The following is a 72,089-nucleotide window of genomic DNA, read 5'->3' as shown; positions in this document are numbered from 1 at the left end:
TAGATGTCTTTATTATGACAGGAAGTATAGATGTCTTTATTATGACAGGAAGTACAGCTGAGTTCTATACCTGGTATAGATGTCTTTATTATGACAGGAAGTACAGCTGAGTTCTATACCTGGTATAGATGTCTTTATTATGACAGGAAGTACAGCTGAGTTCTATAGAAGTCATTTTTAAAATGAGCCTTCCTCTCCTCCTCACCTGTTTCCTGTTTCCTGTCCTCCAGATACTGTGAGAGTCGGCGTCGGGTGCTGCTGCAACATGTGCACGAGGGCTATGAGAAGGACCTCTGGGAATACATAGAAGATTAAGGACAGACTCTTTACTAAAAAGAAAAAACCTCTACAGACTAGAGCGCTGATGCAATGCCACGGGGCAGGTTGTTGCTGATCTTCCCAATATTGCATTTTTTTTCTCCTCCTCTTGGGTTTTGTTTAATGGAAAAGTTTAAAATAAATTATATCAAAATAATAAAATAAAAAAAAGTAGAATATTTCTAACATTAATCGTACAACAGTATTGTTTGTAGCAGATTGGATTGTGAGGACAAAAAAAAAGAACCCCCCCCCCCCCCGCTTCTCTCAATTGGTCATTGGTCACTATAGTAACATCATCACCCCCCCCCCCCCCCCCCCCTCCCCCACTGTTCTGTTCTCCAGTGATGTATTTTATTTGTTTACTTTTTAAAGTACCCTTGTGTGGGACATGGGTTTGTGTTCAACACAGTCCAACTGTTCAAGCCATGTTGATTAAAATGTGGTCAGATCACATGTAGGGTTTTTTGAATGTTGATTTTGCTGATTGTAAGGTGCTGAACCATGTGGGTTGAACCATGGGGGGAGTGCAGGAAAAAGGAACCGTGTTTTTCAGTTTGTAAATAACGCATATGCATGGAACAGCAAGGCCGTTTTCTTTCATTTGTCTTTTCTTTTGTTGTTTTGAAAAATATTTATTCTTTTTTTTTTCTTTTCAAATATTCAAATATAGTTGCTGTGTAGAAGACAAGTTCGCTCCGGCTTTAAAAGAACATGTTTTCTTTGTGAGGGTTTTTTGGAAGCTGTGTAGCTTCACCCAGGAGGACAAGGAAAGAAACAGTTTGAACGAGCGATGAAACTCTGACCGGGTTGTGGTAGCTTTTTGAAAGCAATTCTGACAAAAAACAAAATCCCCCTAAAAAGGATAGCATGAGGTGAGAGAATGAGACTAAAGAACAAACCATCTTCTTCTTCTTTTTAACAGCACGCCAGACTGTAGTTCAGGTAATACATTGATTTATTCATAGTTGGAATTGAACCTTGCAACCTTCAGAGGTTATCAGCTAATTGCACCTGAGGGGGTTTTGAGAAAGGAACAGAGAATGACTCCGCTATGTCCTAAGTGGCTCCATATTCTCTATATAGTACACTATGGGGCCCTGGTCAATAGTAATGCATTATATAGGGAATAGAGTGCCGTTTGGGATGAAGGTAATGTCCTGTTTGTTCTAACCCCCCTCCTTCCCTCTTGTTCTTCCATCACCACCCCTCCTCCTGTTTCTCCTTAGAAGTTGTAATTTCCAGATAACACACTACCAACTGTTTCATGAGAGCCAAATTGAGTGACATTCACTCATAAAAAAAATAAACAAATGTATTTCTTTTTTCAGACTTGAGCTTTTCCTCATGTTTTTTTTGTTTGCACCTTGGTAACCTGGCAGGCGGTAGGGCACCTTGGTAACCTGGGAGGCGGTAGGGCACCGTGGTAACCTGGCAGGCGGTAGGGCACCGTGGTAACCTGGCAGGCGGTAGGGCACCGTGGTAACCTGGCAGGCGGTAGGGCACCGTGGTAACCTGGCAGGCGGTAGGGCACCGTGGTAACCTGGCAGGCGGTAGGGCACCGTGGTAACCTGGCAGGCGGTAGGGCACCGTGGTAACCTGCCAGGCGGTAGGGCACCTTGGTAACCTGCCAGGCGGTAGGGCACCGTGGTAACCTGGCAGGCGGTAGGGCACCTTGGTAACCTGGCAGGCGGTAGGGCACCGTGGTAACCTGGCAGGCGGTAGGGCACCGTGGTAACCTGGCAGGCGGTAGGGCACCGTGGTACCCTGGCAGGCGGTAGGGCACCTTGGTAACCTGGGAGGCGGTAGGGCACCTTGGTAACCTGGGAGGCGGTATGTAATACCCTGAAAGGGCTGTTTTAAACTTGAGTCAGTCAGCATGACTACATGACCTAGTCCCCTAAAGAAGTAGGAACTGTGACAGACCTGGCTGACAAGACGTACCCCATAACCCCTCCCCTTTCTTTATCTGTTGTGTAAAGGAGCATTGTTTTCGATAGCACCATCCAGTTGAGCTATACAAACTGCTTCGTGGGCTTTAAGGAACGAGTATTGTCCGTCAACTGCATTTCAAAAAAAATATAGGACTGAGCATAAAGCAGCGCTGATGTTTTTGAGATGTCTGTTGTTGTAAAGCTTTGGCATCTAGGCTAGACTATGAGAGTGGCGTTTACACTGGTTGCTAGTCTGAAATGCCACCCTATTCCCTATATAGTGCACCACTTTTGACCACAGACCAACGGGGAGTGGAGCACTATAGGAGATAGGTTGTCATTTGGAAAGCAGCCTGGGTCGTACCAACATGGTAACATGATGCCATTTTACCTTCATAACACTTTCCAGTTTTATACGAGCTTACGAGGTCCAAAACGAGACGAACCCGAGCCCAGAGAAGTGGCTGGACTAGTGGCAGTGCTGTCCTCAGTCCAGTGTTTGTTAGAATACATTTCTCAATGCACTGTAGCCCTCGAGAAAGACAAGAGTCTGACGTTGATGTGGCTGACAAGACGGAAACGAAGATTTCTCTTCACCAAAGTGTGAAATCATCTGAAAATACTATTTTTTATCTCTTTGTTTCTGATACTTTCTGTGAAATGGGAAGTTCAGAGACACAGTTGCTTTCATGTATTATAACCATTCTTACAAACAAAATGTCCTATTTAAATAAATGTCATTCAAAAAGGAAATGTATTTGTTATATGATTTTGTTTCTTTAGACCAAATATAATTAATGCTTGAAACACTTGGCTCCTGTTCACATTCCACCCGCATCAAATATCATAGACCCATAAACACACAGTGCATTCAGGCCCCTTGACTTTTTCCACATTTTGTTACGTTACAGCCTTGTAAAATGTATTCAATTGTTTTTCTCCCCTCAATCTATACACAATACCCCCTAATGACATCACAATACCCCATAATGACATCACAATACCCCATAATGACATCACAATACCCCCTAATGACAAAGCAAAAACTCGTTTTTAGACATTTTCAGAAATGTATTAATAATAAACTGAAATCACATTTACAATAAGTATTAAGACCCTTTTCTTAGTACTTTGTTGAAGCTCCTTTGGCAGCGATTACAGCCTTGAGTCTTCATGGGTATGACGCTACAAGCTTGTCTGTATTGTATTTGGAGAGTTTCTCTCATTCTTCTCTGCTGATCCTTTCTAGCTCTGTCAGGTTGGATGGGGAGTGTCACTGCACAGCTATTTTCAGGTCTCCAGAGATGTTTGATCCGGTTCAAGTCCGGACTCTGGCTGGGTCACTCAAGGACATTCGGAGACTTGTCCCGAAGCCACTCCTGCGTTGTCTTGGCTGTGTGCTTAGGATTGCTGTCCTGTTGGAAGGTGAACCTTCGACCCAGTCTGAGGTCCCGAGCGATCTGGAGAAGGAATTCATCAAGGATCTCTCTGTACTTTGCTCTGTTCATCTTTCCCTCGATCCTGACTAGTCTCCCAGTCCCTGCTGCTGAAAAGCATCCCCAAAGCATGATGCTGCCACCACCATTCTTCATTGTAGGGATGGTGCCAGGTTTCCTCCAGACGTGATGCTTGGCATTCAGGCCAAATAGTTCAATCTTGGTTTTATCAGACCAGAGAATCTTGTTTCTCAAGGTCTGAATCCTTTCGGTGCCTTTTGGCAAACTCCAAACGGGCTGTAATGTGCCTTTTACTGAGGAGTGGTTTCCGCCTGGCCACAGAGATGGTTGTCCTTCTGGAAGGTTCTCCCATCTCCACAGAGGAGCTCTCAGAGTAACCATCAGATTCTTGGTCACCTCCCTGACCAAGGCCCTTCTCCCCTGATTGCTCAGCTTTAGGAAGTGTCTTGGTAGTTCCAAACTTCTTCCATTTAAGAATGATGGAGGCCACTGTGTGCTTGGGGACATTCAAAGCTGAAAACATTTTTTTGCTACCCTTCCCCAGATCTGTACCTCAACACAATCCTGTCTCTGAGCTCTACGGGCAATTCCTTTGACCTCATGGCTTGGTTTTTGCTCTGACATGCACTGTCAACTGTGGGACCTTTTATATAGACAGGTGTGTGCCTTTCCAAATCATGTCCAATCAATTGAATTTACCACAGGTGGACTCCAAGTTGTAAAAACATCTCAACGTTTATCAATCGAAACAGGATGCACCTGAGCTCAATTTTAAGAATTTTATAGCAAATAGTCTGAATACTTATGTAAATTTAAGGTATCTTTTATTTGTAATAAATTAGCACATTTATAAATCCTGTTTTTGCTTTGTCATTTTGGGGTATTGTGTGTAGATTGGATCAAAAATAACAAACTCATTTTAGAATAAGGCTGTAATGTAACAAAATGTGGAAAAAGTCAAGGGGTCTGAATACTTTCCGAATGCACCATTCATAGACTCGTAGACCTACAGCATCACAAGTAGGTCAAACTTGATAGTTTGGCGTGCTGGCGCTCTAACCAAGATAATTTTTTGGGGGTCTGGACTGTTGATACATGCATCATCTGTCTGGACCTGTATTACTTGCAGTGGTGTGAAGTATTTAAGTAGTACTTCAATGTATTTTTACTTAAGTAGTTTTTTGGGGGTATCTGTACTTTACTATTTTTATATTTATGTCTACTTTTACTTCACTACATTCCTGAAGGAAAATAATGTACTTTTTACTGCATACATTTTCCCTGACACAAAAAAGTACTTGTTACATTTTGCATGTAAAAATGGTCAAAAATCACACACTTATCAAAAGAACATCCCTGGTCATCCCTACTAGCCTCTGATCTGGAGGACTCACTAAACAGAGAACATCCCCGGTCATCCCTACAGCCTCTTATCTGGAGGACTCACTAAACAGAGAACATCCCTGGTCATCCCTACTAGCCTCTGATCTGGAGGACTCACTAAACAGAGAACATCCCTGGTCATCCCTACTGCCTCTGATCTGGTGGACTCACTAAACAGAGAACATCCCTAGTCATCCCTACTGCCTCTGATCTGGTGGACTCACTAAACAGAGAACATCCCCGGTCATCCCTCCTGTCTCTGATCTGGAGGACTCACTAAACAGAGAACATCCCTGGTCATCCCTCCTGTCTCTGATCTGGAGGACTCACTAAACAGAGAACATCCCTGGTCATCCCTACTGCCTCTGATCTGGTGGACTCACTAAACAGAGAACATCCCTAGTCATCCCTACTGCCTCTGATCTGGTGGACTCACTAAACAGAGAACATCCCCGGTCATCCCTCCTGTCTCTGATCTGGAGGACTCACTAAACAGAGAACATCCCTGGTCATCCCTACTGCCTCTGATCTGGCAGACTCACTAAACAGAGAACATCCCCGGTCATCCCTCCTGTCTCTGATCTGGCGGACTCACAAAACAGAGAACATCCCTAGTCATCCCTACTGCCTCTGATCTGGTGGACTCACTAAACAGAGAACATCCCTGGTCATCCCTACTGCCTCTGATCTGGAGGACTCACTAAACAGAGAACATCCCTGGTCATCCCTACTGCCTCTGATCTGGTGGACTCACTAAACAGAGAACATCCCTGGTCATCCCTACTGCCTCTGATCTGGAGGACTCACTAAACAGAGAACATCCCTGGTCATCCTCTGATCTGGCAGACTCACTAAACAGAGAACATCCCTGGTCATCCCTACTGCCTCTGATCTGGAGGACTCACTAAACAGAGAACATCCCTGGTCATCCCTACTGCCTCTGATCTGGAGGACTCACTAAACAGAGAACATCCCTGGTCATCCCTACTGCCTCTGATCTGGTGGACTCACTAAACAGAGAACATCCCTGGTCATCCCTACTGCCTCTGATCTGGAGGACTCACTAAACAGAGAACATCCCTGGTCATCCCTACTAGCCTCTGATCTGGCGGACTCACAAAACAGAGAACATCCCTAGTCATCCCTACTGCCTCTGATCTGGTGGACTCACTAAACAGAGAACATCCCTGGTCATCCCTACTGCCTCTGATCTGGAGGACTCACTAAACAGAGAACATCCCTGGTCATCCCTACTGCCTCTGATCTGGTGGACTCGCTAAACAGAGAACATCCCTGGTCATCCCTACTGCCTCTGATCTGGAGGACTCACTAAACAGAGAACATCCCTGGTCATCCCTACTGCCTCTGATCTGGAGGACTCACAAAACACAAATGCTTCGTTTGTAAATGATGTCTGAGTGATGGAGTGTTGGAGTGATGGAGTGTTGGAGTGATGGAGTGTTGGAGTGATGGAGTGATGGAGTGTTGGAGTGATGGAGTGATGGAGTGATGGAGTGTTGGAGTGATGGAGTGTTGGAGTGTTGGAGTGATGGAGTGATGGAGTGATGGAGTGTTGGAGTGTTGGAGTGATGGAGTGTTGGAGTGTTGGAGTGATGGAGTGTTGGAGTGTTGGAGTGATGGAGTGTTGGAGTGATGGAGTGTTGGAGTGATGGAGTGATGGAGTGTTGGAGTGTTGGAGTGATGGAGTGTTGGAGTGTTGGAGTGTTGGAGTGATGGAGTGTTGGAGTGATGGAGTGATGGAGTGTGCCCCTGGCTATCTGACAATAAATAAAAAATGGTCCCTTCTGGTTTTCTTAATATACCGAATTTGAAATGATTTATACTTTTAGTTTTGATACTTATGTACATTTTAGAAGTTCCATTTACTTTTTATACTTAAGTACATTTAAAACCAAATACTTTTACTCAAGTATTATTTTACTGGGTGACTTTCACTTTTAACTTAATAGAAAATGACAAGTAATCTTTACTTTCACTTAAGTATGACAACGGAGTTCTTTTTCCACCACTGATTACTTGACTGATTGTATAACAGTCACTTGTATTGTATGGACTGTATATAGTACATAACATGAGGGTGGATATCACTCAATCCTTTTCACACATCAGGTGTGAACATTTCAGAAGGCATGAATTGGCTGGTGTCACATGGAGCGGAACATGACGCGAGCAGCCCTTGGATGTTGGTTTCACCCATAGCATACATGAAGCCCCGAATTAAAACAAAATAATACCTTTGTAAGATCTGTACTTCTGTACAGTCCAAGACAAATACAGAGACCATCCATATTATATGTATTTCCATTTAAATAGTATCAATGTTTTCAAAAAAAAAAAAAAAATTGTACCGACTGTGCACGAGCACGTTCCTTCCTTTGTTTTGATTTGTGGGTGTAACGCGCACGTAGCGACACCTGAGCTACGTTCAATGCAGAAAAACGTACTGTAACGTTCAATTCAACGGAAACGGTGCTGTTCTGAACGACCAGTTCAAAAACGGGGAAGGCGTAGTTGGATGGGGTTTGTGCTGGAGGACCGCTGTGCCGCAGTCATTTATAGTAAATTGCTTCGATACACACGGAGCAAACGTACCTCAAAGTAAGTTCAAGATCGTTTTAGGGAACCGTGTCGTTCAGTACAAACCGTTAAGCAACGTAAACGTTCAATCGAACTGAACGCACCCCTGAGTATCATGGATGACTGTTTCCGCATCTAACCAGCTGTCCTAATGAATGAGGCGGAGGATCTCCAGCATTGCTTCTCAGTGATATAACAGCAAGGATATTAATTTCACTAACAGTACCTTTAGATATCACAATGCAGACCCTCACACCCCACGTGTATTGGGCACAGCGTCATGCAGACATCTACCTGCGTGTGGAGCTGAGTGACGCTAAGGTATGTTACGGATGATCTCCGGGACCGACCTGTCATCGAGCTAGATGGTTAGGACAACAAGCCAGCTAGATGGTTAGGACAACAAGCCAGCTAGATGGTTAGGACAACAAGCCAGCTAGATGGTTAGGACAACAAGCCAGCTAGATGGTTAGGACAACAAGCCAGCTAGATGGTTAGGACAACAAGCCAGCTAGATGGCTAGGACAACAAACCAGCTAGATGGTTAGGACAACAAGCCAGCTAGATGGTTAGGATAACAAGCCAGCTAGATGGTTAGGACAACAAGCCAGCTAGATGGTTAGGACAACAAGCCAGCTAGATGGTTAGGACAACAAGCCAGCTAGATGGTTAGGACAACAAGCCAGCTAGATGGTTAGGATAACAAGCCAGCTAGATGGTTAGGATAACCAGCCAACTAGATGGTTAGGATAACAAGCCAGCTAGATGGTTAGGATAACAAGCCAGCTAGATGGTTAGGACAACAAGCCAGCTAGATGGTTAGGACAACAAGCCAGCTAGATGGTTAGGATAACAAGCCAGCTAGATGGTTAGGACAACAAGCCAGCTAGATGGTTAGGACAACAAGCCAGCTAGATGGTTAGGACAACAAGCCAGCTAGATGGTTAGGACAACAAGCCAGCTAGATGGTTAGGACAACAAGCCAGCTAGATGGCTAGGACAACAAGCCAGCTAGATGGTTAGGACAACAAGCCAGCTAGATGGTTAGGACAACAAGCCAGCTAGATAGCCTCTTTCAGCCTGTAATAAGTGTATTTGTTTAAGCTCACTGCTGGACGTTGTCAATTGAATGCACGTCGCTGACATGAACAAATTACATACATGACATTAGCTACAATGCTGCTTAGAGAATGGACTGATGGCAGCCCCATGCTTACATGTTAGCTAGTAAGCTCATACATCTAGCTAGATAATTTACCACTTGTTCTATTAGCTATACAGAGTGATAACAAAAGTGGAGCATGTCACAAGACATAATATATATATATATAATTTATATAACTTATTATATATAGTTTCCTGAGGTCTTGATCCAGTGTTTCCACATAACAAAATCAGGTCGTCATGAGAAGTATGGTTCTCGACGAGGCGAGACAGTAGCCAACACTCAGCGACTGAAGCTAACTAGCTACTGTAATTCATATTGAGTTGTAGTAGCTAGTGGTGGTGGTGCATCCTACCAAATGTCAATGCTTCATAAAAGATTCAGGAATTGTCATGGTGATCGCTGGATCCAATTTAGCCAGTCAGCAAACACACACTCGAGGTACATCGTGACCACGTGTACTCCAGCTACGTACTACTTACTGTATGTGATGTCATCAGAACACGTTTAGTGATGCTGTATGTGTGAAGGAAACACATCCGCCATTCAGTCACTTAGTTTGATCTCAACCAATGTTAGTGTGTGGTTTCTATATTTAGCCTGGTAGCTGACAGTCTTCCGCTTTTTGAGTTGTTTGTTGTTGATGCATGACATTTTTCTTTTTTGCATTTTTTTTTAGGATCTTGAAATCTGCGTGCAAAACAACACCCTGCAATTCAAAGGTTGGTGGTTTGTATTACGCTGGAACAGAAAGAAGGAAAATACGTCTAGTCTGTACAGAGTGCATGGTATTAAACCGACGTTCCTTTGTTGGACAGCTCAGGGTCACGGCGCTAAAGGAGACCATGACTATGAGTTCAGTCTGGACTTCCTGGAACCAGTGAAACCTGAGGTATTCTATTATTTCCTATTCCAGAAATGTAGTTTTTTTTTCATTAGTGATAAATACCTCACACTCTTCTCAGTCTCAAAGACAAACATTCTCTTCTGGTACTAGAGATTGTTACTGTTCCCTGCTTGTGGTTTATTAGTAAGTGTGTCTTCCGCAGGAGGCTGCTCATGATAATGTCTGGAACGGAGCAAATGGAATGGAATGGAAACCATGTATTTGATACCATGCCACTGATTCCGCTCCAGTCATTACCACGAGCCCGTCCTCCCCAAATGAAGGTGCCACCAACCTCCTGTGGTATCTACAATTATTATCATACTCACTGTGTGTCTGTCTGCCAGGTTAGTCACAGGTCGACCCAGCGCCTGGTAAATGTGACTGTGAGGAAGCAAGAGCAGCGTTGGTGGGACAGACTCACTCTGCAGGAGAGGAAACCTCTCTTCCTGGCGCCAGACTTCGACCGTTGGCTCGACGAATCAGACGCGGAGATGGAGCTTCAGGCTAAGGTAGTAATGACCAGGGTCAGTTTTGGTACAACTTTTAGATGTAATACACAAGGAAGTATAAGGCTTTATTTATTTTGTCTCTTATAAGGGTGTTATGACATTTATTACACCTGACGGTCTGTCTGTTTTGTTTTCAGGAAGAGGAGAAGATAAACAAGGTCAGCATCGAGTCAAGAATCCGTAAAGACCGTAAGTACCGAGCGGTGCAGCTGTGAGCACCGCGGCCCTTTTTATCTCTAATCTGAATATTTACATTTCTTGGTAAAGATGCTGTTGGTTTAGACCAGGGATCATCAACTACGTTCAGCCTCAGGCTGATATATTTATTTTTCATTAACCAGTTGGTCGGCAGACCGGAACATGAGCACAAATCATTTGTAGACTGCAATTTGACGGCAAGAATCCAAAAACGGATCATTTGAAACGTTGCTTAAAGTTGTATCCGATCACGTCTCTCTCTATTATACTTGAGAACAGATTTGACAAAATTAACATCCTGGTGTTTTTACTTTTATCTCCAACAATGAAAATGCAAAAAGAAAAAAGAAAGAAAAATTCAACTTTTTTTTTTTCTCTGAAAAGTTGTGGGGCCAAATAAATCCACCGCGGGCCGCCAACTGGCCGCCAACCCTGGTTTTGACTGTGCATCATCTTTTAGTTTATACCACACACAAGTACAAACTACCTTTTTTAAGTACTTGATATTTGATAATGTAAACATCTGAAATGTCATGTCAAATCATTTTGGTTTTGGTTATAGACATAAAAAACCAACTGACTGGAGTTTCCTTTGTGTTTTTTGAATTGTGTTTTTATTGAAAGCTGTACCATGTTCTCTCAGCCTACCTGTTCATGTACAACCTGATGTTATGTGTTTTAAAGATGTTGTATGGTAATATGTGGTTTGTTCTCTCAGCCTACCTGGGCCTGAAGAAGGGCTGTCTGTTCATATACAACCTGATGTTATGTGTTTTAAAGATGTTGTATGGTAATATGTGGTTTGTTCTCTCAGCCTACCTGGGCCTGAAGAAGGGCTATCTGTTCATGTACAACCTAGTCCAGTTCCTGGGCTTCTCCTGGATCTTTGTCAACATGACCGTCCGTCTCTTCATCCTGGGACAAGGTCAGTGGTCCAGAGCCTGCTGAGGGTCCAGCCTTGTTAGTAGCTGTTGTTTGTTGGTTGGTTGTCTTGAGAGTTGACGACAGCGTTGGCCATAGATAGACACACAGTAGGTGAAGTCAGTGTTTCAGGGATAGAAAATAATACATTCAGAATCATTCCTTTTCCACAGCTACAGTTGGAACTAGCTACCTCAGAACTGGTTCTTCATCATAATGTGAGAGAGTTAGTATTAGATGGCTCATATATAACACTAATATTTACATACATTATCATTCTTCCTCCTCTATTTTTTTTTTTAGCTGAAAGCTGTCTAGTCGTGTTTCTGAAAGCTGTCTAGTTTATATTCAGTTGTGTTTCTGTGAAGTGATCTGAGTGAGTCAGATTAAACCACACCAGCGAGCCAATGTGTTACTTCCCTAGAATAACTAAACAGGCTCTTTATTCATAGATGTGTCCATTTGAATACGAGAAAGGGAACATTGACTCTTAGCCTGTAGATTCATTTGTCTTGCAAATAGCTTTGAATAGCCTGGTGGTCCAGTCTGTTTGGCGTTTTAGCCAAATTCTGTTTGTATGTCTTCACAACATTTTAAGAGTTGACTACAGCAGTAGTTGCCACCCTGTTGTGTTTGGTCTATCTGCAGAGATACTTGAGGACACTAATGAGAACGTAGACCTACTGGTGAAATACACATTAAGTGGTACTTGGGGTGTACTTCAGGCACAGCTAAATGTGATTGGTGTAGAGCCACTAAAATAGGTTGAGATCCACTGGATTTGAGCACGTACAGTATGGAACCAGGCTACTCTGGATGTGCAGTGTTTGGCCTAACATGTTAGCACCACTGTGTAGCACCACTGTATAGCACCACTGTATAGCACCACTGTATAGTACCACTGTATAGCACCACTGTATAGCACCACTGTGTAGCACCACTGTGTAGCACCACTGTATAGCACCACTGTATAGCACCACTGTATAGCACCACTGTGTAGCACCACTGTGTAGCACCACTGTATAGCACCACTGTATAGCACCACTGTATAGCACCACTGTGTAGCACCACTGTATAGCACCACTGTATAGCACCACTGTATAGCACCACTGTGTAGCACCACTGTGTAGCACCACTGTGTAGCACCACTGTATAGCACCACTGTATAGCACCACTGTGTAGCACCACTGTGTAGCACCACTGTATAGTACCACTGTATAGCACCACTGTATAGCACCACTGTATAGCACCACTGTATAGCACCACTGTATAGTACCACTGTATAGCACCACTGTGTAGCACCACTGTATAGCACCACTGTATAGTACCACTGTATAGCACCACTGTGTAGCACCACTGTGTAGCACCACTGTGTAGCACCACTGTATAGCACCACTGTGTAGCACCACTGTGTTGCACCACTGTATAGCAACACTGTGTAGCACCACTGTGTTGCACCACTATATAGCACCACTGTGTAGCACCACTGTATTGCACCACTGTATAGCACCACTGTATAGCACCACTGTGTAGCACCACTGTATAGCACCACTGTGTAGCACCACTGTATAGCACCACTGTATAGCACCACTGTGTTGCACCACTGTGTAGCACCACTGTATAGCACCACTGTGTAGCACCACTGTATAGCACCACTGTATAGCACCACTGTATAGCACCACTGTGTTGCACCACTGTATAGCACCACTGTATAGTACCACTGTGTAGCACCACTGTATAGCACCACTGTATAGTACCACTGTGTAGCACCACTGTATAGCACCACTGTGTAGCACCACCGTGTAGCACCACTGTGTAGTATCACTGTGTAGCACCACTGTGTAGTATCACTGTGTAGCACCACTGTATAGTACCACTGTGTAGCACCACTGTGTAGCACCACTGTATAGCACCACTGTGTAGCACCACTGTATAGCACCACTGTATAGCACCACTGTATAGCACCACTGTATAGCACCACTGTGTAGCACCACTGTATAGCACCACTGTATAGCACCACTGTGTAGCACCACTGTATAGCACCACTGTATAGCACCACTGTATAGTACCACTGTATAGCACCACTGTATAGCACCACTGTGTAGTACCACTGTATAGCACCACTGTGTAGCACCACTGTGTAGCACCACTGTATAGCACCACTGTGTAGCTGTTGGTAACTGTGTTCTACCTCTCCACTGTGTAACTGTGTTCTACCTCTCCACTGTGTAACTGTGTTCTACCTCTCCACTGTGTAACTGTGTTCTACCTCTCCACTGTGTAACTGTGTTCTACCTCTCCACTGTGTAACTGTGTTCTACCTATCCACTGTGTAACTGTGTTCTACCTATCCACTGTGTAACTGTGTTCTACCTCTCCACTGTGTAACTGTGTTCTACCTCTCCACTGTGTAATTGTGTTCTACCTCTCCACTGTGTAACTGTGTTCTACCTCTCCACTGTGTAACTGTGTTCTACCTCTCCACTGTGTAACTGTGTTCTACCTCTCTTTCTCTCCCTCTTGTCAGACTCGTTCTATGACACGTTCCACACCATTGCTGACATGATGTACTTCTGTCAGATGATGGCCGTAGCAGAGGTCATGAACCCTCTAGTGGGTCTGGTCAAGACAGGGGTGTTCCCTGCTATGATCCAGGTAGGGTTCAATCCAAACACACAGAAAAATAACTTTCAAAATGACTTGGGTTTAAAATAAAAAAAAACACATGCTAATTTAGGTTACATTGACTTTTTAGTTGTTTTTGGTTAGTCAAAGCTAAAGTTAGCGGCAATGGTTTTGTAAACCAACCCAAAGCAAAGATTCTCAGCTTTCAGGTTGAGGCCGGGGTGCATTCAGGTTGAGGCCAGGATGCATTCAGGTTGAGGCCGGGATGCATTCAGGTTGAGGCCGGGATGCATTCAGGTTGAGGCCGGGATGCATTCAGGTTGAGGCCAGGATGCATTCAGGTTGAGGCCAGGATGCATTCAGGTTGAGGCCAGGATGCATTCAGGTTGAGGCCGGGATGCATTCAGGTTGAGGCCGGGATGCATTCAGGTTGAGGCCGGGATGCATTCAGGGCGAGGACAAGTGATTTTGTATTTAGGGTGAATTAACCCTTTAATGAAGTGTGTTTCTGTGATTTTTTGTTGTTGTTGTTGACCTGTCCAGGTGGTGGGTAGGAACGTAATCCTGTTTGTGATCTTCGGTAGTCTGGAGGAGATGCAGAACAAAGCAGTGGTCTTCTTCGTCTTCTACCTCTGGAGCACCATAGAGATCTTCAGGTGACTCTACCTCTATAGTCAATATAGATCTACAGGTGACTCTACCTCTATAGTACAGTTAATATAGATCTACAGGTGACTCTACCTCTATAGTATAGTTAATATAGATCTACAGGTGACTCTACCTCTATAGTATAGTCAATATAGATCTACAGGTGACTCTACCTCTATAGTATAGTCAATATAGATCTACAGGTGACTCTACCTCTATAGTAGAGTTAATATAGATCTACAGGTGGCTCTACCTCTATAGTATAGTCAATATAGATCTACAGGTGGCTCTACCTCTATAGTTAATATAGATCTACAGGTGACTCTACCTCTATAGTCAATATAGATCTACAGGTGACTCTACCTCTATAGTATAGTCAATATAGATCTACAGGTGACTCTACCTCTATAGTATAGTCAATATAGATCTACAGGTGACTCTACCTCTATAGTTAATATAGATCTACAGGTGACTCTACCTCTATAGTATAGTCAATATAGATCTACAGGTGACTCTACCTCTATAGTTAATATAGATCTACAGGTGACTCTACCTCTATAGTTAATATAGATCTACAGGTGACTCTACCTCTATAGTTAATATAGATCTACAGGTGACTCTACCTCAATACGGCTCACATCCAGATAACGGACAAAATAAAGGAAACACAACATAAAGTTGCTTCAATGCACCTCCTCATAGATTCTACAGGTTCTGGAACTCTATTGGAGGGATGTGACATCGTTCTATTGGAGGGATGTGACATTATTCTTCCACCAGAAAATTCCATAATGTGGTGTTTTGTTGATGGCGGTGCACCATGTCAGGCTCTGCAACAGAATCTCCCAGAAGTGTTGAGTTGGGTTGAGATCTGGAGACTGAAACGGCCAGGGTAAATAGTTTACGTTGTTTTCATGGGTTTTCCTTAACTCTTTTTCTATAACCTCAACTTTAGTCTCCTCACCTGCGATCGAAGTATCCTAAAGAGTGGTTCGGTGTTAGATATATGGTGTAAGGAAATTGTCATCAATCAATCAAATGTATTTATATAGCCCTTCTTACATCAGCTGATATCTCAAAGTGCTGTACAGAAACCCAGCCTAAAACCCCAAACAGCAAGTATTGCAGATGTAGAAGCACGGTGGCTAGGAAAAACTCCCTAGAAAGGCAGGAACCTAAGAGGAAACCTAGAGAGGAACCAGGCTCTGAGGGGAGGCCAGTCCTCTTCTGGCTGTGCCGGGTGGAGATTAGAAACCTAGAGAGGAACCAGGCTCCGAGGGGTTGCCAGTCCTCTTCTGGCTGTGCCGGGTGGAGATTAGAAACCTAGAGAGGAAACAGGCTCCGAGGGGTGGCCAGTCCTCTTCTGGCTGTGCCGGGTGGAGATTAGAAACCTAGAGAGGAACCAGGCTCTGAGGGGTGGCCAGTCCTCTTCTGGCTGTGCCGGGTGGAGATTAGAAACCTAGAGAGGAAACAGGCTCCGAGGGGTTGCCAGTCCTCTTCTGGCTGTGCCGGGTGGAGATTAGAAACCTAGAGAGGAAACAGGCTCCGAGGGGTTGCCAGTCCTCTTCTGGCTGTGCCGGGTGGAGATTAGAAACCTAGAGAGGAAACAGTGAGACTAGTTGTAACCATGAATGGACCAGCTAGTGAGGCTAGTTGTAACCATGAATGGACCAGCTAGTGAGGCTAGTTGTAACCATGAATGGACCAGCTAGTGAGGCTAGTTGTAACCATGAATGGACCAGCTAGTGAGGCTAGTTGTAACCATGAATGGGCATTATATTACCAGCTAGTGAGGCTAGTTGTAACTATGAATGGACATTTTATTACCAGCTAGTGAGACTAGTTGTAACCATGAATGGACCAGCTAGTGAGACTAGTTGTAAGCATGAATGGATCAGCTAGTGAGGCTAGTTGTAACCATGAATGGACCAGCTAGTGAGGCTAGTTGTAACCATGAATGGACATTATATTACCAGCTAGTGAGACTAGTTGTAACCATGAATGGACCAGCTAGTGAGGCTAGTTGTAACCATGAATGGACCAGCTAGTGAGGCTAGTTGTAACCATGAATGGACCAGCTAGTGAGGCTAGTTGTAACCATGAATGGACCAGCTAGTGAGGCTAGTTGTAACCATGAATGGACATTATATTACCAGCTAGTGAGGCTAGTTGTAACCACGAATGGACCAGCTAGTGAGACTAGTTGTAACCATGAATGGACCAGCTAGTAAGGCTAGTTGTAACCATGAATGGACCAGCTAGTGAGGCTAGTTGTAACCATGAATGGACCAGCTAGTGAGACTAGTTGTAACCATGAATGGACCAGCTAGTGAGACTAGTTGTAACCATGAATGGACCAGCTAGTGAGGCTAGTTGTAACCATGAATGGACCAGCTAATGAGACTAGTTGTAACCATGAATGGACCAGCTAGTGAGGCTAGTTGTAACCATGAATGGACCAGCTAGTGAGGCTAGTTGTAACCATGAATGGACCAGCTTGTGAGGCTAGTTGTAACCATGAATGGACCAGCTAGTGAGACAAGTTGTAACCATGAATGGACCAGCTAGTGAGGCTAGTTGTAACCATGAATGGACCAGCTAGTGAGGCTAGTTGTAACCGTGAATGGACCAGCTAGTGAGGCTAGTTGTAACCGTGAATGGACCAGCTAGTGAGGCTAGTTGTAACCGTGAATGGACCAGCTAGTGAGGCTAGTTGTAACCGTGAATGGACCAGCTAGTGAGGCTAGTTGTAACCGTGAATGGACCAGCTAGTGAGGCTAGTTGTAACCGTGAATGGACCAGCTAGTGAGGCTAGTTGTAACCGTGAATGGACCAGCTAGTGAGGCTAGTTGTAACCGTGAATGGACCAGCTAGTGAGGCTAGTTGTAACCGTGAATGGATCAGCTAGTGAGGCTAGTTGTAACCATGAATGGACATTATATTACCAGCTAGTGAGGCTAGTTGTAACCATGAGTGGACCAGCTAGTGAGGCTAGTTGTAACCATGAATGGATCAGCTAGTGAGGCTAGTTGTAACCATGAATGGACCAGCTAGTGAGGCTAGTTGTAACCATGAATGGACCAGCTAGTGAGGCTAGTTGTAACCGTGAATGGACATTATATTACCAGCTAGTGAGGCTAGTTGTAACCATGAATGGACCAGCTAGTGAGGCTAGTTGTAACCATGAATGGACCAGCTAGTGAGGCTAGTTGTAAGCATTTCGCAGGTACCCGTTTTACACGTTGGCCTGCACTGTATTGCAGCCTTCTCACTAGTGCTGTTACTGTTGTTATTTGCCTGTTCTACATGAAGACCTGCATTGTATTGCTGTTTTGTTGTCTGTCCCAGGTATCCATTCTACATGTTGACCTGCATTGTATTGCTGTTTTGTTGGCTGTCCCAGGTATCCATTCTACATGTTGACCTGCATTGTATTGCTCCCTGCTTGTGAATGATGCTAAATAAACCTGTTGTTTTGTCGTCTGTCCCAGGTATCCATTCTACATGTTGACCTGCATTGTATTGCTCCCTGCTTGTGAATGATGCTAAATAAACCTGTTGTTTTGTCGTCTGTCCCAGGTATCCATTCTACATGTTGACCTGCATTGTATTGCTCCCTGCTTGTGAATGATGCTAAATAAACCTGTTGTTTTGTCGTCTGTCCCAGGTATCCATTCTACATGTTGACCTGCATTGTATTGCTCCCTGCTTGTGAATGATGCTAAATAAACCTGTTGTTTTGTCGTCTGTCCCAGGTATCCATTCTACATGCTGGCCTGCATCGACACAGACTGGAAGCTGCTGACCTGGCTCAGATACTCCATCTGGATGCCCCTCTACCCTCTGGGGGTGCTAGCAGAGGGTCAGTGGGCCTGTCACACACACAACACACTACACACACACACACACCATACACCATACACACACACCACACACACACACACACCATACACCATACACACACACCATACACCATACACACACACCACACACACACACACACCATATACACACACACCATACACACACACACACCACACACTCACGCACACACACACACACACACACACACACACACACCATACACACACACACACCATACACACACACACACCACACACTCACGCACGCACACACACACACACACACACACACACACCATACACACACACACACCACACACACCACACACACACACTCCTCAGAGAGCTCTATGCCTGCTATATTCACTTATTATGTAAATTGTATGTAAATAATTGTGGTATGATGTTTGTAGTCAAACAAGATATTATTTAGTTATTACCAAGATATCCGAGTGTTGCTATGTATTCCTGTCTGTCCTGTCTGTTTCCTCTTAGCTATCGCTGTGATCCAGTCCCTGCCTATCTTCGATGAGACCCGTCTGTACAGCATCCCTCTACCTACGGTCCTGGGCTCGTCCTTCAGCTTTTCCTTCACTCTGAAGATCTACCTGGCCCTCATGTTCCTCGGTCAGTTAGTACCACTCTCTGACCCTACACCCTAACCCTCCACCTTAACCCTCCATCCTAACACTCTACCCTAACCCTCTACTCTAACCCTCTCTCTAACCCTTTACCCTAACCCTCTCTCTGACCCTCTCTCTGACCCTCTCTCTAACCCTCTACCCTAACCCTCTACTCTAACCCTCTCTCTAACCCTCTACCCTAACCCTCTCTCTGACCCTCTCTCTGACCCTCTCTCTAACCCTCTACCCTAACCCTCTCTCTGACCCTCTCTCTGACCCTCTCTCTGACCCTCTACCCTAACCCTCTCTCTGACCCTCTCTCTGACCCTCCCTCTGACCCTCTCTCTAACCCTCTCTCTGACCCTCTCTCTAACCCTCTACCCTAACCCTCTCTCTGACCCTCTCTCTGACCCTCTCTCTAACCCTCTACCCTAACCCTCTCTCTAACCCTCTCTCTGACCCTCTCTCTAAGCCTCTCTCTGACCCTCTCTCTGACCCTCTCTCTAACCCTCTCTCTGACCCTCTCTCTGACCCTCTCTCTAACCCTCTACCCTAACCCTCTACCCTAACCCTCTCTCTAACCCTCTCTCTGACCCTCTCTCTAACCCTCTACCCTAACCCTCTCTCTGACCCTCTCTCTGACCCTTTCTCTGACCCTCCACCCTCCAGCTGTATCTATCTGTCATGTTTCAGGATCTGTTAATGTCTCTAAGGGAGAAACATACACTTTGGGTCAAAATACGATTTGTTTTCTTACACTATCTTTGCTTGGACTTGTCTTTCTGGCCAAGTGGATGTAGTTTGCACTTAACAAACATTTTAAATGATAAAAAGTAGTTTTTTTCTTCCCAGGTCTGTTCATCAACTTCCGCCACCTGTTTCGCCAGAGGAGGAGACGAATGCGCTCCAGGAAGAGGAAAAATAACTAACGGATAGAAAGACACACCTCACGATCTCTCCAGTCTCACTGCTGGTTGCCTTTTCACACCTCTCCTCCCACCTCTCTCTTCTCTCCTCACCTCACACCTCTGTCCTCTCCTCTCTCACCTCACCTCACACCTCTCCTCTCTCTCTTCTCTCCTCACCTCACCCCTCTGTCCTCTCTCTCTTCTCTCCCCACCTCACACCTCTGTCCTCTCTCTCCTCTCCTCTCTTCTCTCCTCTCACACCTCTCTTCTCTCCTCTCGCCTCTGTCCTCTCCTCTCTTCTCTCCTCTCTCACCTCTCTTCTCTCCTCCACTGATAAACAACCAACCACATCCTCCTCTTCTATTTTCCTGTGGATGTACCTCCTCTAACAGACACTTATCTTCCTCACCCAGTCCTTCAGAGGTACCTCCTCTAACACAAACACTCATTTTCCTCACCCAGTCTGTCCTTCAGAGGTACCTCCTCTAACACAAACACTTCTCTTCCTCACCCAGTCTGTCCATCAGAGGTACCTCCTCTAACACAAACCCTTCCCTTCCTCACCAAGTCTGTCCATCAGAGGTACCTCCTCTAACACAAACACTTCTCTTCCTCACCCAGTCTGTCCATCAGAGGTACCTCCTCTAACACAAACACTCATCTTCCTCACCCAGTCTGTCCATCAGAGGTACCTCCTCTAACACAAACCCTTCCCTTCCTCACCCAGTCTGTCCATCAGAGGTATCTCCTCTAACACTAACACTCATCTTCCTCACCCAGTCCTTCAGAGGTACCTCCTCTAACACAAACACTCATCTTTCTCACCCAGTCTGTCCATCAGAGGTACCTCCTCTAACACAAACCCTTCCCTTCCTCACCCAGTCTGTCCATCAGAGGTACCTCCTCTAACACAAACCCTTCCCTTCCTCACCCAGTCTGTCCATCAGAGGTACCTCCTCTAACACAAACCCTTCCCTTCCTCACCCAGTCTGTCCATCAGAGGTACCTCCTCTAACACAAACCCTTCCCTTCCTCACCCAGTCTGTCCATCAGAGGTACCTCCTCTAACACAAACACTCATCTTCCTCACCCAGTCTGTCCATCAGAGGTACCTCCTCTAACACAAACACTCATCTTCCTCACCCAGTCTGTCCATCAGAGGTACCTCCTCTAACACAAACACTTCCCTTCCTCACCCAGTCTGTCCATCAGAGGTACCTCCTCTAACACAAACACTCATCTTCCTCACCCAGTCTGTCCATCAGAGGTACCTCCTCTAACACAAACACTTCTCTAGTCTGTCCATCAGAGGTACCTCCTCTAACACAAACACTCATCTTCCTCACCCAGTCTGTCCATCAGAGGTACCTCCTCTAACACAAACACTCATCTTCCTCACCCAGTCTGTCCATCAGAGGTACCTCCTCTAACACAAACACTCATCTTCCTCACCCAGTCTGTCCATCAGAGGTACCTCCTCTAACACAAACAAGTGCATTCAATTCACACCCTCTTTTTATGATTTATATCCATGTCATACTGTACTATTAGTATTAACAGATACATGTCATACTGTACTGTTAGTATTAACAGATACATGTCATACTGTACTGTTAGTATTAACAGATACATGTCATACTGTACTGTTAGTAATAGCAGATACATGTCATACTGTTAGTATTAACAGATACATGTCATACTATTAGTGTTAACAGATACATGTCATACTGTTAGTATTAACAGATACATGTCATACTGTACTGTTAGTATTAACAGATACATGTCATACTATTAGTATTAACAGATACATGTCATACTGTACTATTAGTATTAACAGATACATGTCATACTGTACTGTTAGTATTAACAGATACATGTCATACTGTACTGTTAGTAATAACAGATACATGTCATACTGTTAGTATTAACAGATACATGTCATACTATTAGTATTAACAGATACATGTCATACTGTTAGTATTAACAGATACATGTCATACTGTTAGTATTAACAGATACATGTCATACTGTACTGTTAATATTAACAGATACATGTCATACTGTTAGTATTAACAGATACATGTCATACTGTACTGTTAGTATTAACAGATACATGTCATACTGTTAGTATTAACAGATACATGTCATACTGTTAGTATTAACAGATACATGTCATACTGTACTGTTAATATTAACAGATACATGTCATACTGTTAGTATTAACAGATACATGTCATACTGTACTGTTAGTATTAACAGATACATGTCATACTGTTAGTATTAACAGATACATGTCATACTGTTAGTATTAACAGATACATGTCATACTGTACTGTTAGTATTAACAGATACATGTCATACTGTTAGTATTAACAGATACATGTCATACTGTACTATTAGTATTAACAGATACATGTCATACTGTACTGTTAGTAATAACAGATACATGTCATACTGTTAGTATTAACAGATACATGTCATACTATTAGTATTAACAGATACATGTCATACTGTTAGTATTAACAGATACATGTCATACTGTACTGTTAATATTAACAGATACATGTCATACTGTTAGTATTAACAGATACATGTCATACTGTACTGTTAGTATTAACAGATACATGTCATACTGTTAGTATTAACAGATACATGTCATACTGTTAGTATTAACAGATACATGTCATACTGTACTGTTAATATTAACAGATACATGTCATACTGTTAGTATTAACAGATACATGTCATACTGTACTGTTAGTATTAACAGATACATGTCATACTGTACTGTTAGTATTAACAGATACATGTCATACTGTTAGTATTAACAGATACATGTCATACTGTTAGTATTAACAGATACATGTCATACTGTACTGTTAGTATTAACAGATACATGTCATACTGTTAGTATTAACAGATACATGTCATACTGTACTGTTAGTATTGACAGATACATGTCATACTGTTAGTATTAACAGATACATGTCATACTGTACTGTTAGTATTAACAGATACATGTCATACTGTTAGTATTAACAGATACATGTCATACTGTACTATTAGTATTAACAGATACATGTCATACTGTACTGTTAGTATTAACAGATACATGTCATACTGTACTGTAGGTAATAACAGATACATGTCATACTGTACTATTAGTATTAACAGATACATGTCATACTGTACTGTTAGTAATAATAGATACATGTCATACTGTTAGTATTAACAGATACATGTCATACTGTACTATTAGTATTAACAGATACATGTCATACTGTACTGTTAGTATTAACAGATACATGTCATACTGTTCTGTTAGTATTAACAGATACATGTCATACTGTTAGTATTAACAGATACATGTCATACTGTACTATTAGTATTAACAGATACATGTCATACTGTACTGTTAGTAATAACAGATACATGTCATACTGTTAGTATTAACAGATACATGTCATACTGTACTATTAGTATTAACAGATACATGTCATACTGTACTGTTAGTAATAACAGATACATGTCATACTGTTAGTATTAACAGATACATGTCATACTGCACTGTTAGTATTAACAGATACATGTCATACTGTTAGTATTAACAGATACATGTCATACTGTACTATTAGTATTAACAGATACATATCATACTGTACTGTTAGTATTAACAGATACATGTCATAGTGTACTGTTAGTAATAACAGATACATGTCATACTGTACTATTAGTATTAACAGATACATGTCATACTGTACTGTTAGTAATAAAAGATACATGTCATACTGTTAGTATTAACAGATACATGTCATACTGTTAGTATTAACAGATACATGTCATACTGTACTATTAGTATTAACAGATACATGTCATACTGTACTGTTAGTAATAACAGATACATGTCATACTGTTAGTATTAACAGATACATGTCATACTGTTAGTATTAACAGATACATGTCATACTGTACTGTTAGTATTAACATATACATGTCATACTGTTAGTATTAACAGATACATGTCATACTGTACTGTTAGTATTGAAGGAGCTGTACTATAAACGGTTCTAGCGTCTCTTGGCCAGACTAAACAACTTGTGTATTTTCTGAATTCCATTTTGCATCTCATGTAATCCTCATAATGGACCTGCCTTCAGTTTGAATTCAGGAAGTGAAATGAAAACCTCCCATTGTATTCTATGAAGAGTGTTTTCAAATCACTCTTTTTATTTTGGATCCACTGTAATGACTTGACTGAATAGAACTGAATTGACTCTTGACTCTGTTACAGTCATTGATAGAACAGTCATGTTGCACTTCACTACTGTCCCATCTGACCATGAGTCAGCGTCAGGCCTAATGCTATACATTGTTTTGTTATAAGTTTTATTTATTTTATTTTTAAAGGCCCAGTGCAGTCAGACATATGTATTTATATATATTTCTACACTATGAGGTTGGAATAACACTGTGAAATTGTGAACATTATCATAATGTCCTTTTTAGTGTAAGAGTTCTTTGAATAGACTGACATTTCAGTCTGTTTTGGCAGGATGGAGTTTTGGCCTTCCACGGTGACATCACTATGGGGTGAATTAGTTAATAGACCAATAAGAAAGAGAGTTCTAAAACCCCTCTGCCAATAACAGCACAGTTTTCAGTTTTCCCCCTCCCCACTCAGACCACTCCCAGACAGACCTAGCTAAATTGTTGTGTGAGAAATTGCCCATTGTTAAGAATCTACTTTTTGTTTATTTAGTGACCATTTTAATTAAAATCACAGTAAGGTACTTCATTGTTACCCAGGAATGATTTGATATTGACATAAAAAAAAAAATATTGCTTTATTCCTAAAATAACTTTTGTATGCCAACAGTGTTTCTCATGCAGTAATAGAATCAAGCTGCATTCTGGGATGTAAGCTACTGTATTCTCCAGTGATGTTTATAGTCCCCGTGATATCTACTATCTCCATCATGCCATCCTTGCTGTGTTGTTCAAAGGCTCACTGATCTGTGTCTGATGACATGGTTAGAGTTGCGTCCCGACTCTCCACACTTCTCCTAGAGTGTGCTCTTGCACACTTCCTGTCATCGAAACAGACAAAGAGAACCGGTCAGAGCCCAGAACCTCAGGGAAATGGACGTTGTTAGAGAATTAAGGGAAGAGGATCACTGTCTGGAATCATGTGTTTTATTAGAAGGTTTTGAATGATTGAAGGATAAATTATAATGTGTGATATTATAATAACCAATAAAGTTGTGTGAAATAAAGTGAATATCTGTAGTTCTTTATGAAAAGAGCATAGCTGGTGATGTGAATAAAAGCCCATAATTATATAGGTGTCCTTTATCTCCTCATAATAACCCCTTTATATAGGTGTCCTTTATCTCCTCATAATAACCCCTTTATATAGGTGTCCTTAATCTCCTCATAATAACCTCTTTATATAGGTGTCCTTTATCTCCTCATAATAACCTCTTTATATAGGTGTCCTTTATCTCCTCATAATAACCCCTTTATATAGGTGTCCTTTATCTCCTCATAATAACCTCTTTATATAGGTGTCCTTTATCTCCTCATAATAACCTCTTTATATAGGTGTCCTTTATCTCCTAATAACCCCTTTATATAGGTGTCCTTTATCTCTTCATAATAACCTCTTTATATAGGTGTCCTTTTATCTCATAATAACCCCTTTATATAGGTGTCCTTTATCTCATAATAACCCCTTTATATAGGTGTCCTTTATCTCATAATAACCCTTTTATATAGGTGTCCTTTATCTCATAGTAAGTCCTTTATATAGGTGTCCTTTATCTCATAATAACCCCTTTATATAGGTGTCCTTTATCTCATAGTAAGTCCTTTATATAGGTGTCCTTTATCTCCTCATAATAACCTCTTTATATAGGTGTCCTTTATCTCATAGTAAGTCCTTTATATAGGTGTCCTTTATCTCCTAATAACCCCTTTATATAGGTGTCCTTTATCTCATAGTAAGTCCTTTATATAGGTGTCCTTTATCTCCTCATAATAACCTCTTTATATAGGTGTCCTTTATCTCATAATAACCCCTTTATATAGGTGTCCTTTATCTCCTCATAATAACCTCTTTATATAGGTGTCCTTTATCTCCTCATAATAACCCCTTTATATAGGTGTCCTTTATCTCATAATAAGTCCTTTATATAGGTGTCCTTTATCTCCTCATAATAACCTCTTTATATAGGTGTCCTTTATCTCCTCATAATAACCCCTTTATATAGGTGTCCTTTATCTCCTCCTAATAACCTCTTTATATAGGTGTCCTTTATCTCTTCATAATAACCCCTTTATATAGGTGTCCTTTTATCTCTTCATAATAACCTCTTTATATAGGTGTCCTTTATCTCTTCATAATAACCTCTTTATATAGGTGTCCTTTATCTCTTCATAATAACCTCTTTATATAGGTTTCCTTTTATCTCTTCATAATAACCCCTTTATATAGGTGTCCTTTATCTCCTCATAATAACCCCTTTATATAGGTGTCCTTTATCTCATAATAACCCCTTTATATAGGTGTCCTTTATCTCATAATAACCTCTTTATATAGGTGTCCTTTATCTCATAGTAAGTCCTTTATATAGGTGTCCTTTATCTCCTCATAATAACCCCTTTATATAGGTGTCCTTTATCTCCTCATAATAACCTCTTTATATAGGTGTCCTTTATCTCTTCATAATAACCTCTTTATATAGGTTTCCTTTTATCTCTTCATAATAACCCCTTTATATAGGTGTCCTTTATCTCCTCATAATAACCCCTTTATATAGGTGTCCTTTATCTCATAATAACCTCTTTATATAGGTGTCCTTTATCTCATAATAACCTCTTTATATAGGTGTCCTTTTATCTCATAATAACCCCTTTATATAGGTGTCCTTTATCTCCTCATAATAACCTCTTTATATAGGTGTCCTTTATCTCATAATAACCTCTTTATATAGGTGTCCTTTTATCTCCTCATAATAACCTCTTTATATAGGTGTCCTTTATCTCATAGTAAGTCCTTTATATAGGTGTCCTTTATCTCATAACCCCTTTATATAGGTGTCCTTTATCTTATAGTAAGTCCTTTATATAGGTGTCCTTTATCTCCTCATAATAACCTCTTTATATAGGTGTCCTTTATCTCATAGTAAGTCCTTTATATAGGTGTCCTTTATCTCATAATAACCCCTTTATATAGGTGTCCTTTATCTCCTCATAATAACCTCTTTATATAGGTGTCCTTTATCTCATAGTAAGTCCTTTATATAGGTGTCCTTTATCTCATAATAACCCCTTTATATAGGTGTCCTTTATCTCCTCATAATAACCTCTTTATATAGGTGTCCTTTATCTCCTCATAATAACCCCTTTATATAGGTGTCCTTTATCTCCTCATAATAACCTCTTTATATAGGTGTCCTTTATCTCCTCATAATAACCCCTTTATATAGGTGTCCTTTATCTCCTCATAATAACCTCTTTATATAGGTGTCCTTTATCTCTTCATAATAACCCCTTTATATAGGTGTCCTTTTATCTCTTCATAATAACCTCTTTATATAGGTGTCCTTTATCTCTTCATAATAACCTCTTTATATAGGTGTCCTTTATCTCTTCATAATAACCTCTTTATATAGGTGTCCTTTTATCTCATAATAACCCCTTTATATAGGTGTCATTTATCTCCTCATAATAACCTCTTTATATAGGTGTCCTTTATCTCCTCATAATAACCTCTTTATATAGGTGTCCTTTATCTCATAGTAAGTCCTTTATATAGGTGTCCTTTATCTCCTCATAATAACCCCTTTATATAGGTGTCCTTTATCTCATAATAAGTCCTTTATATAGGTGTCCTTTATCTCATAATAACCTCTTTATATAGGTGTCCTTTATCTCATAGTAAGTCCTTTATATAGGTGTCCTTTATCTCCTCATAATAACCCCTTTATATAGGTGTCCTTTATCTCATAATAAGTCCTTTATATAGGTGTCCTTTATCTCCTCATAATAACCTCTTTATATAGGTGTCCTTTATCTCATAGTAAGTCCTTTATATAGGTGTCCTTTATCTCCTCATAATAACCCCTTTATATAGGTGTCCTTTATCTCATAATAAGTCCTTTATATAGGTGTCCTTTATCTCATAATAACCTCTTTATATAGGTGTCCTTTATCTCATAGTAAGTCCTTTATATAGGTGTCCTTTATCTCCTCATAATAACCCCTTTATATAGGTGTCCTTTATCTCCTCATAATAACCTCTTTATATAGGTGTCCTTTATCTCCTCATAATAACCCCTTTATATAGGTGTCCTTTATCTCCTCATAATAACCTCTTTATATACATTACCGTTCAAACGTTTGGGGTCACTTAGAAATGTCCTTGTTTTTGAAAGAAAAGCAAATTTTTTCTGTCTATTAAAATAACATCAACTTGATTGAAAATACAGTGTAGACATGGTTAATGTTGTAAATGACTTCTGTAGCTGGAAACGTCAGATTTTTAATGGAACATCTACATAGGTGTGCAGAGGCCCATTATCAGCAACCATCACTCCTGTGTTCCAATGGCACGTTGTGTTAGCTAATCCAAGTTTATCATTTTAAAAGGCTAATTGATCATTAGAAAACCCTTTTGCAATTATGTTAGCACAGCTGAAAACTGTTGTTCTATTCTGGTTAGAGCCAGTTTGCGTTGTTCTGTGAAGGGAGTAGTACACAGCGTTGTACGAGATCTTCAGTTTCTTAGCAATTTCTCGCATGTAATAGCCTTCATTTCTCAGAACATGAATAGACTGACGAGTTTCAGGAGAATGTACTTTGTTTCTGGCCATTTTGAGCCTGCAATCAAACCCACAAATGCTGATGCTCCAGATACTCAACTAGTCTACAGTTGTATTGCTTCTTTAAACAGCACAACAGTTTTCAGCTGTCCGTCTGTCTGTCTGTCTGTATATCTGCCTGCTTGTCTGCCTGTCTACCTGCCTGTTGGCTTTTCTGTCTGCCTGTCTGCCTTTCTGTCTGCCTGTCTGTCTGCCTTTCTGCCTGTATATCTGCCTGTATATTTGCCTGTCTGTCTGCCTGTATATCTGCCTATCTGTCTGCCTTTCTGCCTGTCTGTCTGCCTTTCTGCCTGTCTTTCTGCCTGTCTGCCTTTCTGCCTGTCTTTCTGCCTGTCTACCTGCCTGTAGGCCTTTCTGTCTGCATGCCTGTCTGTCTGTGTCTATAAAGGAGCACTCTGCCTGTCTGTCTGTGTGCATAAAGGAGCACTCTTCAGAATTGTAATTATGCCTTGACAACCCTCCTTCCACTTCAGCGCGCAAACATGGTTGTTTTTTGCTCAGCGTTGGTGGTTGGAGACACTGCATGTACTTGGCGGATTATGAACAAATGAATAGGAATGCTTTGAATTTAAAGCAGTTTAAACGTGTTCGTGAGAATGTGAGAGATTGTGTGAACACCTAACCTAATCCTCTTAAAAGACTGCAGGTATTATGCTGAGCCGTGGAGAGGAGGTGTGAGCTGTCATCCTGCGGTGCGCCCTTGTAGCCGCTCACCAAAAACTAGTGTCAGCATCTCTCAACCAATCCCTTTACCTTAGCGCACACAGCTGGAGAGAGACCTCGCGTCTAGAACACCTCTATCACAACAACTCAGCGATTAAAGGTACGTTTTTATTAACAATTGAAAAAGGGTTAAGTATGGTTTACAGATGTTTTACAGAGAAGGGATGTAAGCTACAATAATCGTCATTGACCTTGTGGAAGCCCCGGATACTTGTCAATGACTCCATATCGGTCACTGTTTCTTGCCTGGAATTTCCCCACGAAATTCAGTTAAATGTATCATTATTTTCGTTTCTTAATTCTTAACCCGACCCACCTGGATACACACGTGAAAATGAAATGGTTGGTTGAACGTTTGGAATGAATCAAATCGCGTATGTTGTCTCGACTCGAGGAGCGCATATCAGCACGTTCATGACCCGCGCACGTCAATGAAAAGTAGGGCCCCACATAATGATATTTTCTACTTAATTCGCTGTTTTTTTTTATTTTAATTGTCATTTGTACATTAACTACATTTGCTGCATTTCATTACACGTGTCATTTAATCTGTGCAGCCCTTCGGAGAGCAGAGTACCTGCAATTATGTAGCCATAGTAACAGGTGGCTGTATCCCATCCTCCGCGCTCCTGCGACTCCCTTCACGTGAACGCGCGCCCTTATAATAAACCCTTCTAATACTCCCAGTAGTGTTTTTATTAGTATTTGATTACATTATTATGTCAAATGTATGACATGAGTTTTGCATTGTAGTCTAAACTGAGTGAATTATCTATTTATTTCCCCCCTTTTTTTACATTTTATATTTATAGTTTGGAGCTGGGACATCATGCCAGGACTATGACATTAAAACAGACTATGCTGAAGATGTGTGCTGACCGCTCACTGAACTGCATTATTTGGCTAACTAATGCTACTGGACCTGTTCCCATAAGCCTAACCATGCATCTGACACGGACCTAATAATCCGCTGTGGGAATCAAGACCACTCTGGCAGCGGTGAACAATGCATTTGCCACAAAGACGGAGACTCAATCGGAGTCGCATCCTCTTCTTCCTCTCTGGTGTATTACTGTGCTGCGTCTACACCGTGACGTTCAAGGCCCGGCTGCAGGAGCCACGGGTGGCCCGCCAGGCCGCTGCAGAGGAGGACCCTGGGACAGCACTCCCGGTGGAAGGGGGCGGTAGTGATAGTAGTAGTGTTCTGGAGGTAGACACACGAGAGGTGGTGACCTCTAACCTCTCTAGCCTAACAGAGAGCTATGATGATGACGTCATCACCAGGGCTCCTACTGTGCTGGAGGGGGATGACGTCATCGTGATAACTGTCAACAGGACTGACATTAAGCACTGTATCTACGTAGAGGACCCTGAACCTGAGCCTCCGACTGAACCTCCTCCCACCTCCCCTCCTCCTAACACCACCACCTCCCCGGGTATCCCTGGAGATGTCCCCCACAGGAAGGGAGAGTACCCAGAGGACCTGTTCACAGTGGACCAGAGGAGGCAGGGCTGGGTGACCCTCCACATCCTGGGCATGGTCTACATGTTCGTCTCCCTCGCCATCGTCTGTGACGAGTTCTTCGTCCCGGCGCTCGGCGTCATCACCGTGAAGCTCGACATCTCCGACGACGTCGCCGGGGCAACCTTCATGGCTGCAGGAGGCTCCGCCCCCGAACTGTTCACCTCTCTGATTGGCGTGTTCATCTCCCATAGCAACGTGGGCATCGGGACAATCGTGGGGTCAGCGGTGTTTAACATCCTGTTTGTCATCGGGATGTGTGCCATCTTCTCCAGGGAGATGCTCCACCTCACCTGGTGGCCCCTGTTCAGAGACGTCTCCTTCTACATCATAGGTAATAATAATAATTATTATAACAATAATAATATCATTTGACAGATAATAGGTAGAGAATAGTAGGTTTTTCCAGAAATCCCGGTTTGTAGACTCCCGGAATCAGGAGGGAATAAACAAGACATCTGGAATACTCCCATCCCGGATTTCTGGAAAACCTGGGAATTTTGGGGGAAAGTACATACTTTAAAAGGTGCTTACCTTGGAGCCAACAGTCGATCCCACTGAAATGGGTTCATTGCATCCTATAGTTTTCCCCTTATAGTGAACTATATAGGTACATACACTCAGAAACGTGCTATCTAGAACCAAACAGGGTTCTGCGGCTGTCCCCATAGGAGAAAACTTGTAGGTTCCACGTGGAACCCCTTTCCACAGAGGGTTCTACTATTGTGACAGCAGCAGAACGCTTTTGCACTCTGGCCAAAAGTAGTGCACTATATAGGGAATAGGGCTCTGGTCTATAGTAGTACCACTATATAGGGAATAGGGCTCTGGTCTATAGTAGTGCACTATTTAGGGAATAGGGCTCTGGTCTATAGTAGTACCACTATATAGGAAATAGGGCTCTGGTCTACAGTAGTACCACTATATAGGGAATAGGATGCCATTTGGACACATCCTCTCCTCTCTCCTAGACCTGATCATGCTGATCGTGTTCATCCTGGACAACACTATCATGTTCTCATATTTCTTGCCCTCCTCCTCTTCCTGCCCCTCCACCACCTCTCCCACCCCGTCCTCCTCCACCTCTCCCTCCTCGTCCTCCTCCTCCTTCCTCCTCTACCTCCTTCTTTACCTTCCTCCCCCTCCCCCCCTTCCTCCTCCCCCTCCTCCTTCCTCCTCTCCCTCCTCCCTCCTCTTCTTCTCCTTCCTCCTCCTCCTCCTCCCTCTCTTCCTCTTCCTCCCCCTCCTCCTCCTCCTCCTCCACCCCTTCCTCCTCCTCCTCCCCCTGCTCCTCCTCCTCCTCCTCCTCCTCCATCATAGATCTGATCATGCTGATCGTGTTCTTCTTGGACAACACCATCATGTGGTGGGAGAGCGTAATGCTGGTGTCAGGTTACGTGGCCTACGTCTGCTTCATGAAGTTCAACGTGCAGATCGAACACTTCGTCAAGACGCAGATCAACAAACACAAGAGCATCGTCAAGATCATCATGCCAGAGGAGGAGGAGGAGAAGGAACCCAAGAAGGTTGGTAGTGTTGTTGGGACTTTGTTAGGCAGTTTTGGTGAAGCAAAAAGACAGATAGACAGGTAGGTAGGCAGACAGAGAGGCTGACAGACAGGCAGACAGACAGACAGACAGACAGGCAGCCAGAGTGGCTGACAGACAGACAGACAGACAGACAGGCAGACAGACAGACAGGCAGGCAGGCAGGCAGGCAGGCAGGCAGGCAGGCAGAGTGGCTGACAGACAGACAGACAGACAGACAGACAGACAGACAGACAGACAGACAGACAGACAGACAGACAGACAGACAGACAGACAGACAGACAGACAGACAGACAGGCAGGTAGGCAGGCAGAGTTGTTGACAGACAGACAGACAAAGAAACAAAGAAAACTACCAAAAAACAATTTTTTGTTGCGACCTTTTGCCACATTTCAGGCTTCAAACATAAAGATATTAAACTGTATTTTTTTTGTGAAGAATCAACAACAAGTGGGACACAATCATGAAGTGGAACGACATTTATTGGATATTTCAAACTTTTTTAACAAATCAAAAACTGAAAAATTGGGCGTGCAAAATTATTCAGCCCCTTTACTTTCAGTGCAGCAAACTCTCTCCAGAAGTTCAGTGAGGATCTCTGAATGATCCAATGTTGACCTAAATGACTAATGATGATAAATACAATCCACCTGTGTGTAATCAAGTCTCCGTATAAATGCACCTGCACTGTGATAGTCTCAGAGGTCCGTCAAAAGCGCAGAGAGCATCATGAAGAACAAGGAACACACCAGGCAGGTCCGAGATACTGTTGTGAAGAAGTTTAAAGCCGGATTTGGATACAAAAAGATTTCCCAAGCTTTAAACATCCCAAGGAGCACTGTGCAAGCGATAATATTGAAATGGAAGGAGTATCAGACCACTGCAAATCTACCAAGACCTGGCAGTCCCTCTAAACTTTCAGCTCATACAAGGAGAAGACTGATCAGAGATGCAGCCAAGAGGCCCATGATCACTCTGGATGAACTGCAGAGATCTACAGCTGAGGTGGGAGACTCTGTCCATAGGACAACAATCAGTCGTATATTGCACAAATCTGGCCTTTATGGAAGAGTGGCAAGAAGAAAGCCATTTCTTAAAGATATCCATAAAAAGTGTCGTTTAAAGTTTGCCACAAGCCACCTGGGAGACACACCAAACATGTGGAAGAAGGTGCTCTGGTCAGATGAAACCAAAATTGAACTTTTTGGCAACAATGCAAAACGTTATGCTTGGCGAAAAAGCAACACAGCTCATCACCCTGAACACACCATCCCCACTGTCAAACATGGTGGTGGCAGCATCATGGTTTGGGCCTGCTTTTCTTCAGCAGGGACAGGGAAGATGGTTAAAATTGATGGGAAGATGGATGGAGCCAAATATGGGACCATTCTGGAAGAAAACCTGATGGAGTCTGCAAAAGACCTGAGACTGGGACGGAGATTTGTCTTCCTACAAGACAATGATCCAAAACATAAAGCAAAATCTACAATGGAATGGTTCAAAAATAAACATATCCAGGTGTTAGAATGGCCAAGTCAAAGTCCAGACCTGAATCCAATCGAGAATCTGTGGAAAGAACTGAAAACTGCTGTTCACAAATGCTCTCCATCCAACCTCACTGAGCTCGAGCTGTTTTGCAAGGAGGAATGGGAAAAAATGTCAGTCTCTCGATGTGCAAAACTGATAGACATACCCCAAGCGACTTACAGCTGTAATCGCAGCAAAAGGTGGCGCTACAAAGTATTAACTTAAGGGGGCTATATAATTTTGCACTCCCAATTTTTCAGTTTTTGATTTGTTAAAAAAGTTTTAAATATCCAATAAATGTCGTTCCACTTCATGATTGTGTCCACTTCTTGTTGATTCTTCACAAAAAAATACAGTTTTATATCTTTATGTTTGAAGCCTGAAATGTGGCAAAAGGTCGCAAAGTTCAAGGGGCCGAATACTTTCGCAAGGCACTGTAAATACTAGAAAAGCCCATTGTAATATCACCCAGGACCCAGACCCTCGCTGGTCCAGTCCATGAGAGACAATACCACCCAGGACCCAGACCCTCTCTGGTCCAGTCCATGAGAGACAATACCACCCAGGACCCAGACCCTCTCTGGTCCAGTCCATGAGAGACAATACCACCCAAGACCCAGACCCTCTCTGGTCCAGTCCATGAGAGACAATACCACCCAGGACCCAGACCCTCTCTGGTCCAGTCCATGAGAGACATTATCACCCAGGACCCAGACCCTCTCTGGTCCAGTCCATGAGAGACAATACCACCCAGGACCCAGACCCTCTCTGGTCCAGTCCATGAGAGACAATACCACCCAGGACCCAGACCCTCTCTGGTCCAGTCCATGAGAGACAATACCACCCAGGACCCAGACCCTCTCTGGTCCAGTCCATGAGAGACATGGAATGGTTGATTCACTGGACTGTCATCAGAGCCTGTGTGTGTGTGTGTGTGTGTGTGTGTGTGTGTGTGTGTGTGTGCGTGCGTGCGTGCGTGCGTGCGAGAGAGAGTAGGGGAGAGAGGGAGAGAGAGTGAGTGTGTGTGTGTGTGTGTGTGTGTGTGAGAGAGTAGGGGAGAGAGGGAGAGAGAGAGTGAGAGTGAGAGTGTGTGTGTGTGTGTGTGTGTGTGTGTGTGTGTGTGAGAGAGTGAGAGTGAGAGTGTGTGTGTGGCAGCCAGACTCGGCAGCCTTTGATGATTGGGACTGAATCCCTGAAAGGATCCCAGGTGTCAGAGCCCAGCGTAGGGGAGCATGGGTCAGAGGGAAACCGGGGGGGGGGGGGGGGGGGGGGGGGGTGATGTAATGCTGATGAGATGTAAAGTAATGTCAGCCATCAGTTTGTCATTGTCACACTGAAGGAGTGTATTATTCAGCTAAATCACACACCCGGTGCCAGTCACCGTGTATCTCTAGTCACGATCATCTGAATATCAATTCTCTGTGTTTCATTGTATATTCTCTTTGGCAGACAAAGCTGTAGCGGGGAATTATTGTCCAAACCAGTAGAAACAAATAGCACCCTACCCACTTCAACGCCACAGGAGGTTGGTGGCTCCTTAATTGGGGAGGACGGGCCCGTGGTAACGGCTGGAGCGGAGTCAGTTGAATGGTATCAAATACATTCAATTAAAAAAACATTAAAATATATATATTTTTGCTTAATTTAACCAGGAAACGCACATTGAGAACCAAGAGTCTCTTTTTTTCAAGGGAGACCAGGCCAAGAAGACAACAGCAATCAATACATGACATCATTAAAACATACAACAGCAATCAATACATGACATCATTAAAACATACAACAACACAACACATGACATCATTAAAACATACAACAACACAATACATGACATCATTAAAACATACAACAACACAACACATGACATCATTAAAACATACAACAACACAATACATGACATCATTAAAACACACAACAACACAACAACACAACAACATGATCCAGCCTGGTTAGGAGCCGTTCCATTTGTTCCGTCACAAGTCATTATTATAAGCCGTCCTCCCCCCAGCAGCCTCCACTGCTAAACACACAGGACACTGATGACCACACAGGACACTGATGAACACACAGGACACTGATGAACACAGGACACTGATGACCACACAGGACACCGATGACCACACAGGACACCGATGACCACACAGGACACCGATGACCACACAGGACACTGATGACCACACAGGACACCGATGACCACACAGGACACCGATGACCACACAGGACACCGATGACCACACAGGACACTGATGACCACACAGGACACCGATGACCACACAGGACACCGATGACCACACAGGACACCGATGACCACACAGGACACTGATGACCACACAGGACACTGATGACCACACAGGACACCGATGACCACACAGGACACTGATGACCACACAGGACACCGATGACCACACAGGACACTGATGACCACACAGGACACTGATGACCACACAGGACACTGATGACCACACAGGACACTGATGACCACACAGGACACTGATGACCACACAGGACACCGATGACCACACAGGACACTGATGACCACACAGGACACTGATGACCACACAGGACACTGATGACGACACAGGACACTGATGACCACACAGGACACTGATGACCACACAGCATACCCTTCTTCAGTTGTCAAAGCTTCATTTGTAGCCTACATGTTACGTTATGCTAAATAATAGCGTTTGTTTGTCAATGGCCCTCGACAACAGACTACCAACCAGCTAACAGACAGACAGAGACAGACAGACAGACAGACAGTCCGTCCGTCCCCTGGGTTGTGAGCCTCCTAGAGGTCGCCCCCATGGAAAAAGGAATTTGAATACTAGAATGGTGATGAATGTTCTTATGATGGGATAAAGGTCAGCCATTTTGGTCATGGAATTGGTCCACCCTGGTTTCCCAGTGCTGTGATAAGATATTGTGTAAAATAATGAATGTGAAGAATGTACCTGCGCTGTATGTTGTTAGCTAGCTAGCCAGTTTTAGAAGAATGTACCTGCGCTGTGTGTTGTTTGCTAGCTAGCCAGTTTTAGAAGAATGATTCTATACATTTTTTCAAATTAACTACCAATATGCCAAACAATGCAGAATCCACAAGCATACACTGACTGAAATCACACATGATCTCAGCCTCAGTGCAAAATGTGTAGAATAGCATGAGATTAGCTATACAACTGCACATTTATCTCTCTGTTCCATGGCAATATGTGTAGAATCGCAGGAAATTAGCTTTAAAACAGCAAAATTTTCTCTCAATCTTCAGGCAAAATGTGTAAAATAGCAGGAGATTATTTTTCTCTTTGCCCCAAGTTAGTGGTTTTCCCGGGGCTTTCTCAGAGCCCCGCAACACTGCAGTACACCACTACTCACAATACACCCTCCAACACACCAACACACACAACACACACCCTCCAACACACCAACACACACCCTCCAACACACCAACACACACCCTCCAACACACCAACACACACCCTCCAACACACCAACACACACCCTCCAACACACCAACACACACAACACACACCCTCCAACACACCAACACACACCCTCCAACACACCAACACACACCCTCCAACACACCAACACACACCCACCAACACACACCCTCCAACACACCAACACACACCCTCCAACACACCCTCCAGCACACCAACACACACCCTCCAGCACACCAACACACACCCTCCAACACACACCCTCCAACACACACCCTCCAGCACACCCTCCAGCACACCAACACACACCCTCCAGCACACCAACACACACCCTCCAACACACCAACACACACCCTCCAACACACTCTCCAACACACACCCTCCAACACACCAACACACACTCTCCAACACACCAACACACCAACACACACTACAACACACACTACTACAACACACACTACAACACACACTCAGGACAACACTCCTGCAATCAGGTGCTGATGAGTGTGGAAGCGTGGCACTAATTGAATGTCTTGGGTCAATTGGGGCATTTGACAGCCCTTCACATCTAGGCTGATGGATACCCAGATGGCTCCCTACTCCCTACCCTCTATAAGGCCCTGGTCTAAAGTAGTGCACTATAAATGGAATTGGGTGCCATTTGGGACCTAGAGATTCACCCCTGCTAGTCCTGCTAGTCCCTGCTAGTCCTGTCTTAAGTCATTCTGTAAAGCATCTGGGTTGTCTTTTCGTTTTTTTTTCAGCAGAGAAATGGTTGAATATGATTTATATGCTCATCATTTTTACAGGTTGCGTCCCAAATTGCAATAGGGTGTCAACTGGACAACAGAGGACGATATTACCACTCCTATTTGCCATATCTTCAATTTAAGCCTACTAGAAAGTGTGTGCCCTCAGGGCTGGAGGGAAGCTAAAGTCATTCCCCTACCTAAGAATAGAAACACCTACTAATTCAAGGGTTTTTCTTTACATTTTCTATTTGCTACATTGTAGAATAATAGTGAAGACGTCAAAACTATGAAATAACACAAATGGACTCATGTAGTAACCAAAACAAAGTGTTAAACAAATCAAATTATATGTTATATTTGAGATTCTTCAAATAGCCACCCTTTGCCTTGATGACAGCTTTGCACACTCTTGGCATTCTCTCAACCAGCTTCATGAGGTAGTCACCTGGAATACATTTCAATTAACAGGGGTGCCTTCTTAAAACTTAATTTGTGGGATTTCTTTAGTTCTTATTGAGTTTGAACCAATCAGTTGTGTTGTGACAAGGTAGGGGTGGTATACAGAAGATAGCCCTATTTAGTAAAATACCAAGTTCATATTATGGCAACAACAGCTCAAATAAGCAAAGAGAAACTACAGTCCATTACTTTAAGACTCTTTTAATGTTTCTTCAAGTGCAGTCGCAAAAACCATCAGCGCTATGATGAAACTGGCTCTCATGAGGACCGCCACAGGAAAGGAAGACCCAGAGTTACCTCTGCTGCAGAGGATACGTTCATTAGAGTTAACAGCCTCAGAAAGAGCAGCCTAAATAAATGCTTCACAGAGTTCAAGTAACAGACACATCTCAACATCAACTGTTCAGAGGAGACTGTGTGAATCAGGCCTTCGAGGTCGAATTGCTGCAAAGAAACCACTACTAAACGACAGCAATAGAAGAAGAGACTTGCTTGGGCCAAGAAACACGAGCAATGGACATTAGACTGGTGAAAATCTGTCCTTTGGACTGGAGTCCAAACTGGAGAATTTTGGTTCCAACCGCCGTGTCTTTGTGAGACGCGGTGTGGATGAACAGATGATCTCCGCATGTGTATTTCCCACCGTGAAGCATGGAGGAGGAGTTATGGTGTGGGGGTGCTTTGCTGGTGATACTGTCTATGATTCATTTACAATTCAAGGCACACTTAACCAGCATGTCTACCTCAGCATTCTGCAGCGATACGTCATCCCATCTGGTTTGGGCGTAGTGGGACTATCATTTGTTTTTCAACAGGACAATGACCCAACACACCTCCAGGCTGTGTAAGGGCTATTTGACCAAGGAGAGTAATGGAGTGCTGCATCAGATGACCTGGCCTTCACAATCCCCCGACCTCAACCAAATTGAGATGGTTTGGGATGAGTCGGACCACAGAGTGAAGGAAAAGCAGCCAACGAGTGCTCAGCATATGTGGGAACATATTTCCAACTCTGTTGGAAAAGCATTCCAGGTGAAGCTGGTTGTGAGAATGCTAAGAGTGTGCAAAGCTGACATCAAGGGAAAGGGAAACTTTGAAGAATCTCAAATATATTTTCATTTGTTTAACACTTTTTTGGTTACTACATGATATATGTATGTATGTCCATATGTGTTTTTTCATAGTTTTGATGTCTTCACTATTATTCTACAATGTAGAAAATAGTAAAATATATATATATATATATTTTTTTTTTAATAAATTGAATAAGTAAGAGTTCTAAAACATTTGACCGGTAGTGTATGTTCTTCATCTAACCAAGACCTCCGCCCAAATTCCTCACTCCTCCCCACGGCTGCCATGTTGACTTGTACCAGACTGTGTCTCTTCCTCCTCCCATAGGATCCCTGATGACTAACAATAACATATCCTGACTTAATGTAAACGTTCAACATTCCCCTCTCTCCCTCAGTGACATGAATAAGGATATTTCATATTTCACGTTTAGAAATCAGAACCCATCAACACATACGTCGTAATATTGTTGTATGGTGGTGTTATACATTATGTATTGTAGATATGTAGTGACGTTATAATGTTATATGATGTACTGTTTTATCTTTAGTTTTATGTGTGTATTAAGTGCTTTAATGTGTTTGGACCCCAGGAAGAGTAGCTGCTTCCTTGGCAACAGCTAATGGGGATCAATAATAAACCCCAGGAAGAGTAGCTGCTTCCTTGGCAACAGCTAATGGGGATCCATAATAAACCCCAGGAAGAGTAGATGCTTCCTTGGCAACAGCTAATGGGGATCCATAATAAACCCCGGGAAGAGTAGCTGCTTCCTTGGCAACAGCTAATGGGGATCCATAATAAACCCCAGGAAGAGTAGCTGCTTCCTTGGCAACAGCTAATGGGGATCCATAATAAACCCCAGGAAGAGTAGCTGCTTCCTTGGCAACAGCTAATGGGGATCCATAATAAACCCCAGGAAGAGTAGCTGCTTCCTTGGCAACAGCTAATGGGGATCCATAATAAACCCCAGGAAGAGTAGCTGCTTCCTTGGCAACAGCTAATGGGGATCCATAATAAACCCCAGGAAGAGTAGCTGCTTCCTTGGATCCAGCTAATGGGGATCCATAATAAACCCCAGGAAGAGTAGCTGCTTCCTTGGCAACAGCTAATGGGGATCCATAATAAACCCCAGGAAGAGTAGCGGTTTCCTTGGCAACAGCTAATGGGGATCCATAATAAACCCCAGGAAGAGTAGCTGCTTCCTTGGCAACAGCTAATGGGGATCCATAATAAACCCCAGGAAGAATAGCTGCTTCCTTGGCAACAGCTAATGGAGATCCATAATAAACCCCAGGAAGAGTAGCTGCTTCCTTGGCAACAGCTAATGGGGATCCATAATAAACCCCAGGAAGAGTAGCTGCTTCCTTGGCAACAGCTAATGGGGATCCATAATAAACCCCAGGAAGAGTAGCTGCTGCCTTGGCAGGAACTAATGGGGATCCATAATAAACCCCAGGAAGAGTAGCTGCTGCCTTGGCAGGAACTAATGGGGATCCATAATAAACCCCAGGAAGAGTAGCTGCTGCCTTGGTAGGAACTAATGGGGATCCATAATAAACCCCAGGAAGAGTAGCTGCTGCCTTGGCAGGAACTAATGGGGATCCATAATAAACCCCAGGAAGAGTAGCTGCTGCCTTGGCAACAGCTAATGGGGATCCATAATAAACCCCAGGAAGAGTAGCTGCTTCCTTGGCAACAGCTAATGGGGATCCATAATAAACCCCAGGAAGAGTAGCTGCTGCCTTGGCAGGAACTAATGGGGATCCATAATAAACCCCAGGAAGAGTAGCTGCTGCCTTGGCAACAGCTAATGGGGATCCATAATAAACCCCAGGAAGAGTAGCTGCTGCCTTGGCAGGAACTAATGGGGATCCCCATTAGTATGATGGTGGGTGTTGGTGTGGGATTGCTAAGAAAATGACATGCAAGTGAACGGTTTATACTGTTGTAGGCAACTCATAGAACCCCAGTAGGTATATTTGAACCTATCAGGACTAAGGCACTTGAAGTAGTGTATCCAGGGTGCTACCATCAGTACTTTTGAACCTATCAGGACTAAGGTACTTGAAGTAGTGTATCCAGGGTGCTACCATCGGTACTTTTGAACCTATCAACAAACAAGTACAGGTAACTGCCAAAATAATGGAAACACTTGATGAGGGATATCAAGTATATTGAAAGCAGGTGCTTCCACACAGGTGTGGTTCCCGAGTTAGTTAAGCAATTAACATCCCATCATGCTTAGGGTCATGTATAAAAATGCTGAGCAGACCATTATTTTGGCTACCATGGCTATGCCCCTATGGGATGACGATGCCCCCGTCCACAGGGCACGAGTGGTCACTGAATGCTTTGATGAGCATGAAAACGATGTAAACAATATGCCATGGTCATCTCAGTCACCAGATCTCAACCCAATTGAACACTTACAGTGCATTCAGAAAGTATTCAGACCCATTTACACATTTTGTTACGTTACAGCCTTACTCTAAAATGGATTCAATTGTTTTTTTCCCCCTCATCAATCTACACACAATACCACATAATGACATCACAATAGCACATAATGACATCACAATAGCACATAATGACATCACAATAGCACATAATGACATCACAATACCACATAATGACATCACAATACCACATAATGACATAGCAAAAACTGTTTTTTAGGAATGTTAGTATTCAGACCCTTCACTCAGTACTTTGTTGAAGCACCTTTGGCAGCGATTACAGCCTCGAGTCTTCTTGGGTATGACGCTACAAGCTTGGTACACCTATATTTGGGGATTTTCTCCCATTCTTCTCTGCAGATCCTCTCAAGCTCTATCAGGTGGATGCACAGTTATTTTCAGGTCTCTCCAGAGATGTTCGATCGGGTTCAAGTCCAGGCTCTGGCTGGGCCACTCAATGACATTCAGAGACTTGTCCCGAAGCCACTCCTGCATTGTCTTATCTGTGTGCTTAGGGACGTTGTCCTGTTGGAAGGTGAACCTTCACCCCAGTCTGAGGTCCTGAGCGCTCTGGAGCAGGTTTTCATCAAGGATCTCTCTGTACCTTGCTCCGTTCATCTTTCCCTCGATCTTGACTAGTCTCCCAGTCCCTGCCGCTAAAAAACATCCCCACAGCATGATGCTGTCACCACCATGCTTCACTGTAGGGATGGTGCCAAGTTTCCTTCAGTATTCAGGCCAAAGAGTTCAATCTTGGTTTCATCAGACCAGAGAATCTTGTTACTCATGATCTGAGTCCTTTAGGTGCCTTTTGGCAAACTCCAAGCGGGCTGTCATATGCCTTTTACTGAGGATTGGCTTCCGTCTGGCCACTCTAGCATAAAGGCCTGATTGGTGGAGTGCTGCAGAGATGGTTGTCCTTCTGGAAGGTTCTATCATCTCCACAGTGGAACACTGTAGCTCTATCAGAGTGACCATCGGGTTCTTGGTCACCTCCCTGACCAAGGCCCTTCTCACCCAGGTTGCTTAGTTTGGCCAGGCGACCAGCTCTAGGAAGAGTCTTGGTGGTTCCAAACTTCTTCCATTTAAGATTGATGGAGGCCACTGTATTTTTGGGGACCTTCAATGCTGCAGACATTTTTTGGTAACCTTCCCCAGTTCTGTGCTTCGACACAATCCTGTCTCGGCGCTCTACGGACAATTCCTTCAACCTCAGTGGCTTGGTTTTTTCTCTGACATGCACTGTCAACTGTGGGACCTTATATAGACAGGTGTGTGCCTTTCCAAAATCATGTCCAATCAATTGAATTGACCACAGGTGGACTCCAATCAAGTTGTAGAAACATCTCAAGGATGATCAATGGAAACAGGATGCACCTGAGCTCAATTTGGAGTCTCATAGCAAAGGGTCTGAACACTTTCTGTTCTGGTATTCCTGTTTTTTTATTTTTAATAAATTTGACAATATTTCTAAAAACCTGTTTTTGCTTTTTCATTTTAGGGTGTTTTGTGTAAATTGAGGATTTTTTAAAATTTAATCAATTTTAGAATAAGGCTGTGACGTAACAAAATGTGGGAAAAGTCAAGGGACCTGAATACTTATTTTTATAGGCAAGTCAGTAGGCAAGTCAGTTAAGAACAAATTCTTATTTACAATGACTGCATACCCCGGCCAAACCCTCCCCTAACCCGGAAGACGCTGGGCCAATTGTGCTCCACCCTTTGGGACTCCCGATCTCGGCTGGTTGTGATTACAGCCCCGGATCGAACCCGGGTCTGTAGTGACGCCCCTAAGCAATGCAGTGCCTTAGACCGCTGCACCACTCGGGAATGCACTGTGTGGGAGATTCTGGAGTGGGTCCTGAGACAGTGTTTTCCACCACCATCAACAAAACACCACATTATGGAATTTTCTGGTGGAAGAATGATGTCACATCCCTCCAGTAGACTTCCAGACACATGTAGAATCTATGCCATTGAAGCTGTTCTGGCTCAACGCCCTGTTAAAACACTTTATGTTGCTGTTCTCCTTTATTTTGGCAGTTACCTGTTCTCACTAATATCACTGTTGTTATATTTAACTAGGCAAGTCAGTTAAGAACAAATTCTTATTTACAATGACGGCCTGGGAACAGTGGGTTAACTGCCTTGTTCAGGGGGCAGAACGACAGCTCAGGGGTCAGCTCAGGGGTTTGTCAGCTCAGGGGTTTGAACTTGCAACCTTCCGGTTACTAGTCCAACGTTCTAACCACTAGACTAATCCTGTTTTTGGCTGATCCTGTCTTCAGTAGACACCCATTATGCATCCTCTACCCAGCTGGGCAAATGTTGGCATGGGATTTCATAAAGACATTCTTTTCTGGTTGAAACAACATACTTTTTCTGGACTACAAAAAACAGACTTTCCTTTTTACAATCAGAATACAACCTGACCATGTAAAAGCCATTCAGTATATTTAGCCCACTGGAGTAGTTCTTTAAAAGTCTGCCTTTTCTCCTCCCTCTGGTTCCTATTGTGAACGTGTACTAAAGTATTCCTGTATTTACAGCAGAACAGTGGACATCCACCACCTGATCCACCTCAAAACAATGTTTCACCAGAACCCAAACCACTACCTCAAGACTCACCCCAGAAGAGAGACAGAGAAAAACTGAAGGTCTCAACACTCTTTGATTGTGATGTCATGATCAGGTTGTGTACTGATTGTAAAATAGTTGTTATTTTTTAAAACAATTTTTAGATGTCATTTAAGTGACCAGCAAAAAGAGGTCTTTACCTGAATGTAACCTGGCGTGATCTGCCGTGGCTTCAACCCTGTGTGTGTGTGTGTGTGGTGTGTTTGTTATGTCCCAGGTGAAGCCCACTCTCCAGAGAGGAGGCAGTAATGCGTCTCTCCACAACAGCACCAACAGAAACACCATCTTCCAGCTGATGATCCACACACTGGACCCACTGGGAGAAGGTACTGGACTTTATATCAGTCTTTATTATTACAGGGACCGCTATGGTCCTAATCTATGGTCCTAATCTATGGTCCTAATCTATGGTCCTAATCTATGGTCCTAATCTATGGTCCTATACTATGGTCCTAATCTATGGTCCTAATCTATGGTCCTAATCTATGGTCCTATACTATGGTCCTATACTATGGTCCTATACTATGGTCCTAATCTATGGTCCTAATTTATGGTCCTTATCTATGGTCCTTATCTATGGTCCTAATTTATGGTCCTTATCTATGGTCCTAATCTATGGTCCTAATCTATGGTCCTAATTTATGGTCCTAATCTATGGTCCTAATCTATGGTCCTAATCTATGGTCCTATACTATGGTCCTATACTATGGTCCTATACTATGGTCCTAATTTATGGTCCTAATTTATGGTCCTAATCTATGGTCCTAATCTATGGTCCTAATCTATGGTCCTAATCTATGGTCCTAATCTATGGTCCTAATCTATGGTCCTTATCTATGGTCCTAAACAATGGTCATAAAGTATTGTCCTTCCTGTACAGTTCCAGGGACCAGGAAGCTATGCCTCCTGGGAGGAGCTACTGAACCATGTATTACATCTATTCAAATCAAATTAAACTTTATTGGTCACATACAAATGGTTAGCAGATGTTAACGCGAGTGTAGCGAAATGCTTGTGCAGTAATATCTAACAAGTAATCTAACAAATTCACAACAACTGCCTTATACACACAAATGTAAAGGGATGAATAAGAATATGTGGATGAGCGATGGCCGAACGGCATTGGCAAGATGCAGTAGATGGTGTAGAGTACAGTATATACATATGAGATGAGTAATGTAGGGTATGTAAACATTATTAAAGTGGCGTTATTTAAAGTGACTAGTGAAACCTTTATTATGTCCATGTATTTAAGTGGCCAGAGATTTGAGTCTGGATGTTGGCAGCAGCCTCTCTATGTTAGTGATGGCTGTTTAACAGTCTGATGGCCTTGTCACTACTGCCACAGGGACCTTCTATAGTCACTACTGCCACAGGGACCTTCTATAGTCACTACTGCCACAGGGACCTTCTATAGTCACTACTGCCACAGGGACCTTCTATAGTCACTACTGTCACAGGGACCTTCTATAGTCACTACTGTCACAGGGACCTTCTATAGTCACTACTGTCACAGGGACCTTCTATAATCACTACTGTCACAGGGACCTTCTATAGTCACTACTGCCACAGGGACCTTCTATAGTCACTACTGTCACAGGGACTTTCTATATCCACTACTGCCACAGGGACCTTCTATAGTCACTACTGCCACAGGGACCTTCTATAGTCACTACTGCCACAGGGACCTTCTATAGTCACTACTGCCACAGGGACCTTCTATAGTCACTACTGCCACGGAGACCTTCTATAGTCACTACTGTCACGGGGACCTTCTATAGTCACTACTGTCACAGGGACCTTCTATAGTCACTACTGTCACAGGGACCTTCTATAGTCACTACTGCCACAGGGACCTTCTATAGTCACTACTGTCACAGGGACCTTCTATAGTCACTACTGTCACAGGGACCTTCTATAGTCACTACTGCCACAGGGACCTTCTATATCCACTACTGCCACAGGGACCTTCTATAGTCACTACTGCCACAGGGACCTTCTATAGTCACTACTGCCACAGGGACCTTCTATATCCACTACTGACAGAGTGTCACTACTGCCATAAATGACTACACGAGGAGTTATATTGTTGAATAATTGTTTTAGTGCTGGGCTTCAACAGAAACAGAAACCTGCTCACCCTGTTATTCATAGTAGCATCAGACTGTTAGCTTCACAGCAGCATCACACTGTTAGCTTCACCTTCAGCATCAGACTGTTAGCTTCACAGCAGCATCACACTGTTAGCTTCACAGCAGCATCACACTGTTAGCTTCACAGCAGCATCACACTGTTAGCTTCACCTTCAGCATCAGACTGTTAGCTTCACAGCAGCATCACACTGTTAGCTTCACAGCAGCATCACACTGTTAGCTTCACAGCAGCATCAGACTGTTAGCTTCACCTTCAGCATCAGACTGTTAGCTTCACCTTCAGCATCAGACTGTTAGCTTCACCTTCAGCATCACACTGTTAGCTTCACAGCAGCATCACACTGTTAGCTTCACAGCATCATCAGACCGTTAGCATCACCTTCAGCATCAGACTGTTAGCTTCACAGCAGCATCACACTGTTAGCTTCACAGCAGCATCACACTGTTAGCTTCACAGCATCATCAGACCGTTAGCATCACCTTCAGCATCAGACTGTTAGCTTCACAGCAGCATCACACTGTTAGCTTCACAGTAGCATCACACTGTTAGCTTCACAGCAGCATCAGACTGTTAGCTTCACCTTCAGCATCACACTGTTAGCTTCACAGCAGCATCACACTGTTAGCTTCACAGTAGCATCACACTGTTAGCTTCACCAGCAGCATCACACTGTTAGCTTCACAGCATCATCAGACCGTTAGCATCACCTTCAGCATCAGACTGTTAGCTTCACAGCAGCATCACACTGTTAGCTTCACAGCAGCATCACACTGTTAGCTTCACAGCAGCATCAGACTGTTAGCTTCACCTTCAGCATCACACTGTTAGCTTCACAGCAGCATCACACTGTTAGCTTCACAGTAGCATCACACTGTTAGCTTCACAGCAGCATCAGACTGTTAGCTTCACCTTCAGCATCACACTGTTAGCTTCACAGCAGCATCTCACTGTTAGCTTCACAGTAGCATCACACTGTTAGCTTCATCTTCAGCATCAGACTGTTAGCTTCACAGCAGCATCACACTGTTAGCTTCACAGCAGCATCACACTGTTAGCTTCACAGCAGCATCACACTGTTAGCTTCACAGCATCATCAGACCGTTAGCATCACCTTCAGCATCACACTGTTAGCTTCACAGCAGCATCACACTGTTAGCTTCACAGTAGCATCACACTGTTAGCTTCACAGCAGCATCAGACTGTTAGCTTCACCTTCAGCATCACACTGTTAGCTTCACAGCAGCATCACACTGTTAGCTTCACAGTAGCATCACACTGTTAGCTTCACCAGCAGCATCACACTGTTAGCTTCACAGCATCATCAGACCGTTAGCATCACCTTCAGCATCAGACTGTTAGCTTCACAGCAGCATCACATTGTTAGCTTCACAGCAGCATCACACTGTTAGCTTCACAGCAGCATCAGACTTTTAGCTTCACCTTCAGCATCACACTGTTAGCTTCACAGCAGCATCACACTGTTAGCTTCACAGTAGCATCACACTGTTATCTTCACAGCAGCATCAGACTGTTAGCTTCACCTTCAGCATCACACTGTTAGCTTCACAGCAGCATCACACTGTTAGCTTCACAGTAGCATCACACTGTTAGCTTCATCTTCAGCATCAGACTGTTAGCTTCACAGCAGCATCAGACTGTTAGCTTCACAGCAGCATCACACTGTTAGCTTCACAGCAGCATCACACTGTTAGCTTCACAGCATCATCAGACCGTTAGCATCACCTTCAGCATCAGACTTTTAGCTTCACAGCAGCATCACACTGTTAGCTTCACAGTAGCATCACACTGTTAGCTTCACAGCAGCATCAGACTGTTAGCTTCACCTTCAGCATCACACTGTTAGCTTCACAGCAGCATCACACTGTTAGCTTCACAGTAGCATCACACTGTTAGCTTCACCTTCAGCATCACACTGTTAGCTTCACAGCAGCATCACACTGTTAGCTTCACAGCAGCATCACACTGTTAGCTTCACAGCAGCATCACACTGTTAGCTTCACCTTCAGCATCACACTGTTAGCTTCACAGCAGCATCACACTGTTAGCTTCACCTTCAGCATCACACTGTTAGCTTCACAGCAGCATCACACTGTTAGCTTCACAGCAACATCAGACTGTTAGCTTCACAGTAGCATCACACTGTTAGCTTCACCTTCAGCATCAGACTGTTAGCTTCACAGCAGCATCAGACTCATTAGCTCAGTGACACACACAGTCCAGTACAACGAGAGACCTAGAGACAGTGCTATTGAGATAAAGAGATTGGTCGGCCAGAGGCTGGCTCTTATCCAGCTTTTATTAGCCTGTATTGAAAGCTGATTAAGGATGAGAGTGCTGGGAGGGAGGAGGCTGCATGGGGACAGGTCTGGCTGCCTGGTGGCCTGAGGACTCAGTGAAGGTCACTCCAGTAGAGGACAGAACAGTCACGTCCCTGTAATCCAGGAACACAGGTGGACTTGACCTCTGCTCTTCACTTCTCACACAACACGAGTCTCTAGTGTAAGGCAGCACCAAGGTGTTGAGAGGCTTTTGGATCAGGTCTACCCCCCAGGACCAGGTTTGGAGAGCGCTGCTCTAATGGCTACTCCACACCACAGCTCTGGGTCTCCCCCCAGGACCAGGTTTGGAGAGAGCTGCTCTAATGGCTACTCCACACCACAGCTCTGGGTCTCCCCCCCAGGACCAGGTTTGGAGAGAGCTGCTCTAATGGGCTACTCCACACCACAGCTCTGGGTCTCCCCCCCAGGACCAGGTTTGGAGAGAGCTGCTCTAATGGGCTACTCCACACCACAGCTCTGGGTCTCCCCCCCAGGACCAGGTTTGGAGAGCGCTGCTCTAATGGCTACTCCACACCACAGCTCTGGGTGTCAGGGGACTTGGGGGACCTGGTAAATACAGAGGCTACCTGAATGTCTCTCCTACAGAGATCCTATTAAACGAGTTCTAATATGTAATTCTATGGTGTCTTCCATCGTCCCCTTATTCCAGAGACGGGATTTAGCAGAGATGTTAGAGGCCCTGGTCAGAGGAGAGTTAGACAAGGTAAGAGGGATGTCAACATGTCACCTCCTCCTCATGTTGTCACCCTGTACTGTCACTTCATGCCAGTCCTTCTGAAGGGTTTCCGTTGTTAGTACATAGGACATCAGTCTGTCACTCCAACTTCCATTGTCCTACCGAGAGTTACTGAGTATCTCTTCATCTTCTGTCTACTATCTATCACAACAACTTCCATTGTCCTATCGAGAGTTACTGAGTATCTCTTCATCTTCTGTCTACTATCTATCACAACAACTTCCATTGTCCAACTGAGAGTTACTGAGTATCTCTTCATCTTCTGTCTACTATCTATCACAACAACTTCCATTGTCCTATCGAGAGTTACTGAGTATCTCTTCACCTTCCGTCTACTATCTATCACAACAACTTCCATTGTCCTATCGAGAGTTACTGAGTATCTCTTCATCTTCTGTCTACTATCTATCACAACAACTTCCATTGTCCTACCGAGAGTTACTGAGTATCTCTTCACCTTCTGTCTACTATCTATCACAACAACTTCCATTGTCCTATCGAGAGTTACTGAGTATCTCTTCACCTTCTGTCTACTATCTATCACTCCAACTTCCATTGTCCTATCGAGAGTTACTGAGTATCTCTTCATCTTCTGTCTACTATCTATCACAACAACTTCCATTGTCCTATCGAGAGTTACTGAGTATCTCTTCATCTTCTGTCTACTATCTATCACACAACGTCTATAGACGTTTTCATCTGAACTGTATCTCACTCTTCCCTAGAAGAGGATACTAGTATTCATGCCTGCTCAGCTCATTTTCAGTCAATATTATGAAGGAAGTGGTTGTGTTTTGTTTGTGTGGTACAGTAACTTCGGTTGTGTCTATGACTCCCCTCATATTCCGTCATACATTACTCTACACGAGGCAACGTGTGGATATGTTGTGTCTATGACTCCCCTCATATTCCGTCATACATTACTCTCCACGAGGCAGCGTGTGGATATGTTGTGTCGCCGTGGTAACTAGTCATTTTACCTGACGTATCTCTGCCATTTAGAAACAACAACCTTTAATGGGGAGGTCAGGACAGAGGTGTCGGTGCAGAGGAAAGGTAAGGCCAACGTTATCTGTACGTTTAGTGCTTGATTTGGTTAGCGTCTGTGAATGTTCTCGTAACGTTCTGTATACACGTTGCGTTTGGTTTGATGTTGTCGTTATGTTCTGTGAATGTTCTCGTTAACGTTCTGTATACACGTTGCGTTTGGGTTGATGTTGTCGTTATGTTCTGTGAATGTTCTCGTTAACGTTCTGTATACACGTTGCGTTTGGTTTGATGTTTGTTCCTAACTGACTTAGCCTAGTTAAATAAAGGTAAAATTAAATAAAAAAAATTTGTCGTTATGTTTTGTATGTTCTCGTTACGTTGGTTATGGGTTCTCTTTGTCTTGGCGTTGTCTGTAAGGCTTTGTGTTAGAGATGTACCGCTGTCTGCAGGCCACACAGCAGGGATGTGCGTCTAACTGTTACACATGAATGTTTTTCGTGCTACTTTACATGAAGTTACGTGTCTCACAACTATCCCTGTAGCATGTACAAGTACTTTTTATCGTGTTTCCACTATTTCTTGGTCATTGTAGCTCTTTGAGGGATGCAAACATGCCAACCTGTTGTTGATGAGAAACGGTCACAGACATTTTAAACAGCTCACAGTCAGCTGTACGTGGTAATCCTCAATGTCTCATACTGCATTGAGGGATAGAGTTAACCCAGCAGCCAGCGGGAGGACACACAGCAGGACACACAGCAGGACACACGGACACACGGCAGGCCTACAGGTGATATCCAGGCCTATAGGAGAGGTCCAGGCCTATAGGAGAGGTCCAGGCCTATAGGAGAGGTCCAGGCCTATAGGAGAGGTCCAGGCCTATATGAGAGGTCCAGGCCTATAGGAGAGGTCCAGGCCTATAGGAGAGGTCCAGGCCTATAGGAGAGATCCAGGCCTATAGGAGAGATCCAGGCCTATAGGTGAGGTCCAGGCCTATAGGTGAGGTCCAGGCCTATAGGAGAGGTCCAGACCTATAGGAGAGGTCCAGGCCTATAGGTGAGGTCCAGGCCTATAGGTGAGGTCCAGGCCTATAGGTGAGGTCCAGGCCTATAGGTGAGGTCCAGGCCTATAGGAGAGGTCCAGGCCTATAGGTGAGGTCCAGGCCTATAGGTGAGGTCCAGGTCTATAGGAGGTCCAGGCCTATAGGAGAGGTCCAGGCCTATAGGTGAGGTCCAGGCCTATAGGAGAGGTCCAGGCCTATAGGAGAGGTCCAGGCCTATAGGTGAGGTCCAGGCCTATAGGTGAGGTCCAGGCCTATAGGAGAGGTCCAGGCCTATAGGAGAGATCCAGGCCTATAGGTGAGGTCCAGGCCTATAGGTGAGGTCCAGGCCTATAGGTGAGGTCCAGGCCTATAGGAGAGGTCTAGGCCTATAGGAGAGATCCAGGCCTATAGGTGAGGTCCAGGCCTATAGGAGAGGTCCAGACCTATAGGAGAGGTCCAGGCCTATAGGTGAGGTCCAGGCCTATAGGAGAGATCCAGGCCTATAGGTGAGATCCAGACCTATAGGTGAGATCCAGATCTATAGTTGAAATCAAAAAAACTATTGTGTGACAGTGTTGTAAGTCTCTATGGAAACAGACCTATAGGTGACATCCAGTAACAGAACAATGGCTGTCAGTCCTGCTCTTGGTTTCCTTCTTCACTGTACGGGGTGTGTTGGTGTGACTCCTAGTGGGGTGTGACTCCTAGTGGGGTGTGTTGGTGTGACTCCTAGTGGGGTGTGACTCCTAGTGGGGTGTGTTGATGTGACTCCTAGTTGGGTGTGTTGATGTGACTCCTAGTGGGGTGTGTTGATGTGACTCCTAGTGGGGTGTGTTGATGTTACACCTAGTGGGGTGTGTTGATGTGACTCCTAGTGGGATGTGTTGGTGTGACTCCTAGTGGGGTGTGTTGATGTGACTCCTAGTGGGGTGTGTTGATGTGACACCTAGTGGGGTGTGTTGGTGTGACTCCTAGTGGGGTGTGTTGATGTGACTCCTAGTGGGGTGTGACTCCTAGTGTGGTGTGTTGATGTGACTCCTAGTGGGGTGTGACTCCTAGTGGGGTCTGTTGGTGTGACTCCTAGTGGGGTGTGTTGATGTGACTCCTAGTGTGCTGTGTTGATGTGACTCCTAGTGGGGTGTGTTGATGTGACTCCTAGTGTGGTGTGTTGATGTGACTCCTAGTGGGGTGTGTTGATGTGACTCCTAGTGTGCTGTGTTGGTGTGACACCTAGTGTGGTGTGTTGATGTAAATCCTAGTGGAAACTTAGAGTGTATAGCCCACATTGTCATCGGGGACTCTCCTCGGCAGCTCAGGGTCATTGTGACCGAATCTTGAGAAAAAGGTGTTTAGCTCCCCTGGTAGGATGGTGTTGGTGACCGCAATGTAGCTAGCTTCCTTTTTGTAATCTGTTATTGTTGGAGCCCCTGCCACATACGCCTCGGTGTGTCGCCATCTTGATCAATCTGCGGCTGTCGTATTTGTACTGTTTCACCAAACTATTTCCCCCGGTCACCTGGCAGTTCTCTCTTTCAGTTTTCCTAGAAGGCTGCTATCCATTCACTTTTTTTGACTCGAGACCGTTTTGAAGTACACTATCGGTAACATGTCATCTATGCATTTTCTGATTAATCCGGTGACTGAGTCGGCGTGTGTATTGACGTTATCTCCGGTGACTGAGTCGGCGTGTGTATTGACGTTATCTCCGGTGACTGAGTCGGCGTGTGTATTGACGTTATCTCTGGTGACTGAGTCAGCGTGTATATTGACGTTATCTCCAGTGACTGAGTCGGCGTAATATATATTGACGTTATCTCTGGTGACTGAGTCAGCGTGTGTATTGACGTTATCTCTGGTGACTGAGTCGGCGTGTATATTGACGTTATCTCCGGTGACTGAGTCGGCGTGTATATTGACGTTATCTCCGGTGACTGAGTCGGCGTGTATATTGACGTTATCTCTGGTGACTGAGTCAGCGTGTATATTGACGTTATCTCCGGTGACTGAGTCAGCGTGTATATTGACGTTATCTCCGGTGACTGAGTCGGCGTGTATATTGACGTTATCTCTGGTGACTGAGTCGGTGAGTGTATTGACATTATCTCCGGTGACTGAGTCGGTGAGTATATTAACGATATCTCTGGTGACTGAGTCGGCGTCTATATTAACGATATCTCTGGTGACTGAGTCGGCGTCTATATTGACGTTATCTCTGGTGACTGAGTCGTGAGTTTATTCACGTTATCTCCAGAGACGACCCAGAACATATTCCAGCCCACGTGATCAAACCAGTCTTGGAGCGTGAATTCTAATTGGACGGACCAACGCTGTACAGACCTGGCCAACAGGAACTTCCCTCTTGAGTTTTTGTTTGTAGGCGGGGAGAAGCAGGACGGGGTCCTGGTCGGCTTTACCGAAAGGAGGACGGGAAAGGGCCTTATACCCGTGTCGGAAAGACGTGTAGCAGTGGTCAAAAGTAGAATTTCCGCGAGTTAGACAGTCGAGGTGTTGGTAATTAATTTGGGAGCACGGTTCTCAAATTACTTTTGTTAAAGTCCCCTAGAACAATGAACACTGCCTCCGGGAATGCAGTCTCCAGTTTGTTCACGGTCCAATGAAGATCTTGGAGCTCCATCTTGGTGTCAGATTGGGGCTGGATGAACACAGCCATGGAGTTGATCCCTGAGAACACTTTCAGAAGGTGAAAAACGGCGTCATTTAATGACCAAGTATTCCTGGTAAGATGGGGCCGACAGAGGGACAGACGGCCTTGCGCTCTGACAAAACATTTTTCTGTGTTTTCCAAACATTTTCTTAATCAGTTTGTTTTGTGCATCACAACATACACCTGAGTAGAACTATTAGAATACGAATCGCTGGGTACTCACTGTCTACCCGAGTTCTCTGAGACGGCGAAACAATGGACTAGCTTCTTCAGCGAGGTGCCGAGCTGCTTGGGAGTCCTACAGGAGAGTAGGAAGAGAAGATGCTGACTGAGAGGCAGCCGTGGCAGGGTTTTACTGAGATTAAGACCCTGGCCAACCCATCCTCCATTACCGAGCATTCTACTCGCCAGTGTTCAATCATTAATGAACCAACTTGACGAGCTCAGGGCGAGGATCTCCTTCCGGAGGGACATCAGATCCTGTAACATACTCTTGTTTTTCTGAGACTTTCCTCCGACATCCATAGGGATTATATACAACCGGCGGGTTTTACCGATTTCTGAGTGGATAGGAAGCAGAATCACTCTGGCTAAGAACAAAAGGTGGTCGGCTCTGCTTAATGACCAACAACACATGGTTTCTGAGTGGATAGGAAGCAGAATCTCTCTGGCTAAGAACAAAGGTGGTCGGCTCTGCTTAATGACCAACAACACATGGTTTCTGAGTGGATAGGAAGCAGAATCTCTCTGGCTAAGAACAAAGGTGGTCGGCTCTGCTTAATGACCAACAACACATGGTGCGAAACGTACAGGAACCTGCGAGATTCTGCTCCCCCGACTCTGAATACTTTGTCATCAAATGTTGCCCTGTGGACAGGGTGGTATGCTGCTGGCTATTATTATTATTATTATTATTATTATATTGAAGGCCTATGTCATATGCCAAAAACTGTGTAACTAAAGGTTAACGAGCCATGAATTAAAAAGACGATGACCCCTTCCTCTGACACACACACACGTGCAGGGCCCCATCTGCATGTTAATCTCAGTGTTGATTGGGTCCGTGTTAAGGCCGCGCAGGGCCCCATCTGCATGTTAATCTCAGTGTTGATTGGGTCGGTGTTAAGGCCGCTTCAGCCTGTGGTTGTCATAACCCTGAGAGACTGTAATGGCCTGGACCACTGAAGGACATCATTAGACCACACACACACACTGAGAGGCCCAATGATTACAGGGTACGAACCCAAATCAACTCCACCGCGACCCCTGTTCCCAACAAGCACAACTCCATCCAGACATGGTGGACGGACCCCAAAAACAGAGACAAATGCACAGATTAACAGGTGTCTGTATCCATGTACCACCTTTCCAGTTATTACAGACTAACAACACACCACACTGAGTCACATCAACACACGACACTGAGTCTCATCAACACACCACACTGAGTCTCATCAACACACCACACTGAGTCACAACAACACACCACACCGAGTCACAACAACACACCACACTGAGTCACATCAACACACCACACTGAGTCTCATCAACACACCACACTGAGTCTCATCAACACACCACACTGAGTCACAACAACACACCACACCGAGTCACAACAACACACCACACTGAGTCACATCAACACACCACACTGAGTCACATCAACACACCACACTGAGTCACATCAACACACCACACTGAGTCACAACAACACACCACACTGAGTCACAACAACACACCACACTGAGTCACATCAACACACCACACTGAGTCACATCAACACACCACACTGAGTCACATCAACACACCACACTGAGTCACATCAACACACCACACTGAGTCACATCAACACACCACACTGAGTCACGTCAACACACCACACTGAGTAACATCAACACACCACATTGAGTCACATCAACACAACACTAGGAGTCACATCAACACACCACACTGAGTCACGTCAACACACCACACTGAGTCACATCAACACACCGCACTGAGTCACATCAACACACCACACTGAGTCACATCAACACACCACACTGAGTCACATCAACACACCACACTGAGTCACATCAACACACCACACTAGGAGTCACATCAACACACCACACTGAGTCACATCAACACACCACACTGAGTCACATCAACACACCACACTGAGTCACATCAACACACCACACTGAGTCACATCAACACACCACACTGAGTCACATCAACACACCACACTGAGTCACATCAACACACCACACTGAGTCACATCAACACACCACACTGAGTCACATCAACACACCACACTAGGAGTCACATCAACACACCACACTGAGTCACATCAACACACCACACTGAGTCACATCAACACACCACACTGAGTCACATCAACACACCACACTGAGTCACATCAACACACCACACTGAGTCACATCAACACACCACACTAGGAGTCACATCAACACACCACACTGAGTCACATCAACACACCACACTGAGTCACATCAACACACCACACTGAGTCACATCAACACACCACACTGAGTCACATCAACACACCACACTGAGTCACGTCAACACACCACACTGAGTCACATCAACACACCACACTGAGTCACATCAACACACCACACTGAGTCACATCAACACACCACACTGTCACACCAACACACCACACTGAGTTTCATCAACACTCCACACTGAGTCACACCAACACACCACACTGAGTCACATCAACACACCACTAGGCTACCTGCTGGTTACTGGCCCAACACTCTAACCACTAGGCTACCTGCTGGTTACTGGTCCATCCTCTAACCACTAGGCTACCTGCTGGTTACTAGTCCAACGCTCTAACCACTAGGCTACCTGCTGGTTACTAGTCCAACACTCTAACCACTAGGCTACCTGCTGGTTACTGGTCCATCCTCTAACCACTAGGCTACCTGCTGGTTACTAGTCCAACACTCTAACCACTAGGCTACCTGCTGGTTACTGACCCAACACTCTAACCACTAGACTACCTGCTGGCTACTAGTCCAACGCTCTAACCACTAGGCTACCTGCTGGTTACTAGTCCAACACTCTAACCACTAGGCTACCTGCTGGTTACTGGCCCAACACTCTAACCACTAGGCTACCTGCTGGTTACTGGTCCATCCTCTAACCACTAGGTTACCTGCTGGCTACTAGTCCAACACTCTAACCACTAGGCTACCTGCTGGTTACTGGTCCATCCTCTAACCACTAGGTTACCTGCTGGCTACTATTCCAACACTCTAACCACTAGGCTACCTGCTAGTTACTGGTCCATCCTCCAACCACTAGGTTACCTGCTGGTTACTGGTCCAACACTCTAACCACTAGGCTACCTGCTGGTTACTGGTTCACCCTCTAACCACTAGTCTACCTGCTGGTTACTAGTCCAACACTCTAACCACTAGGCTACCTGCTGGTTACTGGTTCACCCTCTAACCACTAGTCTACCTGCTGGTTACTAGTGTCTCTGGATAAGAGAGTCTGTTAAATGACTCACTACTGTAAGTCTCTCTGGATAAGAGAGTCTGCTAAATGACTCACTACTGTAAGTCTCTCTGGATAAGGGAGTCTGCTAAATGACTCACTACTGTAAGTCTCTCTGGATAAGAGAGTCTGCTAAATGACTCACTACTTTAGTGTCTCTGGATAAGAGAGTCTGTTAAATGACTCACTACTGTAGTGTCTCTAGATAAGAGAGTCTGTTAAATGACTCACATGTAAAGGTAAACATCTGACATGTTGCTTATTGGTTGTGTCTTGTGTCTGTCTTTTTTCAGCTGGACCTGAGAAGACTGAGCAGGCTGAACCCTCGACCTCCCAGACCACACCTAAAGAAGAGGAGAAACAAGGCCTGTCAGAGACTCAGACGGTAGAGAGAGTGGAGAAAGGAGAGAGAGGAGAGAGGGGAGATAGGAGAAACCAGACCACACCTAAAGAAGAGGAGAAACCAGGCCCGTCAGAGACTCAGACGGTAGAGAGAGGGGAGAGAGGAGAGAGAGGAGAGAGGGGAGAAAGGGGAGAGAGGGGAGATAGGAGAAAACAGGCCCGTCAGAGACTCAGACGGTAGAGAGAGGGGAGAGAGGAGAGAGAGGAGAGAGGGGAGAGAGGGGAGATAGGAGAAACCAGGCCCGTCAGAGACTCAGACGGTAGAGAGAGGAGAGAGAGGGGAGAGAGGAGAGAGGGGAGAGAGGAGAAACCAGGCCCGTCAGAGACTCAGACGGTAGAGAGAGGGGAGAGAGGGGAGAGAGGAGAGAGGGGAGAGAGGAGAAACCAGGCCCGTCAGAGACTCAGACGGTAGAGAGAGGGGAGAGAGGGGAGATAGGAGAAACAAGGCCCGTCAGAGACTCAGACAGTAGAGAGAGGGGAGAGAGGGGAGAGAGAGGAGAGAGGGGAGATAGGAGAAACCAGGCCCGTCAGAGACTCAGACGGTAGAGAGGAGAGAGGGGAGAGAGGGGAGATAGTAGAAACCAGACCCGTCAGAGACACAGACATTAGAGAGAGGAGAGAAAGGAGAGAGGAGAGAAAGGAGAGAGGAGAGAGAGGAGAGAGGAGAGAGGGGAGATAGGAAAAACCAGACCCGTCAGAGACTCAGATGGTAGAGAGAGGAGAGAGGGGAGGGAGGAGAGGGAGAGAAGAAACCAGATCCGTCAGAGACACAGAGAGGGGAGAGGAGACCGAGAGGAGAGAGAGAGTGGAGAGAGGGTGGAGAGAGATAGGAGAGAGTTAATTCATAACACTACTCTACCCCTACGACCCTTCTCTCTCACCCTCTCTCCCTCCCTCTTCACTAGGACCAGGGGCCAGCGGGCGCAGGGGGGTCCGACGGCTCAGACAGCGGTGAGGAGGACGAGAGTGAAGAAGAGAGCGAGGATGAGGAAGACGAGGATGATGAAGACGAAGAGGACGATGAGGAAAATAAAGAGGAGGAAGAGGGTGAAGAGAACGAGGAACCTCTGTCGTTAGAATGGCCAGACACCAGACGTAAACAGGCCACATATCTTTTTCTCCTACCGATAGTGTTCCCTCTGTGGCTCACTGTGCCCGACGTACGCAACCCGGTAAATATCACCTACAGCTCTGTCTTTATCATCTCTGTCTTTATCATCTCTGTCTTTATCATCTCTGTCTTTAACATCTCTGTCTTTAACATCTCTGTCTTTAACATCTTTGTCTTTATCATCTCTGTCTTTATCATCTCTGTCTTTATCATCTCTGTCTTTACCATCTCTGTCTTTATCATCTCTGTCTTTACATTCACGCCATTTTGTGTACTGTGTTTGTGTCCTGCAAAGTGGCCAAAATGTAGAACACAAAATATCTTTCTAATGTCATGCTGATATGAGCTTCCTGTGAGTTCTTCCTCAGGCTTCCAGAAAATACTTTGCCATGACGTTTATTGGTTCCATCACGTGGATCGCTGTGTTCTCCTATCTAATGGTCTGGTGGGCACATCAGGTATCACTCTGGTTGGGTTTTTAGATCACATGACTTCCATCTTGTTTAGAAACTATTAGTCCAGTGCTTCTTTGACTCAGGCCAGGATTTAATCAGATCAGCGATAACCCAAGGTAACAGACAGACCCGAGGTAATAGACAGACCCGAGGTAACAGACAGACCCGAGGTAACAGACAGACCCGAGGTAACAGACAGACCCGAGGTAACAAACAGACCCGAGGTAACAGACAGACCCGAGGTAACAGACAAACCCGAGGTAACAGACAAACCCGAGGTAACAGACAGACCTGTAGCTTATGGTTGTTTTTGTTTAGGCGATTTAGGAGGTGTAACTACGTAGGAGCTGTCAAATCAGTGAGCTGTTGCTCTTGTTGCCATGGTCACGAAACCACACCCATCCTTATATCTCCCCCATATTAGAAGTTCAGAATGAGAAGGTGTAGGGCAGGCTATATAGAGATAATGACAGCGAAATTGAAAATCATTAAACAAAATAGCAAGGATGTAGATAAGCCTAATGAAGGTGTAGATTACGGCAGGTAACCTAGTGGTTAGAGGGTGGACCAGTAACCAGCAGGTAGCCTAGTGGTTAGAGGGTGGACCAGTAACCAGCAGGTAGTCTAGTGGTTAGAGTGTTGGGCCAGTAACCAGCAGGTAGCCTAGTGGTTAGAGTGTTGGACCAGTAACCAGCAGGTAGCCTAGTGGTTAGAGGGTGGACCAGTAACCAGCAGGTAGACTAGTGGTTAGAGTGTTGGGCCAGTAACCAGCAGGTAGCCTAGTGGTTAGAGACTTGGGCCAGTAACCAGCAGGTAGACTAGTGGTTAGAGTGTTGGACTAGTAACCAGCAGGTAGACTAGTGGTTAGAGTGTTGGACCAGTAACCAGCAGGTAGACTAGTGGTTAGAGGGTGGACCAGTAACCAGCAGGTAGACTAGTGGTTAGAGGGTGGACCAGTAACCAGCAGGTAGACTAGTGGTTGGAGTGTTGGGCCAGTAACCAGCAGGTAGCCTAGTGGTTAGAGACTTGGGCCAGTAACCAGCAGGTAGACTAGTGGTTAGAGTGTTGGACTAGTAACCAGCAGGTAGAGTAGTGGTTAGAGTGTGGACCAGTAACCAGCAGGTAGACTAGTGGTTAGAGTGTTGGGCCAGTAACCAGCAGGTAGACTAGTGGTTAGAGTGTTGGGCCAGTAACCAGCAGGTAGACTAGTGGTTAGAGTGGTGGACCAGTAACCAGCAGGTAGCCTAGTGGTTAGAGTGTTGGACCAGTAACCAGCAGGTAGACTAGTGGTTAGAGTGTGGACCAGTAACCAGCAGGTAGACTAGTGGTTAGAGGGTGGACCAGTAACCAGCAGGTAGACTAGTGGTTAGAGTGTGGACCAGTAACCAGCAGGTAGACTAGTGGTTAGAGGGTGGACCAGTAACCAGCAGGTAGACTAGTGGTTAGAGTGTTGGACCAGTAACCAGCAGGTAGACTAGTGGTTAGAGGGTGGACCAGTAACCAGCAGGTAGACTAGTGGTTAGAGGGTGGACCAGTAACCAGCAGGTAGACTAGTGGTTAGAGGGTGGACCAGTAACCAGCAGGTAGACTAGTGGTTAGAGTGTTGGACCAGTAACCAGCAGGTAGCCTAGTGGTTAGAGGGTGGACCAGTAACCAGCAGGTAGACTAGTGGTTAGAGGGTGGACCAGTAACCAGCAGGTAGCCTATTGGTTAGAGGGTGGACCAGTAACCAGCAGGTAGCCTAGTGGTTAGAGTGTTGGGCCAGTAACCAGCAGGTAGCCTAGTGGTTAGAGTGTTGGACTAGTAACCAGCAGGTAACCTAGTGGTTAGAGGGTGGACCAGTAACCAGCAGGTAGCCTAGTGGTTAGAGGGTGGACCAGTAACCAGCAGGTAGCCTAGTGGTTAGAGGGTGGACCAGTAACCAGCAGGTAGTCTAGTGGTTAGAGTGTTGGACTAGTAACCAGCAGGTAGTCTAGTGGTTAGAGGGTGGACCAGTAACCAGCAGGTAGTCTAGTGGTTAGAGTGTTGGGCCAGTAACCAGCAGGTAGTCTAGTGGTTAGAGGGTTGGACTAGTAACCAGCAGGTAGTCTAGTGGTTAGAGGGTGGACCAGTAACCAGCAGGTAGTCTAGTGGTTAGAGTGTTGGGCCAGTAACCAGCAGGTAGCCTAGTGGTTAGAGTGTTGGGCCAGTAACCAGCAGGTAGCCTAGTGGTTAGAGTGTTGGACTAGTAACCAGCAGGTAGCCTAGTGGTTAGAGTGTTGGGCCAGTAACCAGCAGGTAGCCTAGTGGTTAGAGTGTTGGGCCAGTAACCAGCAGGTAGTCTAGTGGTTAGAGGGTGGACTAGTAACTGAAAGGTTGCTAGATCGAATCCCCAAGCTGACAAGGTAAAAAAAACTGTCGTTAAACCACTGTTCCCCAGTAGGCCGTCATTGTAAATAGGAATGTATACTTAACTGATTGCCTAGTTAAATAAAGGTTCAAAGTTAATAAAATAAAAATAACATCACACATTTTAGTGTTTGAGTTTAACACAGCTGCTAACGATGGGTCTAACGAACGAAAGGTCTAACGAACGATGGGTCTAACGATAGGGTCTAACGATGGGTCTAACGATAGGGTCTAACGATAGGGTCTAACGATGGGTCTAACGATGGGGTCTAACGATGGGGTCTAACGATGGGGTCTAACGATAGGGTCTAACGATAGGGTCTAACGATGGGGTCTAACGATAGGGTCTAACGATAGGGTCTAACGATGGGGTCTAACGATAGGGTCTAACGATGGGGTCTAACGATAGGGTCTAACGATGGGGTCTAACGATAGGGTCTAACGATGGGGTCTAACGATAGGGTCTAACGATAGGGTATAACGATGTGTCTAACTATAGGGTCTAACGATAGGGTCTAATGATAGGGTCTAACGATGGGTCTAACGATAGGGCTAACGATAGGGTCTAACGATAGGGTCTAACGATAGGGTCTAACGATAGGGTCTAACGATAGGGTCTAACGATGGGGTCTAACGATAGGGTCTAACGATAGGGTATAACGATGTGTCTAACTATAGGGTCTAACGATAGGGTCTAATGATAGGGTCTAACGATGGGTCTAACGATAGGGCTAACGATAGGGTCTAACGATAGGGTCTAACGATAGGGTCTAACGATAGGGTCTAACGATAGGGTCTAACGATAGGGTCTAACGATGTGTCTAACGATGGGTCTAACGATGGGTCTAACGGTCAGTCTACCGATAGGGTCTAACGATAGGGTCTAACGATGGGTCTAACGATAGGGCTAACGATAGGGTCTAACGATAGGGTCTAACGATAGGGTCTAACGATAGGGTCTAACGATAGGGCTAATGATAGAGTCTAACGATAGGGGCTAACGATAAGGTCTAACGATAGGGCTAACGATAGGGTCTAACGATAGGGCTAACGATGGGTCTAACGATGGGGCTAACGATGGGGCTAACGATGGGGGCTAACGATGGGGTCTAACGATGGGGCCAACAATAGGGTCTAACGATAGGGTCTAACGATAGGGTCTAACGATAGGGCTAATGATGGGTCTAACGATAGGGATAATGAAAGGTCTAATGATAGGGATAATGATAGGTCTAATGATAGGGATACCGATAAGGATAACGATAGGGATAATGATATAACAATAGAGCTAACGTTAGGGTCTAACGATAGGTCTAAGGATAAGGATAATGATAGGTCTAATGATAAGGATAATGATAGGTCTAAAGATAGGGATACCGATGGGGATAATGATAGGGATACTGATAGAGATAATGATAGGGATAACGTCGGGAGCCTCTTGGGGTTTTGACAACTCCAACGCAGTAACACTTCTGACCCCACACACTATAAACAAAAGCAATGATGAGCTACGGTTATTGTGGGTTATCATGGGTTATCGTGTGTAATCGTGGGTTATCGTGTGTTATTGTCGGTCATCGTGTGTAATTGTGGGTTATCGTGTGTGATCGTGGGTAATTGTGGGTTATCGTGTGTTATTGTGGGTTATCGTGTGTAATTGTGGGTTATCGTGTGTGATCGTGTGTAATTGTGGGTTATCGTGTGTTATTGTGGGTTATCGTGTGTAATTGTGGGTTATCGTGTGTGATCGTGGGTAATTGTGGGTTATTGTGTGTTATTGTGGGTTATCGTGTGTAATTGTGGGTTATCGTGTGTGATCGTGGGTAATTGTGGGTTACCGTGTGTTATCGTGGGTTATCGTGGGTAATTGTGGGTTATTGTGGGTTATCGCGTGTTATCGTGGGTTATTGTGGGTTATCGTGTGTTATCGTGGGTTATCGTGGGTTATTGTGGGTTATCGTGGGTAATTGTGGGTTATTGTGGGTTAACGCTGATCTGGTTGAATCCTGGCCTCCGTCTACACAGGATGAATAATGGATGTGCTACGTATTTGTCAAAATTACATTTTGATATATGTATCGACTGATTACTAGTGCCCTCGGTGGGGACACTGATTGGGTGACTGACTGTTGTCTCCCTAGGTGTGGACACTGATTGGTTGACTGACTGTTGTCTCCCTAGGTGGGGACACTGATTGGTTGACTGACTGTTGTCTCCCTAGGTGGGGACACTGATTGGTTGACTGACTGTTGTCTCCCTAGGTGGGGACACTGATTGGTTGACTGACTGTTGTCTCCCTAGGTGGGGACACTGATTGGTTGACTGACTGTTGTCTCCCTAGGTGGGGACACTGATTGGTTGACTGACTGTTGTCTCCCTAGGTGGATGAGACTGATTGGTTGACTGACTGACTGTTGGCTCCCTAGGTGGGTGAGACTGATTGGTTGACTGACTGACTGTTGTCTCCCTAGGTGGGTGAGACTGATTGGTTGACTGACTGACTGTTGTCTCCCTAGGTGGGTGAAACTGACTGATTGGTTGACTGACTGTTGTCTCCCTAGGTGGGTGAGACTGATTGGTTGACTGGCTGACTGTTGTCTCCCTAGGTGGGTGAAACCATAGGCATCTCAGAGGAGATCATGGGCCTGACCATCCTGGCAGCGGGCACCTCCATCCCTGACCTCATCACTAGTGTCATCGTGGCCCGGAAAGGACTGGGAGACATGGCTGTGTCCAGCTCAGTGGGATCCAACATCTTCGATATCACTATGGGGTTAGTATAGACCACTGTAACTACAGAGATATCACTATGGGGTTAGTATAGACCACTGTAACTACAGAGATATCACTATGGGGTTAGTATAGACCACTATAACTACAGAGATATCACTATGGGGTTAGTATAGACCACTATAACTACAGAGATATCACTATAGGGTTAGTATAGACCACTATAACTACAGAGATATCACTATGGGGTTAGTATAGACCACTGTAACTACAGAGATATCACTATGGGGTTAGCTAAAGCCCCATAGTGATATCTCTCCCCCTCTATGCCTCCACTCTCTCCGTCTCTCCCTCTCTACATCCCTCTGCCTCTACCCTTCCTCTCTCCCTCTCTACATCCCTCTGCCTCTACCCTTCCTCTCTCTCTGTCTCTCCCTCTCTACATCCCTCTGCCTCCACCCTTCCTCTCTCCCTCTCTACATCCCTCTGCCTCTACCATTCCTCTCTCTCTGTCTCTCCCTCTCTACATCCCTCTGCCTCTACCCTTCCTCTCTCCCTCTCTACATCCCTCTGCCTCCACCCTTCCTCTCTCTGTCTCTCCCTCTCTACATCCCTCTGCCTCCACCCTTCCTCTCTCTGTCTCTCCCTCTCTACATCCCTCTGCCTCTACCCTTCCTCTCTCTGTCTCTCCCTCTCTACATCCCTCTGCCTCCACCCTTCCTCTCTCTGTCTCTCCCTCTGCCTCCACCCTTCCTCTCTCTGTCTCTCCCTCTGCCTCCACCCTTCCTCTCTCTGTCTCTCCCTCTGCCTCCACCCTTCCTCTCTCTGTCTCTCCCTCTCTACATCCCTCTGCCTCCACCCCTCCTCTCTCTGTCTGTCCGCCCCCCCCCCCCCCCCTAACATTACTCCAGCCTGCCTGTCCCATGGTTGATCTTCTCGGCGATGCAAGGCGGCGTACCGGTGGCGGTGAACTCCAACGGTCTGTTCTGTGCCATCGTGCTCCTCTTCGTCATGCTCCTCTTCGTCATCGTCAGCATCGCGGCGTGTCGGTGGAAGATGAGCCGCGTTCTGGGCCTCACCATGTTCATGCTTTACTTCGTGTTTCTGGTGCTCAGCGTGATGCTGGAAGACCGTATTATTATCTGCCCCGTCTCCATCTGAGGTCAGAGGTCAGACACACCCACTTGGAACCCAGTCCACCCACTGGGGAGCCAGGCCCACCCACTTGGAACCCAGTCCACCCACTGGGGAGCCAGGCCCACCCACTTGGAACCCAGTCCACCCACTGGGGAGCCAGGCCCACCCACTTGGAACCCAGTCCACCCACTGGGGAGCCAGGCCCACCCACTTAGAACCCAGTCCACCCACTGGGGAGCCAGGCCCACCCACTGGGGAGCCAGGCCCACCCACTTGGAACCCAGTCCACCCACTGGGGAGCCAGGCCCGCCCACTTGGAAGCCAGTCTACCCACTGGGGAGCCAGGCCCACCCACTTGGAACCCAGTCCACCCACTGGGGAGCCAGGCCCACCCACTGGGGAGCCAGGCCCACCCACTGGGGAGCCAGGCCCACCCACTTGGAACCCAGTCCACCCAACCATTATGTTAGCTTCAGGAACGTCTTCTTTAAAAAAAATGTTTTTAAACTAAGATGAAACTGAATATGTTGTACTGTACAGAGCATTATGGGTACTGTAGTACATCATACTACAATGAGGAGGGAGGGGAGAAAAAAAAAGAGGCGTGTCAGGAAGTCATTTAAATAATAACCGCCAAAACTGTATCGTTGTCGGTCACTAACATTCACGGTACAGGGGGGTTAGAGGTCCCCTAGTGTTACTGTTCACAGAGGGGATGGTGTTGTCTGTGTTGAGCCAGGTGTTGTTGAATCAGTGGACACCTTCATGGTTGGACTATGGCTGGTCTCCTTCACCAGAACTGACGTGCAGCAGTAGAGGTTCTCTGTCCACAACAATCCTGAAGAGAGACTCAGTAATCGTAGACGTTGTCCAGCCACACCACAAACACACATCCATTTTAGTGTTCATCCGTGTATAAATGTCAATACAGTCATTTCTTTTAGAGTTAAAAAAACAAAAACCCCGGTTTATCAGGTGCAGAGAGGTACAGCAGCTTTTGAGTTCTTCATGTGAATGATTCAGTGTCTAGAATACCCAGGAATGGTGTAGATCAGTTACACGACCCCCATATGGTACCATTATGTCATTGACTGTCAGCATTGTAGTGTGTCATGTGTTACGTATGTGTGCAATACACTTGTGTGGGTCAGATGGATACAAAGAGAATGTATTGATGTATAGTAACCTATCCATATGTTGTACAATTAAATCCTTTTAAAAAAAAATTATATTCAATGCAAGGTGTAGTGTTGATTGGTTAATTCATTATGTTGTGTGAAAACAAATGTTCTGAGGTCATTTGAAATTCAAGCCAGGATTCAATCAAAAGGTGTATTTATCAGAAAAATATATACAACAAAGTGTGTTGTTGACAGTATGTCTCTCAAACGTCATTTTCGCCGCCGTTCACAAAGATGGCGTTCGCCGTCAAGGCTGTGGACGTCGTTTTAAGCATAAATCCCAGTGTAGAAACACACACGATTGGCCACGGTATACGTGATTTAATCCCAGTGTAGAAACACACACGATTGGCCACGGTATACGTGATTTAATCCCAGTGTAGAAACACACACGATTGGCCACGGTATATGTGATTTAATCCCCATGTAGAAACACACACGATTGGCCACGGTATACGTGATTTAATCCCAGTGTAGAAACACACTCGATTGGCCACGGTATACGTGATTTAATCCCAGTGTAGAAACACACTCGATTGGCCACGGTATACGTGATTTAATCCCAGTGTAGAAACACACACGATTGGCCACGGTATACGTGATTTAATCCCCATGTAGAAACACACACGATTGGCCACGGTATACGTGATTTAATCCCAGTGTAGAAACACACACGATTGGCCACGGTATAAGTGATTTTATTTCCAGTCTGAGACAACTCTAAAAAGATCCAGTCCAACAGTACATGATTAATCTCATCATCAGATCCACAGACCCGTCATACAGAGCTGTAAAACAACACAAGGAACATTTTTTACAAAATGTCTTCTCTATACAAAGAGCAGATCAAATATTATACATTGACCCTAAATACAAGGAAACATTTTTTTTGTTTGTACATTTCCTTCTAGAACGACTAAAAACCTTCTAGAGCTCTATTCAGTCTGTACAGCTGAAGCGGATTCTGTGATGGGAATGTAAAGGTCACTTCCCATGGAGCGGCCATAGGCACCGTTTACCGTCAATGTAGTCTCTGCTCAATCAGGAACACTTCCGCCTCGCGGATTGAATTAGAGCCCTTCATCTGCAGAGATTGACAGCTAAACGATTTAAAAGCTGTTCACACTGCTGATATCATGAGTGATATTTTTTTTGGGGGGGGGGACAGTCCAGGTCTCTCTTAACCACTTTGGTTGGTAACAATCTTTAGCTTTTCAAAATAGCAACGTCCGTTTCATGTTTGCATAGTAGCGCTATTCTGCGATCAGGGCTCTCAGCTGTCAAATCATTGAAGTGGCCAGCTCTCATTGGACCCTTCTTTGACAAAAAGGTCCTCTTCTAGCCAATGACATCAGTCTGTTGTTACATTGTAATTGGAGGTCACCGGCGTGCCTCACGTTAGGTAAGACGGACTGGTGACGTTTCCGTCTACATTGCAGTCGGCCAGGAGAGGCGTTTAATGTATCTGTTAAAAGAGGGGGGGGGGGACATTATCGCGTCGTAAAGGTACTTTTCATGCTGAGTTTGGAAGTATTTTCCCTGGCGAGAGAGATGTTGCTGCGGACTTTAAACCTGGGAGGATTTTCAAGTGTTTACCTGGTCAAGTGGACTCAACGGTCGTTGTCCACTCAAGACAACTGAAAGCATTATAATCTATGTTCAGGTGCACCCCCCCCCCCCCCCCCCCCCCCGCACATAAAATCACCAGACATGATGTAAAATTAACTGAAGACAATACATCGCCAAAGGCTGAACTTGGTTTCATCAGTATAACAGGCCTGGGATAAACAGCTGTGTCATCACAGCCACTGTACCGAGGTCCTGATACTTGGTATCATCAGTATAACAGGCCAGGGGATAAACAGCTGTGTCATCATATCCACTGTACCGAGGTCCTGATACTTCAACCACTTATTTTCATTTCCCCCCCAAAAAAGGTTTTGACTGCATGTGATGTGCCAACTGAACATTCATTTGTGCTGCTGAACAACGAACCCAAACGTAGGGTGTTACTCCTATAGTACCTTGTATGGAAGAAACACAGAACACGTGTATTGTATACAGTATATAGATGAACATAGGATCATATCTAAAACGTTTGAGGATGAATCGAGTTATTGGACGTGCGGTGCGTTGTGTCGGGCCTGACGTCCTTAACGTGGGTTAGAAACCAGAACAGAACTGGCTTCCGGTTTGAGAAATACATCTTGTGACTGGAGGGGCTCAATTCCATTTCAAATGGGTCAATTTCGAAAGTAAACCAAATTCCAAATTGAAAAGCATTGAAGAGAATTGACTGGAATTGAAATGGAATGAACCCCAACTCACCTACACATCAATGGTATGAATCATTATTACTGAACCCCAACTCTAGACTTATATCTCCTAACAGAACTAGACTGACCTAAAATATAAAACGCAACATGCAACACTTTCAAAGATTTTACTGAGTTACAGTGTATTGAAGGGAATCAGTCAATTAAAATAAAGTCATAGTGGGGCCTGGGAGGGCATAGGCCCACCCACTTGGAACCCAGTCCACCCACTGGGGAGCCAGGCCCACCCACTTGGAAGCCAAGTCCACCCACTGGGGAGCCAGGCCCACCCACTTGGAAGCCAAGTCCACCCACTGGGGAGCCAGGTTCAGCCAATCAGAATTATTTTTTCCCCACAAAAGTTTAAAAAAATTACAGACAGAAATACTCCTCAGCACCCCTCTCCTCTTCCTTCAGACGATCCCGCAGGTGAAGAAGCCGGATGTGGAGGTTCTGGGCTGGCGTGGTTACATGTGGTCTGCGGGTGTGAGGCCAGTTTGATGTACTGAAGAATCTAAATTCTCTGAAATAACGTTGGAGGCGGCTTACGGTAGAGAAATGAACATTCAATTCTCTGGAAACAGCTCTGTTGGACATTCCTGCAGTCAGCATGCAAATTGCACGCACCCTCAAAACGTGAGACATCTGTGGCATTCTGTTGTGTGACAAAACTGCGCATTTTAGAGTGGCCGTTAATTCTCCCCGGCACAAGGTGCACTTGTGTAATGATCATGCTGTTTAATCAGCTTCTTGATTTGGATTATCTTGGCAAAGGATAAACAAATTTGGATGCAAACAAATTTATGCGCAAAATATTATTTGAGAGAAATAAGCTTTTTTGTGCGTGTGGAACATTTCTGGGATATTTTATTTCAGCTCATGAAAACTTGGGACCAACACTTCACATGTTGAGTTTATATTTTTGTTCAGTACACACACTGTACCATCGTACTGTTCTGGATGATTCTTTTTTGGTTCTAAAAACACATAAATTAAAATAAAATAAAAGGTTTTTGGAGGGGAACAGACAGTTACCTCAAAACTATTGAACAACCCCATACGTTCCTTGTAAATTCCCTGTCATAACCCACTATTCACAGTTTATAACACCTGAAGAGAGGCCCACACGTACAGGTGAATATGAAAGGACACAAACACGGAACCTACTGTCGTGTAAGCAATATTCCCTCCATATATCAAAAGGGTAACTACATGTTGTTAACTGTACACAGAGGTCCTCAAAGGTACTCCAACTTTAACTTGAAGGTACTTTAAAAGTTACTCCAACTTTAACTGGAAGGTACTTTTAAAAGTTACTCCAACTTTAACTGGAAGGTACTTTTAAAAGTTACTCCAACTTTAACTTGAAGGTACTTTAAAAGTTACTCCAACTTTAATGATATTAATAGTGATATCTGAGGAGCCGATTCATGCAGCACGTTGTGCCAACGATGTCAAAGTCTGTTTTACAGTTGCACATTTACTTTAAAAACAGAAACAGTGGTCAATCCGTTTTGTAAACGTCAAAGTATTCGACTCGGTATGGGTATTTCTGTAATAGATACTTATATTTTGTTGACCAAACGAATCAATCCGTACTCAGGCTTTACGTCTTGCCAACAACAACATTCTGTTGTAAAGTGCGTCGGAAATGAAGTATTTAAACGCAACATTTTGGCAGTTTTAAAGCGACTTTAGTTGTTTTGAGTGAATCTTTGAATGCCCTCACTGATACAATACTTCAAACCAGCTTAGTTCAGTTTACGATGGACATCAGTGTGATACAGTAGCAGATACAGTTACACTACTCACTGTAAATACTACTAGAACATTCTAATAGCCATCAACC

At 44.6% G+C, this 72,089-nt stretch overlaps 3 protein-coding genes and 2 long non-coding RNA genes across 9 annotated transcripts in view; 4 read left to right on the top strand and 1 right to left on the bottom strand.

The window, feature by feature from the left end:
• Positions 1-561, top strand: part of LOC110507001 (E3 ubiquitin-protein ligase arih1) — an 18,340-nt gene extending 17,779 nt beyond the window's left edge. The window contains exon 14 of one of the 2 annotated variants that reach the window (XM_036963428.1): positions 231-561. In XM_036963428.1, coding sequence (XP_036819323.1) covers positions 231-315 — 85 coding nt within the window. In that variant the 3' untranslated portion in view covers positions 316-561. The remainder of the gene's footprint in view (positions 1-230) is intronic. The other variant, XM_036963429.1, reaches the window with a different exon arrangement.
• Positions 562-7,621: 7,060 nt separating this feature from the next.
• On the top strand, positions 7,622-20,242 carry LOC110506999 (very-long-chain (3R)-3-hydroxyacyl-CoA dehydratase). Its single transcript, XM_036964021.1, has 11 exons — positions 7,622-8,011; positions 9,535-9,577; positions 9,674-9,747; positions 10,089-10,253; positions 10,391-10,442; positions 11,266-11,376; positions 13,900-14,027; positions 14,541-14,653; positions 18,401-18,507; positions 19,004-19,135; positions 19,984-20,242. The coding sequence occupies exons 1-11, from the start codon at positions 7,931-7,933 to the stop codon at positions 20,058-20,060; spliced, it is 1,083 nt and encodes a 360-aa protein (XP_036819916.1). The 5' UTR covers positions 7,622-7,930; the 3' UTR covers positions 20,061-20,242.
• On the bottom strand, positions 20,045-20,279 carry LOC118944480. Its single transcript, XR_005039818.1, has 3 exons — positions 20,252-20,279; positions 20,191-20,195; positions 20,045-20,124 (listed from the first exon to the last, which is right to left on the bottom strand). It is a non-coding gene; the product is annotated as an uncharacterized LOC118944480 (long non-coding RNA).
• Positions 20,280-20,703: 424 nt separating this feature from the next.
• Positions 20,704-21,413, top strand: LOC118944479. Its single transcript, XR_005039817.1, has 3 exons — positions 20,704-20,780; positions 20,830-21,306; positions 21,351-21,413. It is a non-coding gene; the product is annotated as an uncharacterized LOC118944479 (long non-coding RNA).
• Positions 21,414-29,434: 8,021 nt separating this feature from the next.
• LOC110527018 (sodium/potassium/calcium exchanger 1-like) lies at positions 29,435-66,878 on the top strand. Of its 4 annotated transcripts, XM_036964091.1 has the most exons (12): positions 29,440-29,744; positions 30,457-31,500; positions 32,487-32,692; positions 44,974-45,081; positions 45,279-45,387; positions 50,225-50,278; positions 51,314-51,367; positions 58,815-58,906; positions 59,829-60,095; positions 60,403-60,492; positions 65,484-65,650; positions 66,519-66,878. In XM_036964091.1, the coding sequence occupies exons 2-12, from the start codon at positions 30,651-30,653 to the stop codon at positions 66,766-66,768; spliced, it is 2,247 nt and encodes a 748-aa protein (XP_036819986.1). In that variant the 5' UTR covers positions 29,440-29,744; positions 30,457-30,650; the 3' UTR covers positions 66,769-66,878. The 4 variants fall into 4 exon arrangements, with proteins under 4 accessions (XP_036819989.1, XP_036819986.1, XP_036819987.1 ...); XM_036964094.1 differs by lacking the exon at positions 44,974-45,081 and having other exon boundaries at positions 29,435-29,744; XM_036964092.1 differs by lacking the exon at positions 50,225-50,278 and having other exon boundaries at positions 29,441-29,744.
• Positions 66,879-72,089: the final 5,211 nt, after the last annotated feature.

Source organism: Oncorhynchus mykiss, chromosome 26 (genome assembly GCF_013265735.2).
Source record: "Oncorhynchus mykiss isolate Arlee chromosome 26, USDA_OmykA_1.1, whole genome shotgun sequence".
Lineage (NCBI taxonomy): Eukaryota > Metazoa > Chordata > Actinopteri > Salmoniformes > Salmonidae > Oncorhynchus > Oncorhynchus mykiss.
The sequence above is the reverse complement of the archived record's forward strand: the minus strand, read 5'-3'. Positions and strand labels throughout refer to the sequence as shown.

Coding starts and splice junctions, on each gene's coding strand:
- LOC110506999 (XM_036964021.1), top strand. CDS start 7,931: ATGCAGACCCTCACACCCCACGTGTATTGGGCACAGCGTCATGCAGAC. Junction 10,443..11,265: donor GTCAAGAATCCGTAAAGACC/GTAAGTACCGAG, acceptor TTGTTCTCTCAG/CCTACCTGGGCCTGAAGAAG. Junction 11,377..13,899: donor TCTCTTCATCCTGGGACAAG/GTCAGTGGTCCA, acceptor CCCTCTTGTCAG/ACTCGTTCTATGACACGTTC.
- LOC110527018 (XM_036964091.1), top strand. CDS start 30,651: ATGCATTTGCCACAAAGACGGAGACTCAATCGGAGTCGCATCCTCTTC. Junction 32,693..44,973: donor AGGAGAAGGAACCCAAGAAG/GTTGGTAGTGTT, acceptor CTGTATTTACAG/CAGAACAGTGGACATCCACC. Junction 65,651..66,518: donor ATCTTCGATATCACTATGGG/GTTAGTATAGAC, acceptor ACATTACTCCAG/CCTGCCTGTCCCATGGTTGA.